Genomic DNA, 72,089 nt, shown 5'->3' with positions numbered 1-72,089 from the left:
GAGCAGCTCGTGTAGACCCAGGGCCGTGAAGAGATCAGAGGTTCTGCTCAATCTGTAAATTTCCTTTCTGGCTCCATACTCATTCAGCATTGGTTGACTACTACCTAGGCCTGCCTGACCTGTGTGGTTGACATCAAGTGCAAGAGAGCCTCCGAGAGGAAGCTAGGATGGGACCTCACTAGAAATGGGAAGAAGAAAAGGCAGCAGATGCTCAGGTCTGAAGGAAGCAGTGCATATATTGTGCTCTAGCAGGAAAGTAGAGTGAAAGCAAGGGGAATGAACCTGAGCAGCGGGAAAGAAGTCTGGGGGAGTCCAGGCGGTAACTATGTCACTAGTGCTGAGAACTTGAAAAGTGCTTGGCAGAAAGAGTGTGAAGATTTAAGCAAGAATGTGATGTGATCAGATGCCCATTTTAGAAATACTGCTGTGATCTAGGGATGAAGAAGGTGGTTGTGGAGGGGGTACCTAAGACCTCTTATACGCTGCTGAAACCTTCTACCACATTAGCTCTCCAAATCCTTAGTGGTGTCTTGCTACATGTTTTAGGAGTTCAACCTTCTTCCCTGGGCACCAGGGCACTTTCTGGATGATTACAAACAAATAAATAAAAACAAAAAAAGGTAAAAACAGTTTTTAACACCAAATCGTATTTTTTCTCCATTATTTTTCATATCAATAAAATAATTACATGGATTAATACTGCCCCATGCTTCTCCATCTAACTGTACTGAAGGAGTAATCATTGCTGTTTTTCATTTCTGACTTCTAAGGACTGTTAATTTTGTAAAAAACAAAGTTATGCACCCTGATATTAAGGTGATGGCAAAATTCTATAGAAGTTTCTATATGCTTTCTCTCTTTTTTTTCTTTTCTTTCTCTTTCTTTCTTTCTTTCTTTCCTTCCTTCCTTCCTTACTTCTTTTAGTATTTATCTTAAAACAGTTTGATTAAAAAATGTGAACTACAGTTTCTGGTCCAATGTATAGGAAGCTTAGAAGCTACAATTCCACCATAATAAGTTAAAAATTGAGCCAACTAAGTCAGTGGCATTCCTCTATGCAAACACTAAGTTAGAAGAAATTGAAATCAAGAAATCAATTCCTTTTACTATAGCAACAAAAACAATAAAATACCTAGGAATAAACCTAACCAAGGAAGTGAAAGACTTGTATCCTGAAAATTATGAGTCACTACTCAAAGAAATTGAAAAAGACACAAAGAAGTAGAAAGATAGTCCATGTTCATGGGTTGGAAGAATAAACATCATCAAAATGAATATACTACCCAGAGCCATATACAAATTTAATGCTATCCCCATCAAGACCCTAACCACATTTTTTAAGAGAATACAACAAATGCTACAAATGTTTATCTGGAACCAGAAAAGACCTAGAATTGCCAAAATAACCTTGAGAAGAAAGAACAGAACTGGAGGCATCACACTCCCAGATTTGAAACTGTATTATAGGGCCATTGTAATCAAAACTGCTTGGTACTGGAACATGAATAGACATACTGACCAGGGCCAGAAGTAAGCCCCCACACCTATGCGCATCTAATCTTTGACAAAGGTGCTCAGACCATTAAATGGGGAAAACAGAGTCTCTTCAACAAATGGTGTTGGAAACAATGGGTTGAAACATGCAGAAGAATGAAACTGAACCACTGTATTTCACCAAATACAAAAGTAAATTCCAAGTGGATCAAGGACTTGGATGTTAGACCACAAACTATCAGATACTTAGAGGAAAATATTGGCAGAACTCTTTTCCGCATACATTTTGAAGACATCTTCAATGAAACAAATCCAATTACAAAGAAGACTAGGTAAGCATAAACCTATGGGACTACGTCAAATTAAAAAGCTTCTGCACAGTAAAAGAAACCACTACCCAAACCAAGAGACCCCTCACTGAATGGGAAAAGATCTTTACATGCCATATCAGACAAGAGTTTAATAACCAAAATATATAAAGAGCTTGCCAAACTCAACAACAAGAAATCAAATAAGCCCATCCAAAAATGGAGAGAGGACATAGACAGAATATTTACCACAGAAGAGATCCTAAAGGCCAAGAAACACATGAAAAAATGCTCCAAGTCTCTGATTGTCAGAGAAATGCAAATAAAGACAACAATGAGAGCCCTGCCCCACTAGAGAAAGAGAGAGGCAGGCTGGGAGTATGGATCGACCTGTCAACGCCCATGTTCAGTGGGGAAGCAATTACAAAAGCCAGACCTTCCACCTTCTGCACCCCACAGTGACCTTGGGTCTGTAATTCCAGAGGGAAAAAGAATAGGAAAGCTATCAGGGGAGGGGAGGGGATATGGAGTTCTGGTGGTGGGAATTGTATGGAGGTGTACCCCTCTTATCCTATGGTTTAGTCCATGTTTCCTTTCTATAAATAAATAAAAATAAATAAATAAATAAATAAATAAATAAATAACTGATCATGGCTGGGCAATGGTATGTCCAGTAAAGCACACATGTTATCATGTGCAAGGACACAGGCTCAAGCCCCTGGTCTCCACCTGCAGGGAGGAAGCTGCACAAGTGACTGAGCAGTGATGTAAATATATCTCTTCCCATTCCCTCCCCCCAGCCTCCAGGGCCAGTTTTCTTTATATCAGAAAAGAAGAAAGTGGAGGGAGAGGAAGGGAAAGGAGGAAGCCAGCCAGTTGCTGGGAATGCTGGTGGAGTTGTGTAGGCATTAAGCAGCAGTGATAACCCTGATGGCAGAGCAAATGGGAATTAACTGTATAAGATGAAGTCACTGGTGAAAATTTCAAGTAAGTCCCAGATTCTAACTTTCTTCTACCTCTAAAATGAATGTATTGAGTCCCAACTTGTTTTCTTCTTACTCCACTGGGCAAACAAGTTGTAGTTCTTTATTTCATAGCCACTAAGGATAAACTAGGAGTGACTAGCCAGGTCTGCTCAAGTTCCCTACTCTGAGGAACAATTCTGCCAGCGCTGCAACATCAGGCACAAAGTCAAAACAGCCCTGAATCCTTTGTCTTTTCCTCCTGTGGTTATGGCAGTGCCCTCTGGAGGTATAAATGTTCATTATTATAAAATCTGAGTCACAAATGGTTTCCACAATGCATGTGAACTATGTTAATCAGACACAGATAAGAATATCATCTAACACCCCCTTCAGCTTTTATAATCTCCAGCTAGAACAAGAACTCTGTGAAGGGAGGATCATGTCTACTGTGGCCTCCAATCTCTGGCAAACACTGTTAAGTACCTGTACCCAGCAGGCATTGAGTAAGTTCCTGTGAAATGAAGTCTGTGGAAAACACACACACACACACACACACACACACACACACACACACACACACACACACACACACACACACACACACACCTTATAATAGTATACACCAGAAGTTAGTTAAGTATATATAGTAATCTAAACTGAAGTTTCTAAAAACAAAAATATTCTCACAACTGCTTTTCTCCCCCAACTTGGAAATATTTATCTTCTCTCTTTTAAATTTCTAAGTACAACTGGCATTTGATACACTCATTTTACTGCAATGTAGTGGGCAACTAAGCTAAGAACAACTACTTTCCTTCCTTTATATACTTCTAAACCTTAACTTTCTCAACACAAACACTGCCCAGCAATATTGAGCAGAACATTTCACACTTGCTTTTCACAGGATCATTAAAGTTGTAGTACACACAAAAAAAACAAAAACAAAGGAACCATTTTGAGAAATGTGCCCTTTAAGAGAAGGTCAGTTGTGCAGATGTAGAAAAACAGGTTATAGGGTCCCAAGTTTCAAAGCCCTTGGATATTTTACTAGTACCCCAAAAGTGTGATTCCCTCACACTAAACACCTATCTTCTCCCCACTAAAAATGCTTCTCCTCAGGATGACTATGGGGTGATCTCACTCATAGGCACAAGTTGAAAACCAAGAACAGAAGGGAAAACAAAAGGCAAAAAGTGGACTGGAGTTGGTGTATTGCACCAAAGCAAAGGACTCTGGGGTGAGGGTGGGGAAAGGAACATGATGGCAGAGGAAGACCTAATGGAGGATGATTTGTTATGTGGAAAACTGAGAAGTGTTATGCATGTACAAACTATTGTGTTTTACTGTTGACTATAAAACATTAATCCACCAATAAAGAAATTAAAAAAAATTTTATTTATTATTGGATAGAGACAGTAAGAAATTGAGAGGGGTGGGGAAGATAGAAAGGTAGTGAGGCAGAGAGACACCTGCAGCCCTGCTTCACTGATTTTGAAGCTTTCCCCCTGCAGGTGGGGACCAGGGACTTTAACCTGGGGTCTTGAGCACAGCAGTGTGTGCACTTAACCAGGTGTGCCATTGCCTGGCCCCTCCAGTAAAAACAGTTTTTTAAATTGCTTTTCCTCAGTTCCCTGACTCAAAACACCAACAAGATCTGATTTTTTTCATGTTTTTTTATTTTTAAAATTATTTTCCCTTTTGTTGCCCTTGTTTTTTTATTGTTGTTGCAGTTATTATTGTTATTGTCATTAATGTAGTCCTTGTTGGATAGCACAGAGAGAAATGGAGAGAGGAGGGGAAGACAGAGGGAGGAGAGAAAGATAGACACCTGAAGACCTGCTTGACCGCTTGTGAAACAACTCCCCTGCAGGTGGGGGGCCAGGGGCTCAAACTGGGATCCTTCTGCCAGTCCTCGTGCTTTGCACCACCTGCAGTTAACCCGCTGTCTTACCACCCGACCCCCAAGATCTAATTATTTAAGCCACCAGGGCACAATTATTGATCAGTCTCTCCTTTATCTTAGCACCTCTCATACATCCATGGCAAATTCTCTTTCCACTGGTCACTCTCAGAGCCCCAGCAATTTTTTTTTTTTAACCAGAGCACTGCTATGGGGGATTGAACTTGGGACTTGAGAGCCTCAGGCATGAAAGTCTCTTTGCATAACCATTATGCTATACCCCCACCCTAGCAACTGTTTTTTCTTACCTGGGTAATTACTTGCAAAAAATCACTCAATGAGCCTATCACCACCCAGTCCTTCTGATCTCCAATGCATTTCCCAGGTCACAACCAAAAGTGCTAACTCTAAAACACAGACCCCACCCCGTGAAGTGAATGCAAGATGAAGAACAACCTACTCCATTAAGTCCAGAAAAATCTCATTCACAGTCAGGTCCACCATCTTTCCTTTTCCACAGGTGCTCTTCCCGTTCCTTTCAAACCAACCACCTGCAAACTTCTACTTGTATCAGGTTCTCACCTACAGTTGGTTTGTCACTTTTCCTATTGGGAGGCCTCCACCTTTGGGATTCAATGTCTCACTCTTCCATGCTTGTCTTTTTTTTTTTTTTTAAATTTCTTTATTGGGGGATTAATGGTTTACAGTTGACAGTAAAATACAACAGTTTGTACATGCATAACATTTCCCAGTTTTCCATATAACAATTCAACCCATGATAGGTCCTCCTCTGCTATCATGTTCCAGGACCTGAACCCACGATCCACCAGAGTCTAATTTTACTTGGGTGGAATACACCAATCTCCATGCCTGTCTTGACTTCACCCAAACTTCAGACTGATTCAAGGCTGTATTGCTGTGCTACCATAGCACCTTCATCTCCCTTTTTATCAAGTTGTGCTGAAATGGCTTGCTTATTCCTCCATTTCCGCAGGAGATGCTAAACTCCAAGTTCCACATGAACAAACACTACTGTTCACCATTTTGCCTCTAGGTCTGAGGTCAATGCCCCTGATTTGTTGAGGTGAGTAAGTTGAATATGAAGTATTCCTATTTGATTTCCTGGATGTATCAATACTAAAACCCTACATAAATAGTAGTGATAAAAGGAACATTCCACTGGTTCTATCTCAGTCTTGAGATTAAAAAAAAACTTGTGAGGCGAGCCCTACCCTGTTAGGGAAAGATAGAAAAAGGCTGGAGGTCTATACATTCTCTCCCTGTTCCTCTCAAACTAACCACTTGCTCGACCTGCAAACACCCATGTCCAGCAGAGAAGCAATTACAGAATTCAGGACTCCCACCTTCCACATTCCAAAAATAAATTTGGTCCATACTCCTAGAGGAATAAATAATAGGAAAGTTTCCAATGAAGGGGATAGGATACAAAATTCTGGTGGTGGGAACTGTATGGAATTACACCCCTATTAGAATCATATCCCTTAAAATCTTATGAATCATCCCACCAATGTGCCCTGGAGCCCCACTTCCCCAGAACCCCTCCCCACTAGGGAAAGAGAGAGGCAGGCTGGGAGTATGGCTCGACCTGTCAACGCCCATGTTCAGCGGGGAAGTAATTACAGAAGCTAGACCTTTCACCTTCTGCACCCTAAAATGATCCTGGGTCCATACTCCTAGAGGGATAAAGAATAGGGAAACTATCAAGGGAGGGGATGGGATATGGAGTTCTGGTGGTGGGAACTGTGTGGAGTTGTACCCCTCCTATCCTATTTTTTTTTTTGTCAGTGTTTCCTTTTTATAAATAAAAATTGGAAAAAAAAGATTTGGAAATGGAAAAAAAATCTCATGAATTACTAATAAAAAATAAAGCACTGGGAACCCACCACACTCATCCAAAAAGATCTGTGTACACATATGTTCTTGGCAGCACAATTTGTAATACCCAAAACCTGGAAGCATCCCAGGTGTCCAACAACAGATGAGTGGCTGAGCAAATTGTGGTATATATATATATATATATATATATATATATATATATATATATATATATATATATAATGGAATACTACTCAGCTATAAAAAATGGTGACTTCACTGTTTTCAGCCGATGTTGGATAGACCTTGAAAAATTCATGTTAAGTGAAATAAGTCAGAAACAGAAGGATGATCTCACTCAGAGAAGTTGAAAAACGAGATCAGAAAAGAAAACACAAGTAGAACCTGAACTGGAATTGGCGTATTGCACCAAAGTAAGACTCTGGGGTGGGTGGGTGGGGAGAATACAGATCCAAGAAGGATGATAGAGGACCTAGTGGGGGTTGTATTGTTATATGGAAAACTGGGAAATGTTATGCATGTATAAACTATTGTATTTACTGTTGAATGTAAACATTAATTCCCCAATAAAGAAATAAAAATAAATAAATAAATAAAGCACTGGGAGCTAGGTGGTAGTGCAGCGGGTTTAAGCACACATGGCGCAAAATGTAAGGGCTGGCTAAGGAACCTGGTTCGAGCCCCCGGGGGGGGGGGGGTGGTGTTGCTTCACAAGTGCTGAAGCAGGGCTGCAGGTGTCTGTTTCTCTTGTCCTCTCTCTTCCCCTCCTCTCTTGATTTCTCTCTGTCCTATCCAACAACAATAATGATAAACAACAAGGAAAACAACAACAACAAAAAATAGCCTCCAGGAGCAGTAGATTTGTAGTGCAGGCACTGAGCCTCAGTGATAACCCTGGAGGCAAAAAAAAAAAATACAAAATTAAGCATTAAAAATTTCACTTACTACTTGAACCCATATGTACCGAAGTGTTTATACAGCATGTACAGATGTCAAGTAGAGATTCATTCCCGAAGTATAGAATATATTACTAAGAATAGGGTTGTGACAGAGCAACTGTAAAATGAATTTCTAGAACTGGGATAAAGTATCTTCAAGTTGGCAGTATTTGCTTTAAAGTTTTAAAAAAAAAATCCTCATTATTATTTACTAACAAGTCATTTCATCTTCCTGTTTCTCAGTTTCTTCATCTGGAAAAATATTTTCCAGCTTCAAACGCCTGCAAGTAGATGTGGCTTGATACCTTAATGCAGTGAATTTGAAAGGTATTTCAAAGGCCCCTGAAAAGAATAACAGTCTTATGATTCGTCTTTGTAACTGAAATTTTAGTATACTCAAACATAGATGGCAACTGGGTAAGAGAATTTAGCAAGAAGTTGTTCTAGAAACATTTTGTGGACAAAATATATATAAACAATTATAGGCAAAATTATAAAGTACTTGGTATTTAAAAAAATATAAAGACAATACAGCAATCACTGCAGAGTCAGGAAGTCTAGTGGTAACCAACCTATGATTAGCTGTATTTGTAAAAAAAAAAAAAAAAAAAAAAATGTTAACTGTCTAAAATTGCATGATTTTTTAAAACTGCTGCATAAACAGTATTGTGATTCCACAATGCTTGGTCATTATACAGACCCAGAAGTTTTATTTCCCTGACCCAGAGCAGCCCTTTCACAAAACATGATTAATTTTGGCCTCCTCATTGGCAATACCATATAGTTGAGGATACTGAGTCAACATTATTACACATAAAACTCTGAGTATTTTAGCTGTAACATCTTTTACAACTACTTTGATAAAATATAATGTGTATACTTTTAAAGATCTTATCTTTCTTTTTTTCAGAGTTCCCAAATTAAAGAAACTCAGTTCTATCAGTTTTCTAAAGACTCTTCTCTCTTAGTATCCTGTATATGATCCTTCAGTTTAAAGTTTAGAGCTCTTACAATAATTTTGAAAATTATTTTGAAAATATCTGTTATTTTAAGCCTAAGACAAAAGAAAAACATAAGAATGCATTCAAGACATCAAAAAGTATATTGTATTCTGTATCAAACGTAAAATGAGGAAACTACTTCAGTTTATACACACAAAGACACACTGAGAGAGTGAGAAAGAGATTGAAGCCTTATAATCAGAGTACTTTTGAGTCAGTTTTAGGAGGAAGGGTGTCTGTTTTGCAGAATTTGTAAGCATGATTTTAGTTATATTCCAAAGGGCCTGTGGCTATACGGAACTGAGACCCCCTCAACTCTTTATCTGCACTACTCCAGCCTTTAGGTTCATGATTAGTTAACAACTTGTTTGGCTTTATATGTTAACTCTTTTCAGCCACCAGGTTCCAGATGCTAGCATGATGCCAACCAGACTTTCCTGTATAGACAACCCCACCAATCTGTCTTGGAGCTCTGCTTCCCCAGAGTCCTTCCCCCTAAGGAAAGAGAGAGGCAGGCTGGGAGTATGGCTCGACTTGTCAATGCCCATGTTCAGCAGGGAAGCAATTACAGAAGCCAGACCTTCAACCTTCTGCATCCCACAATGACCTTGGGTCCATACTCCCAGAGGGTTAAAGAATAGCAAAGCTATCAGGGGAGGAGGTGGATATGGAGTTCTGGTGGTGGGAACTGTATGAAGTTGTACCCCTCTTATCCTATGGTTTTGTCAATGTTTCCTTTTTTTTCTTTATTTAATAATGATTTATATGACTACAATTTAATAAACACCATTTCCACCACCAGTGTTTCCTTTTTATAAAGAAAAAAAAAAAGAATTTGTAAGCATGAGATCCTGAGGTTAATCCCAGGTAACACATATGTCAAAGTGCTACTCTGATTTCCTGTCTCTCTCCCTCCCCACCTCATTTATAAATATTAAAAAAGAAAAGAAATCCTGACATTAACAAAAAGAATGCCTCAATTTCTGGTGTGTTCTTAAACACAGGAAACTGTTAAATATACTTTTTGCCCCTTGTTGCCTCAGAAAATTGTAGTCAGGCCAGAATTTACCCTACTATCAACAAACCACACTGCAGATAATTTTCCTCTATCTCATTTTCTTCTCCACATCAATACATGCTTCTTCAAAAGTCAAGTCTGTGAGATCTGCTCCAGCAGTTTCAGCTCTACTACCTTTCTGAATGTTAAAAAGTTCTATTGATATAGTTCAAGTAGTGTATAATCACATTGGTCTCAGTTTCTTTTTACTTTTCCTCTGAGCTTCCCACCGCCCAACATACACAGGCACGCGCGCGCGCATGCGCGCGCGCGCACACACACACACACACACACACACACACACACACACACACACACGCACACACACACCCTTAGCCTGAGAACTAAGAGAACCAGATTAAGCAACCCAGGCTGTATTACTAGGTCTACAACATGGGAGCTTCACAACATGGGAGTTTCAAAAGTTATACAATGATAATGACTATTGGTAGTAAGATACCACATATACATACTGCCTTTTATTCAAATAATTGACAAGAGCAAGGATCACACATACCAGAATGGTATATTGTCTTCTCTATTTCATGTGACACTCCTTCTCAGAAAATAAAGCTTTTAACACATAAAATGAGCTTCAAAAATGAAAGCTGCTCTGTCTACTTATGGAAATTGGTGACCAACTGGAAATTAAGTTGTCACTAGGTATTTGGTCTATAAAGCGGGTCTTCTTTAAAAAGAGAGCAAGGACTGGGGGTCGGGCGGTAGCACAGAGGGTTAAGCACAGGTGGCACAAGAAGCAAGGACTGGCAAAAGGATCCTGGTTTGAGCCCTGGCTCCCCACCTGCAGGGGAGTCGCTTCACAGGCGGCAAAGCAGGTCTGCAGGTGTCTCTCTTTCTCTACTCCTCTCTGTCTTCCCCTCCTCTCTCCATTTCTCTGTCCTATCCAACAACAATGACATCAATAACAACAGTAATAATAACTACAAGGCTACAACAAAAGGGGGGAAAAATGGCCTCCAGGAGCAGTGGATTCATGGTACAGGCACTGAGCCCCTGCAATAACCCTGGAGGCAAAAAAAAAAAAAAAGACATCAAGGACTATATTGTTTTGTCATTTATCTTTTTATGGTTATGACTATGATTTGCTAAAGATAAAAACTACTTAAAAGTGTTACTATATTGGGGTCCTGAGCCTAGTGCTTTACTTAAAACAAACAAACAGATTTATAATATTAACTTGTTAGGAGGATCACTGTAAATTGCTAGATATATCCATGATTGGCCTGATAGCTCACCTAGGAATGTGCCTGCTTTGCCATGTGCATGACTCAGTTTTAAACCCAACCCCTATCACGCTGGGGAGTCTTTAGTGCTCCTACTCTGTCTTTCTACCTGAAAAAGCTGGCCTGGAACATTAAATCCCTATTAACAAATTAATTAAAAATTATATACAGCATTTCTTAAAAAGCAGATGAGAGGCTGGCCAATGGCAGGGCCAGGCAGTAGAGGGCACATATTACCATGTGTGAGCACCCAGGCTCAAATAACCAGAGAGAAATTTCACAAGCAGTGAAGCTGTGCTGCAGGTGTCTCTATGTCTCTCCTTCTCTATTCCTCTTTCCTCTCAAAAGAGAAAGAAAAAAGCTGCATCTTCAATCAGTGTTTTAAAGTCAATTTACATGGCTGCTTTCAATCATGTTTCAAATCAGAGTGGGCTAGAAATACAACATAATGATTCTGCAGAAGACTCTCATGCCTGAGGCTCTGAAGTCTCAGATTCAGTCCCCAGCACCACCAGAAGCCAGAGGCCAGAGCTGAGCAATGACCTGGTAAAAGCAAAAAAAAAAAAAAAAAAAAAAGAGAGAGAGAGAAAAAAAATCAGATCAATAATTAACCTTGAAAATCTTTTCAGTGGGTCCCTGCAAAAAATACAGTACACATGGTCTTGTACATGCATCACTGTGTCTTAGCAAATACAACAGCATACTCTTCTCTGGCATTTGGAACAGCTGCTGTGTCTTCCACTATAAAATAATTGCATGTTTACAGTGCATATACTGAAGCTGTTTTATGCTTTTTATTTCCTTCTTTGTCTTACTAAGTGTATGCGGTTGAATTAAATGTGACATTATTGAACACAAACTGTAAAGATGAATTAATTATACAAATAAAAAAATGCAAATGATAGTAACAAAAGCTAAAGTCTAACAATTCAGAAACGACCACACTTTATCTCTGAAGGTCTAGTTTTTAGTAATAATCATTCTCCCCAAGTTTCTCCAAGTAATCTTTCAGTTTTATAACATCTTTTCTATAGTATACATGTCTGTTTTTATTTCTCTCATAGAAACTATTTTAAAGCATTTTTCAAGAGTATTTTCTATAAATACAATAAATTGTGTTTTGTAGGCAAACACAATTTGACACTTAGCTATTAGTTTATTAAAATAGTCCATATACTTTAAAATCATAAACAGATTCAGCTAATGCAAACCTTCCCACCAAAATGTAGATGTCTTCCTTATCTCCTTTTTTTACACACACAAAAATCAATTCCCATCTTAGAAGAAACATTCCATATAATTATCATATAACTCACAATTGCACTCCTGGGTATCTACCTCAGAAATGTGAAAACTCAGGTTCACACAAAAACCTGAAGAAGAATGTTTATAGCAGCTCTATCTGCAATAATCAAGAACTACAAAAACTCTTGAACTCCCAATTGGTGACTGGCTAAAGAAACTATGGGACAATCATACCATGGAATACTAACTACTCTATAATAAAAAGAATGAAACTATTGATGCATGTAAGTTGAAACTCCAGAAAAAAAAAATATGCTGAATTAAAAAAAAAAATCAATTCTCGGGAGTTGGGCGGTAGTGCAGCAGGTTAAGCACACGTGGTGCCAAGCGCAAGGTCCGGTGTAAGGATCCTGGTTCGAGCCCCTGGCTCCCCATCTGCAGGGGAGTCGCTTCACAAGCGGTGAAGCAGGTCTGCAGGTGTCTTGTCTTTCTCTCCCCCTCTCTGTCTTCCCCTCCTCTCTCCATTTCTCTCTGTCCTATCCAACAACAAAGACATCAATAACTACAATAAAAAACAAGGGCAACAAAATAAATATTAAAAAAAAAATCAATTCTCATAGATTCCTTCTAAGGCCAACGAGATAACTTACTTGAGTAGCATACCTGCTGTCATGCATATACAACCTAGGTTTGAGCCCAGCCCCCACCACAGCGGAGGAAGCTTTGGTGTTTTTCTCTCTAAAAAAAGTAGGCCTGGTGACTACAACAAAAAGATTCCACTATCAATTTATAATAGTTTTAAGAAGAAACAAAAGAATTAGTGGTCGCTAGGACTAATGGGGTGGGGGGAAGAAGTATTATATGAATTAAAGAAAAAAAGGGGAATCCTTGCAGACGAAAGGTTCTATATCTTGACTATGTCAGCATCAATGTCCAGGTTGAATATTGTATACAGTATATGTTGCAAGATGTGACAATTTGGGGAAGCTGGGTAGAAGATATAAGGAATCTTTCCAGTACTTAGTACAGCTACAAGTGAAATATATAATTATCTCAAAATACAAGGTTTAATTAAAAATGCAAAGATTCTATCATAGACCATTTATCTCTCCCCCTCCCCCCCAAAAATAGTGGCCAGGGAAATAGCTCAGCTGGTAGAATGTACGGCTTGCCTGTCTGAGGTTCCCAGTTCATGTGGGAATACCACATGTGCCAGATTGGTGCTCCAGCTTTTTTCTGTCATTCATGACTTAAATAATAAAACAAATATTTTTTAAAATCATAAATAAATAATAAAAATACAAATACTAGAGCCCAGTAAGTTTACTGAGAACTGAGTTTTAAGAATCCACCATAGTACTTTCTTTGTCAAAACTGCTGAAGTGAATGAGTGGTCCAGGAGGTGGCTCAGTGGATACAGCAATGGATTCTCAAGCATGAGGTCCCAAGTTCAATCCCCAGCAGCAGATGTACCAGAATGATGTACGGTTCTCTCTCTCTCTCCTCCTACCTTTCTCAAGAATAAGAAATAAAATCTTAAAAAAAAAAAAAAAGAAGAAGAAGATGATGAAGTGTGTATGCAGTGAGAAAGTGAGAAGCGCAAGGACCGGTGTAAGGATTCCAGTTCGAGCTCCAGGCTCCCCACCTGACTCGGGAGTTGCTTCATAGGCGGTGAAGCAAGTCTGCAGGTGTCTGTCTTTCTCTCCCCTTCTCTGTCTTCCTCTCCTCTCTCCATTTCTCTTTGTCCTATCTAACAACGACGACATCAATAACAACAACAATCATAACTACAACAACAATAATTTTAAAAAAAAGTGAATCTAATACAAACCTGGCTACTCACAAAATGGAAACACAGCAATTTCCACAAGTGCCACCAAGCATCTGTGAGTGTTCCAGTCCCCTCTCTGGGGGCTATCTTGGGTTAGACATACCCCTTCTACAGTATTGACACCACAGAGACCATAAGCCTGCCCACCACAGAGAAACCCTTCCATTTTCCCCATAGCAGCCACAAAGACACCACAACAAGAACTTTCCCAATGGCAGAGCAAGCCATAATTATTCAGTCTATCCAAATACATGGACTTGTAAACACAACCAGTGTTATAAAACAAATGTTCAAACACATAACAAATGCTCTGCCAGTTAAGGCAAATTTTTCTTGTCTAACTTGAGCTAATGGAGTTGTTTGAGGAGAAAAATGCTCTATTCAAGAGGGACCAATAAAGAGAACTAAACTATACCTACAGATACCTTTCAAATCTTTTTTCTTCCATAATTATACTAGCGTCACATGAGAAAGTGAGTTTAATTCTACTCTAATGATATCAGATTGCCAGAAGAATTGCTCTGAGGGAGAAAGTAATTTTTTAACCCTCTTATTTAGGCATAAACATTCACTCAATCTAATAAAGACATTTTAGAAAAGAGTCAATATATAAAATAAAATTACTTTTATTTTTCCTGTAATTTTATTAAAACAGAAAATGGTGATACTCTATAATAATAAGCACTTTCAATAAAAATAGTGATCAAGAAAAGCATAACCTTCTCCATGACAACTGAGAATTTTAATTGAAAAAATACTGTAGTCTATAAATAGAAACATCCAAAACATATTTAAACCACTTGAGCACTTGATTTTTCCATGTCCTTTGCATTTAGATTGAAATAGACCACAGGAAATTTCAAAGACCGATGGCTGAATCTAAAAAACAAACAAATACAAAACTTCATTTAGTTGTTATGAGCATTGCCACTTTCACTCCTTAATATTTTATACTTTACATTGCCATGATGCTTTATGCATGGAAGAAAACAAATCATTAATCAGTTATGTATTTTAATTAAAAACATTACCTTTAGGAGACATTTAAGTAACTTATTAGTAGGGGTGAGAGCTTCTTTTAACTGCTTACTTTAAAACAGTTTTTATATCACTATAAGTCAAGATGCAGCAAACATTTTCAGATACTTTATACTACAGTGTACTAAACTATCAAACTGCCCACTCCCTGCCCCCAAAGTGGTACAATTCTAAGACCGGTTGAGGTAACGTGGAAAATAGAATTATATGCTAATTTGTTCCTATATTAAGTTATCATAGAAGGTCAGACCAAACACAGTAAAATGAGTTCTGGAAAAAAAATTAACTAAGTAGATTGGTATGTACCGTATCAAAGCAAATTGTTTATCTTAATAGATAGACATACGGAAGATTTTTTTTTTAAATGGGGCATTTTCTTCTTTTCATAGGAAACGAATCTTTCAACCAAACCTAGGCAATGACTTGAAGAATTTAAAAATACTTTATATAGTTATTCCTAGTTAAAGGAGAAAACACAGGTTATTATTTAAGAGGAGAAAGAAGTGGAGACAGGCATAGTAACTAAAAGAAAATAATTCCTTAGAAAATAAGTTTTCCTTTATTTACATGTTAATTTAATTCACATGAACAGGTCTACACATGTATTATAAATGAACACATATATTCAAATAAAATGAAGGATAAAGAGATACTGATTATAGCACATTTATTATTTTACTGCAAAATAAAAATATTGATGTTTTCCTTTTCTTTTTTTTTTTTCTCTTTTACGAGAGCACTAATCAGCTCTGGCTTATGGTGGTGTGGGGATTGAACCTGGAACTTTGGTACCCTTGGGCATGAGTTTCTTTGCATAATCATTACGCTATCTACCACAGTCCTTTATATTTTTCTTAACATAGATTTTTCTGAAGAAAAATAATGCCCTATTATTCTAAAATATTGAGGGGGAAAGCATGCAATCCCCCCGAAAGTATAAATTCATTTTTTAAAACATTTTTAAATTTATTTGTTATTGGATAGAGACAGAGAGAAATTGACAGAGAAGGGTGAGATAGAGAGAAAGAGAGACAGAGAGACATCTGCAGAGCTGCTTCACTGCCTGTGAAGCAACTCCCCTAAGGTGGGGAGGCGGGGGCTCAAACCAGGATCCTAACCGGTCCTTGTGCTTTGCGCCACGTGTACTCAACCCGCTGCGCTACCACCCAACTCCCAGAAAGTATAAATTCTATAGATATTACATCAACCTAAAAAACTCCAGATCAAAATAATGAAGAATTTAAACTATGGGACCTAGATGGTGGCACATCTGGTTGAGTACAAGTTACAGTGTGCGAGGACCCAGGTTCAAGTTCTTAGTGCCCACCTAACAGGGGGAAAGCTTCAAGAGTGGCTCTGTCTCTCTTCCTCTCTATCCCCCACTTTCCTCTCAACTTCTAGCTGTCTGTATCCAATAAATAAATAAATATAATAAAAATATTTTTAAAGATTAAAAAAAAGAAAATGCATTTAAAAAAAGAATTTGGATTACCAGTTTCATATGCAATGATGCTCCCACTTCTTTTTTTTCCCCCACTTCTTTTACCTTTCAAAAGTTATTTAATTGTGAAAGGAAAAGAATTTGGGGTAAAAGGTGAAGGAGAAATGAAACTTTACAGCATCTGAAATCCTAGGAATAGTATTTTAAAAAATTTTATTGCTGGGAGTTGGGTGGTATTGCAGCAGGTTAAGCAAAGCTCAAGGATAGGCAGTAGGATCCCAGTTCAAGCCTGGGCTCCCCACTGCAGGGGGAGTAGCTTCACAGATGGTGAAGCAGGTCTGCAGATGTCTATCTTTCTCTGTCTTCCCCTCCTCTCTCCATTTCTCTCTGTCCTATACAAAGAAAAAAATATTATTGCTATGATAAATGACAGAGATCTGTTTCCTATACCCTTACACAAATTCCTTGGGGAGAAGACAATATTTTTCTAGTGTTTATCTGTTTTTCTAGTAAGTGATATAATTATATTTTTCAATTTATTGCAATGTATTTAATGCCATAATACAAAAAAAAAAAAAAACTAAGCCTAAAGAACCTTCTGATTTTCTGAGTGGTAACTCATTTCTAGTAACCAAAGGAGTTTTATCTACTGCTTTTAATAACATCTCATTACAATTAGTAATAATAAATACATTAGGCGCCTATGAAAATATTAGTTCAACCTCTTCTTTAAATACTTTTCTGCTATGTACTATAGCTATACATGGTTTACTCTATTTTCACCTCACCAAGTCAGAGATGGAAATACTCAGACAGAAAATCATCAGTTTCTTAGGCAGACTATAAGAAAAAGCTCTATTTTTCTCTACTATCATTCTTGTTTAAGTTTTTAAAAATTATATATATATATATATATATATATATATATATATACATACATATACATGTGTATATGTATATATATATATATTCTGATCTTACTACACAGAATGTTGGGAATTATATTTAAAAAGGGGAAGGCAAAGTCTGACAAAATAAAACACGTACTGATGCCTAAAATATCAGGAATTCAGTAAATTAATCTTCATTCCTACTGAAAGCAATCTGATGTCCAGGGACTGGGAATTATTCTACCATAAAATATGGCACATTAAATGCTACAATAATAATGTCTTCAGATAATTATTATGTCATCTACAAATTATTGTACACACAGATATATTTTAATATTCATTATCAGAGGTTCTAGTGCAAAATGTGCTGAAATTATAAAAATATTAAACTGGTTAAAGATAACATTAAGCAGATCGTAGCTATTCTATACTAAAGAGACTCAAAATAAGATTTGAAAAAGAACTATTAAAAGCTAAGACAAAATATTTGGGCTCTGATTATCACACTATCATTCCTGATGCTTTGCATATAAAATTTCTTATCTCCACTAGCTAGTTGAAAAGAATGAAAAGCTTCTTACAACCAGTGAAAAAGAAAGTCTTACCATGCTCCTTGAAAAAGCTCATTTTCACATTACTCAGGCTTCATTATGCTAAATCAATATTCGTTTAGTCACTGGGGTTATTGACATATTTTAAAATAAAAGTATACCCTTCAGCTACTGCACTCATTACAGGTAATTTGTCTTGTCAGAGAGCAGGGAATATTATCCTAGTCTTTCAGGGGCTGACAGCCCATGGAAATACCTCCCCATGGTTACAACTGTAAATAATTTTAAGGTAAAATACTGAAAAATCAATGACTGTTTCCTGCAATCTGTCACAAACAAATCAATCATAATCTGTACTGCCAGAGAGTATGATTTGAAGGAGATGGGAGCAGATGTAATTCTTGGCTGGAATCTCTCATTTCAAAATCACTTCACATAATGGTGTCATCATTTAAACACTTAACAGTCAGTGCAACTGCCACTGTAACATCTAGTTGGACAAAATCACAAGGAGGAGGTGGAGAAAATGCCATTGCCATTATGCTAGCAAACATTTAATTTAAATGGTTGCAGCATTAGTAAATTTCAGCTGAAAACAGTTTTACCTGCCCCCTTTCGGTCCTGAATTAATCAAGGCTGCTTTTCTGTGTACTAATGCTTAGTAAATTAGCCTATGACTCCAAATTCTACTCTGTGAAGCAATATAAAACCTCACTGTAGAGGATAAAATTTGGAATTAATAAATAGCACACTTGAACTACAGACTATCCATATTTTAATCTATGTAACAAAGACAAAAAAATGAGGCATAGATGTCAAGATTATAATTTTAAAGTAGGTTTAAAGGTCTCAGCTGCTCAGATAATACATTCTGCATTTTCTTCTATTAATAAATACTACATTTAAAATTTGTGATACTGTAGCATATTTTAAAATTACCACCAAGATCTAGTCAATGCAAAATGTATATCCCATACACATGCCAGGCTGATAGCTTAATAGCAAGAGTAAAAATTCAAGTAACTGATATGTATATAAAAGTTGGTCAAGATTATAATACTGAATTATTTTGCAAATGTACAATGCTTTCCTAGCCATGACTTTGATATCATCATTTTCCATGTTACATTTTAATGGCTTTTTCAACTGCTTATATCTACCTATGCACAAGTAATAGAAACTAAAGTTCGTTCATAAAGTTTCCCTTTCTATTTCATTTGCCAAAAACACCATTTGACTTAAAGATTAAGCAGTCTTGTCTTTTTTCCTGGCGGTTTTTGTTCTTAAATGTACACTGGCTCTTAGCAATTTCTTAATTACATAATCTGATACCATGAGGCCCTTGACTGCTCTATTAATATAACCCCAAAGATATAGTTGAAGCCATATATCTATATCTATATATATATGTCATAGTTGGGGCTTCAGTGCTCCAAGCCAACTTATTCATAAAGAGACAGAAAGGAAAGATGGCACAACACTGGAGATTCTCCTAGTGTGCTGGGGGGCCAGGCTTCAACGTGGGTTGTGGATGACAAACTAGGCACAGTATTCAGTAAACTATCTTGCCAGCCCTACAGAGCACACATTTGGGATAACAAAAAATACATTACTCTTGGAAAATATATATATATTGCTCGGCTCTGCTTTATGGTGGTGCCAACGATTAAACCTGGGATCTATCTGCAAGCCTCAGTCATGAAAGTCTGTTGCATAAACTCCTGTGCTGTGTTCCCACCCAGCAATTCAGTTTTATAACAAGGCTTTCCTCTGTTTTCAATTTAATCTACATATTCAATGTGACAACATAATATGAGGAGATAGAAGCTTATCTTATTGATACAAATTGAATGCAATTTTTGTTCCTTAAGAATGTTACACTTATCCTTTAACATCAACTTTATAGTTTAGGAAGTGAAACAGCATGTGGGTAAATTAGCAAAGACATCATCCAGAATAAATCAGTCTTCTACTCTATGTGAATCCCTGCAACAGCTGCAAAATAAGCAGCAAGCCAACCTAGTGAAAGGAAAAGGAAAATATTACCCATCGCCTAGGATGACACAAAGAATGGGAAGGGACCTAAGTCTGTGACCCAGGAACCCCCTGCCGGGAGGTTCCTGGCCTTTATGGCCCTAGAGCAGCCCAGGCAGGACCCAGCTACCCAACTCCCTGGCACAGCTCTGCAACCAGTAGTCAACCATTCAAGTTTCCCACTCCAAGTCTGACTGTGGTCATAGTGGGCCGTAAATTGCCCGGCAGAGTGTGGAGGTCCCCCCCCCCCCGCGGCAAAGATAGCAAAGAACCAGGAGGCAAATGAAGACAACCGAGCAAGATCGCTAAAGGTGTGCACACCAACCCACACACTAAAATGCCAACTACCAGAACTGTGTAGGCCACCGTTACAAACCTAGTTCTCAGAAAAAAAAGTTATTTTAAGGGTGCTAAGTATGCCCAGATGAGCTTCCTCACCTCTCTGGACACAACCCAAACCCTGAGAAGCAGGTCAAAAACTTAGCACAGGAAAATCAGATTGCTCTCATACCCCAGTTTAATTAAACTGTTTACTACTGAAGTTCTTACATGTACTAAGGGTTAAGCACAGGAACGGCTGCCGCCTGACTGTTAGTAATCCTTAAATGTTCAGGATTAAAGAAAGTATTCTTTTAAAAGAGATATTACCTCTCTATCTTCGGAATCTCCTCCTTCCACTAGTCAGTACAGTAGCTCCATTGTGAACTGTAAATGCTAAAAAGAAAAACAGTGATACTAGTTAGCTTCATCTTTTTATTTATTTACTTCTTTACCACTTCTGCCCTTCATGGAATAGCAATTTAATTACCAATACTTCAATTGATTTATTCCTAAATGATACATTTCCTTAAAAAAAAAAAAGCATACTCTAGATATTTCCACTAGAGAACATTTAGTACAGTCTTATCAATTAATCTGCCATAAGTCATCACTGCTGAAAAGACATGTCTACTTCATATTTTCAAGAGCAGAGGCCCCCCTCCCCCCACACCAGTTTTATTTTTAAGCAATAAGAGCATTAGCTATAATACATTTGAATATCATTGATATATATGAAAATAACTTTGGCTGACAACAAAGATAAAACTCAAAAACTTTGCATACTTGTTTAGATTTTTCCTATTTATCCTTAAGGGAAACCACCCCCATGTCTTTTAAATTTAACAACTACATTGTGAAAAACAAACAACAACAAAACAGCATAAAGCAAACCAAGAGGAATAAAGTTGTTTTATGCTTAACATTTTCTTTTTATTTGTGTTGTTGATTTTCTAACTTGCTGCAATGCTCCATATGCAATCATATCTCTATAAAACTCTTATCAGTCATAGAGGAATATAAATGTGCTACTTAAAAACAACTTTATGATTCTTCACATTACATTAAAATCACTATAAAACCTTTTAAAAGTATTCAGAGGGAAGCAATTGTTTTGCTGAAAGCTCAACTAACTATATCTATCTTTTAGAAAATTAGCTTATTTTTAGTAGTAACACAACCATTTTTTTAGTTAACAAAATGTTGTGTATCACTACATCCAGTCCCGTACTCTGTTAGACAATACAACTCTCCAAAAAGCAATTTTTTTTTCAGTTTTTCTCATCTGAATATATTCAGCAGGCCCAATTTGGATGAGAAATGACAAGTCTAAACACACTTAAATACCCTTTGTCCTTACAAACAGTGTGGTATCTATGAGGGAGCAGATACTTCCACTATATTTAAGAGAATTAGGTAATTAAAATAATCCAACACTTTAATTTTTTTATAACTGGATTACTTCCTTTAAATAATAATCACATGTCTAAAGAAATCATAATCTCCTTAGTGATTTTATGAAAAACAATTATTTATAAATTTCACTATCTAACGATACTGAAAATAAAGGATTTATTCACAATGTTTCCATGAACCAAAATGTTTAAGCTATTTATTGAACCCTGATTTGATGCACTAGTAAAATTTTAATAATCAAAGGCCGCATGTAACATTTTGTACATTCTATACTACTATCAATATAAATACTCTGGTATTTTGGGTTTACTCCACACTTAAGCATACTTTTTGGGGGACACTCACTTGCAGTTGAGCATGGGAGTCTATAAGGACAAATTTCAGGCAACATTTGAAGGAATCTCATGCTTCAGAAGTGCACTTAGCTGAAAACATCCGAATGTATTATGGAAGCATCATACTTAGCACCTGTATAGAAAATGGAAATGATTATGTTTAAGGAAACACAGAAGACTAGTTAAATACTTTTGGGATATTAGATATGAGTAGCTAATCTAATTTTCACCAAGGTATCACTCCATATTATGGCAAATAAACAAATAATGGCTGTATCAAGGTGTGGAATATCATTAGCTTGAGAAGAGGCTAGGAAAATGGATTACAAAAATGACAGCTGCAGGAGAAAATTATATTCCCTTCTACTGAACAAATGTTAAGTGTATCCTTACTAATAAAGACTTAAACTCAAACTAGATTAGAATATACTGGTTTTCAATTTTGAAACATCTAAGTTAATTTGCCATGATAAATCAGTGCTTAGGTACTCTTTAGCTATAAAAATACTACAGATTTATGCAGAAATAAGTACTAAGTATCACGCTTTGAAGTAGTGCTGTGAAAAAAAAAAAATCCAAAATCTTACATCTCCCTAGAGTTTTATCAGCTGCTATTCTATTAGTAATAAATTCTCTCTATAAAGCAGCTAATACTTGTACAAAAAAAATATTAAAAATACAGGAGGCAACACAAGGTAGAAAAATCGAAAAGGGATACACAGAGATATTGCACAAAGCAAGCTGTACTATCTCAGGGTTAAAACATCATTCCAAAACACGATACAACATTCATAATCTATTTTAAAGATCATATGTAGTGCATTCAATATTACATGATTTTATTTAAATGCACATTCAATTGAATACCAGCAATTTTCTTACAATATCTATCATGTACAAATGTATTAATAATTACACAGTGGTATTCATTAAAACAGATGTGTAATTAGTTCATACTCCTATTTCATTTATCTTAACACAGCATATTAAATTTGAAAATAATACAGGAATAATAGCATAGAGATGCTGATCGTAGCTGCCAGAAAAATTATTTTGATGGGGGAGTTGGGGGATAAGAAAAGCAATTATCTCAAAATGAATGCTCTTGTTTTAGTTTCCGCAGCAAATCTAAATAAGTCTTTCTTTGATTTTAGTTTACTATGTAATTCTAGCCAGCTAATTATCCTTGGAGTCACGAATGAGCTGTGATTCTACACCTGGCTTCTCCGATCATACATGCCTATGGCCTTCTCCACTTTCATTTCCTCTTCTGCAGTGAATTTTATTATTAAAGAAAAACACTCACACATCTTACATATATACTGATAGACAGCCAGCTTCCAGGAAATCCTAAGCTACAAGAGGGGGGCAACTCTTAATGCAACACTTATGTTAAAGGGTATTAGGAGCTTGGGAAGCTAAGGGTAATATACTCAACATCTTGCTATTATTTTTGCATTTAGATTTGAAGTTAAGGACAGTAATATTATTTTAGTGGTCACCTCAGTTATGATTCAGACTCTTAAACTAATAAGAAGCTAAATGTTTTATCTGTACTTGAATACTGTTCAATATTAAAAACAAATAAAACAAGATTCTATCTATGAGAACAAAAACAAGGCACTTCATAAGCAACACAGCTAAGTACTGGACATGACAAAAATGAAGTGTCATAAATTTCTCACCTATTAACATTTTTACTATATTCCTGTTTCTGCACATGCAGCATGTCTGCCACTATAAATGTATTTCCAACACTGATAACTATTTGCTTACTAGTATACCTCTCTACTTAGTCCTTTCTTTCTAAATTAGTCACCATGATTCCACAAGGAACACAAAAGCAAGTCGTCAAAGCACTGCCAAAAAGCCACAAGTAGTTTTAGTACATGCCAGAACACTTAGCATTAAACTATCATTTCTCTCGAAAACTTTTGCTGCCAAGGTGCTCACAAAATCTGCAAGCTCAAAGACAGGTTTCAAGTGCAATTAAATTCTCCAGAATCCAAACTGTACAAAAATATGCCGCCCTTCTTATGTCACCACTTTACAGACAACATTTTCTCAGGATCTTAATTAAGATAACGATGCACACCTGTGTCAACATTCTCTGGCAAGACAGCCTTATCAATCATAATCCTTTAAGCACACTCCAAAACAGCAAAGCAATATGACAGAAGCAATCTGTTGCCTTTCCTAGTGTCCATGTTGTGTCCCTCCCACAAGAACGATGAGATCTTGAAAAATACAGCAGACCTACTTTTATGAGTCTTTAAAGTTTTAACTGTAAACAGTTATTACACTAAGTAAACAGGAATAACCTCTTTTGCACTTGATTTAAACAATGACAACTGTACAGACGAAAACTCGACGAGCGAGCTCTACTGCTATGTCTTAGCAATACAGTTGTGGATATTATTTAAAGCTGTACGTTTTAAGAGCTATGCATAACTGGATCCGTGCAGACATGACAAGCTAATAAACCCTTGGCTGAGCCCTAAAATGAGAATTTTTTTAAAAACTCCATATATATATATATATATATATATATATATATATATATACACAAACAATCAAGACTTAACTATCTCTAGCGTAAGTTGAAATGTTGGGGAAGATAACAAGTGCAATTGCAAACTTGCTACACTAAAAAAAAAAAAGTCTTGTTAGTAATCTGGAATTAATTCCATCACTGCTAGGGTGAGCTTCAGTGACGAGAGGGGGGGGGGAGAGAGAAACGGAGAGAGATATGAAGAGGGAGAGAAAGAGATGGCAGTGAAACCATTGCTAACAAGTAAACTGATGGATCCATGGTGGGGAAAGGACAACAGGGAATGTACTGTCACCACAACCAAGATAAAAAGTTCAAAAGTTATTTACTAGCATTAAAAAGAAGAAAGGAAGCAAGACAAAAAGAAGGAAAGAAGAAAAGGGGGACAGAGGAAGAAGAGAAGAGAAGACAAGAGGAAGAGGAAGTTTTCACGAGAACGGGAGAACCCCCTCTGGATGTTATCTGAACCCCATCCGCCCGCCAGTGACTGGCTGGCTCTTCTTCCCTTTCACATATTAACACAAGTCTATCTCAGCCGCCGGGCGGCCGTGGCCAGCCGAGCAGCAGAGCCATCAATGTGCAAATAAAGCAGAAAATAGAGACATCCTTAAGAAATGAGTCTTAAATTGGACGTAGAGCGGAGGTGACAAGCACGGCAACAGAACCATAAATTCGAAAATGCTTCGATTATCTTTCCGGATTCTCTGCAGTCCTTGACACCAAAAGAAAAGAGAGAGAGAGAGAGAGAGAGAGAGACAGAGAGACAGAGAGAGACAGTAAGGGGGTGGGGATTCTGAACAGAAAGTGGAGGGTGTGTGTGTGTGGAGGGGGAGGCAGGCCGGCAGGATGATGTAATGAGGATGTCTGTGTGACAGACTCAGATTCTCGGTGGCACAAATCTCCACCGCTCCATTTCAGAGATCGTGGACCAGGGGGGATGAAGCGGCGGCGCGTGGATGCCGACACAAGCCGACGCACAAGCCGTCGGGACCGGGACCGGACCGGACCGGAGCCAGCACCGCCCCCCCTTCCCCCCCCCCATGACCTGCCCGGTGCTCGCGCCGCCCTAGTCCGGGAGGCGCACGGCCGCGTGCACCGGGTGCACCGGGTCCGCCAGGGGGCCGCAGACCGGCTCCGGATGCGGGACCCGGGCTCACCTCTCCGCCGCCGCGCGGGCGCTCGGGCCTCGGACGCTCCCTCGTGGCTGGTGCGAAGCCCCGGCGGGCGGCGCGCGCGGGCAGCTCCCGACCGTTAGCGCGAGGGGCTGAGGCGGCGGCAGGCGGAGCCGGGGGCGGGCGCTGGGGGAGCCGAGGGAGGGGACGCTGCTGCTGGGGGCGCTCTGCGTGACCACCCCAAGCTAGAACCCAGACCGAGGACACTGCCCCTTGCACGCTGAAGAAACCGCCCGCGGTCGGCTCCGAGCTTCCTCATGCTGGGGCTGTCCGGCTGCTGGGTCCCCGCCTCAGTCTCCGCGGGCCGCTGGACCCCGCAGCCCCGTGAAACCCGCCACGGCTGCGGCCGGCTTCTGGTCTCCATGACAATAGCGCGCCGACGCCTCGCCCCGCCCCGTCCTCTCGGCGCCGTGACTCGAGGGAAGCGAGTGCACGTCGCCGGTGGGCGGGGTCAAAAGAGGCCAACATCCAATGAGAAGGGAAGGGAGGGCGGGATTGCGCTGGGCGGGGCGTGGGGGGCTTCTCCGGGTCTGCAGGCCTGAGGGGCCGGGCCTGGGAGGGGAGGAGCCAGTGCGCGTGCGTGGATTCCCGCGGGCCCCTGGGGTGCGCGTACAGTGGACTGGCTGGTTTACAGTGTCCCGAACCGAGCTCGGAAAATCAAGTGTATGTGCTTAGTCCGTCTGTGAAAGTCAGAGTCATCGGGACAAACTTTGTGCACAGTTACGGCTGGACTCGCTCGCAAGCCTATTTCTAAAAGAGCACAAAGTACTGAGCTCCAGCGGGCTGCCCAGCACTGCCTTGCCCCTGTCCTGGTTCACCAGCGCCCCTGTCTGTCCCAGGGTTCGAGTGCGCGTGTGACTCGTGCCAGCGGCGGACGGTCTGCTTTGTATTTTAACTGCATGACCGTCGTGGGCAAGGGCTCTGCCTGTGACTCAGTTTTGTGTGTGTTTGCCTTGCAAGCACCTCGCTGAACAAACAGCAAGCGGTTGGGTTGGGCTGGGCACCGCCGAGTGTTTGCAGTGGAACGTGGGCGGTGCGAGAGCTTGGAGAGGGAAGGGGACCCACAAACCAGCCTGGCCAAATGAGCTGCCAATAGGAAGCCCCGAAAAAGTAGCTTCGAGACAGTCGGGGTGCGAAGTTGGGGGAGGGCAGAAGACCTACTCCAGTGTAACTGTTTTTCTGTCTGGCAATTCTTGCCCCCCACTACCTCTCCAAAACAGAAAAGTTGCCCCCGTGGTCCTGGGCCCCAGTGTCACCTCCCTCGCCGTCTGGCGGGGAGTTGGTGGAAAGCAGGCCCTGGACCTGAGATGTGCAGAGGTGTAAGGCCTTTCTCTCGCCCACCTGCTGCTGCGGCAGGGAGAAAGGGACCATCATCCCGGACTCCTTGCGCCCTGGGCACAGGCATGCACCCGGCTCTCCCAGGGACCTTCGCTAAAGGCCCCTAAGCCATTCTTGGGGAGGAGAAGCCACGGCTGAAGGGAGGCAGTCGGACTCCGAGTCCAGGCTCTTGGCTAACAAGAAATCCGCTAAGTCCGTGATGGACCGCAGCGAGGAGAAGGGTTGAGCTTTCGCTGGAGCACAGGCTGCGGCCTCGTCCCCTTTGTGCTCGGGGGCGATCGGACCCGCGATCTGGTCTCGCAGTGCGTCAGAGCCGCCGCTTCACCCCCCGAATTAGCAAAGAAAGAAAGTTGGAAGGAATCGGTGCGCCTGGGATGTGATTGTCATCCTGGAGCCGGCGCTCGAGAGTCTGAGAGAAAGAGAGAGGAAGAGAGACCCGGGAGGGGAGGGGGAAGAAGCGAAGGAGGGGGGAGAGGAGGGCGGTGGAGGGGAGGCGGGCGCTTGGGAGGGGCGAGGGGAGCGCCAGCGAGCGGGAGAGGGAGCCGGGGAGGAAGAGGGCGAGGGCGAGGCGCGCCTGGCGGCCCGGTTGGCTGCGTCCTCCCACAGGCTCCTGCCAGTCCTCCCACCGACTACACCCCGGGAAGGAGGAGCTTCGGGCGCGCACAAGGCGTCAGAATCCTCAATTTCCAACTTAGCATCTTGGCAGGACCTTTGCGAAGCCCAAAGCAGAGCCCCCCAGTGCACAGAGCGAGGGGGGAACAGGAGAAAGCCGCCAGGGCGGGGGGGAAATCCAGCCGGGGCGGGCGAGGCGGTGGCAGCCAGAGGCGCGCGGGAAGCCAGCGAGGCGGCAGCGCGGGCCGGAGCCCGGGAACCAGCCGGGGCCCGAAGAGCGGCGGCCCGGGGCAGCCGGAGGCCAGGTGCTGCCCGCTCGCCCTAGCAGGGCGCCGCCCGGCTCGTTGGCGGCCGCGGCGCGGCGCGCCCCATGCCCGTGTGTGGCCATGTCCTACCCGCAGGGCTACTTGTACCAGCCGTCCGCCTCGCTGGCGCTCTACTCGTGCCCGGCTTACAGTACCAGCGTCATCTCGGGGCCCCGCACAGATGAGCTCGGCCGCTCGTCGTCGGGCTCCGCGTTCTCGCCCTACGCCGGCTCCACCGCCTTCACGGCGCCCTCGCCGGGCTACAACTCGCACCTCCAGTACGGCGCCGACCCCGCGGCTGCCGCGGCGGCCGCCTTCTCTTCGTACGTGGTGAGTGAGCGGGAGCCGCCCCCGGACGGGGCAGCGGGGACAGCCCGGACCTCTCCGGCCAAGATCGGGGCCCCTGCAAACTTGGGTGTGGGGTGGGAGGAGAGGATTGTGTCGCTTAGGCTTCGCCCGGGCCTTGGGCTTTGGAGTTGCTCCGAGAGGACAGCCGCATCTAGATCGGATCGCCCCAGACCAGGCGGAAAGGGTCTGGGGATGGGAAGAGGTCCTTGCAATTAAAGACCAGCATTGGGCTCCGACTTGAGTTCCAGAACCCCCTGAGATTTTTATTAGCTTTTTTTTTTCCTTTCTGGGTTTGCTCATTTGGACAACTGGTTCAAAGGAAATAGTCCTGAAATCTGAGCAGAAATGTGTTAAGTCTATGTAAATGTGTTTGGTCTCGCCTTTAATTAGTCCTCCGAAATGTTGCAAATCCCTGATCCTATCTTCGCAATCCGATTTGGAGGTATTAAATTTCTGAAAAGTCGGCCGAGTTGCGGTGCATCCGGGATTTTTTCGGGCTGGTGCACTTTCTGGAAAAGCGTCGTGGCTTCTTGGATTTTAAGGAAACGTTTTTAGAGGGGTGGGCGTGCTAGGGCAAGGTTGAGCTTTTGGTTTGTGTTTCTTAGGGGGTTGGGAAATAGGTGAGGTGCCGCCACTTCCCTTGATCTACCCCCTTGCGCCTGATGTGCAGCTGCCCGAGTTCCGAGCGCAGAGTCTCAGTCGCTGCCCAGGCCTCGCTTAGTGGAATCCCGTTGCCCCCGTGGTGGACGCTGCGCACAGGGGGGCGACCTGCCCAGGCAAACGGGGGCCTACTGGGTGGGGCCCGGACCGTGATGGCTTCATGGAAACCCCCCTCCCCGCCGCCCCCTAAAGGACCAGACTCTGGAGTTGGAGCTCCCTCTGCTTTCAGAGAAGGGGGAGGGGTTGCCCTTGGGTTTGAGCTGCCTGCCTAGCCCCCAGGGGAAGGGGTTTGGGCCTCGTTGCCCAAAGAACTGCTGCGCAGGGAACGCGTGATTCAGTTGCCCAGGTGGCAGTGGTGACCACCACCACCACCACCACCACCCCCTTACATTCACTCTACCTGTTCCATACAGGGTTCACCCTATGATCATACACCTGGCATGGCAGGCTCCTTGGGGTATCACCCCTATGCTGCACCCCTCGGCTCTTACCCATACGGGGACCCCGCATACCGGAAGAATGCCACACGAGACGCCACCGCCACGCTCAAGGCCTGGCTCAACGAGCACCGCAAGAACCCCTACCCCACCAAGGGCGAGAAGATCATGCTGGCCATCATCACCAAGATGACTCTCACCCAGGTGTCCACCTGGTTCGCCAACGCGCGCCGGCGCCTCAAGAAAGAGAACAAGATGACCTGGACGCCGCGGAACCGCAGCGAGGACGAGGAAGAGGAAGAGAACATCGACCTGGAGAAGAACGACGAAGACGAGCCCCAGAAGCCCGAGGACAAGGGCGACCCCGAGGGCCCCGAAGCAGGTTGGTGGACGCGGGCAGCAGCGTGCGGGACGGGAGGAAGACGGGAAAGTGGGTCCTGGCTGGAGGAGTGGGGGACCCCAGGGCCTTGAGATTAAGGGGGTGGGGGATGTGTTGACTTTTGTGGGCGGGGATCTGGGCTCCCTCCGCTAGGCCTCCGCTCCTCTGACCGTCTGGCTTTCGCCCGCAGGAGGAGCGGAGCAGAAAGCGGCTCAGGGCTGCGATCGGCTGCAGGGGCCGCCCACCCCCGGCGGCAAGGAGACCGAGGGCAGCCTCAGCGACTCGGATTTTAAAGAGCCGCCCTCGGAGGGCCGCCTCGACGCGCTGCCCGCCCCCCCCCGCGGTGGCGGGCCTTCCCCGGCCGGGCCCACGGCGGCGCGGCTGGCGGAGGACCCGGCCCCTCTCTATTCGTCTGGCGCGCCGGCTCCGGGCCCGCACCCAGCCGCGGGTGAGCTGCCCCCGGGCCCCGGCGGGCCCTCGGTCATACACTCGCCACCACCGCCGCCACCACAGGCCGTGCTCGCCAAGCCCAAACTGTGGTCTCTGGCCGAGATCGCCACATCTTCGGACAAGGTCAAGGACGGGGGCAGTGGGAACGAGGGCTCTCCGTGTCCGCCGTGCCCCGGGCCGGTGGCCGGGCAGGCTCTAGGAGGCAGCCGCGCGTCTCCAGCCCCGGCGCCCTCTCGCTCGCCCTCGGCGCAGTGCCCCTTTCCAGGCGGGACGGTGTTGTCCCGGCCTCTCTACTACACCGCGCCCTTCTATCCCGGCTACACGAACTATGGCTCCTTCGGACACCTTCATGGCCACCCAGGGCCGGGGCCGGGTCCCACAACCGGTCCGGGCTCGCATTTCAATGGATTAAACCAGACCGTGTTGAACCGAGCGGACGCTTTGGCTAAAGACCCGAAAATGTTGCGAAGCCAGTCCCAGCTAGACCTGTGCAAAGACTCTCCCTATGAATTGAAGAAAGGTATGTCCGACATTTAACACGGGATGCATCGCTCCCAGACTTCACTAATTTATTAAAATACTTGGCCTTGACAATTATGTTTTCCATCAACGAGAGAGAGAGAAAGAGAGAAAACTATCCCTCCTATTAAAAAGTTTATAGTTCATGGAGGTGGGAGACATAAAAATGTAAACATTTCCACACATACACACACACTAAAAATATGTCTTAACCAACCTGAAAAAAAAGAAAAAGTTAAAAGGATTTGTATTAAATCTTATTCTGTATATTTAATGTAGCATTTTTGTATTTAAATTGATAATTCAATATCTTTGAAGTAAATTATGAAAATAAGACACCTGTATAGGCATTTAATGTTTTTGTAATATAAATATATGCATTTGTGTCCCCCCGAAAGTGTTTCATAGTTTAAAATACAAGTTTAATTTAATTTTTTACACTTATTGATTTTCCTGGGTCTAAGCTAAAGTATTACAGAAAGAATACAGGTTATACTCTTAGATTTAAAAAAGTAAAAGAAACTGCAGCCGCCTTTGTAAATGCAAAATATTTAATTAAAAGAGATTTTAACATAATCAGAGCCACTCGTTACTTTTTAAAAAGCCTCAATAAATTGTCCATTGCCTTGGACCAAAAAGTGCAAACTGCAACTTTTCCCCCCCCCCCCAAAGTGGAGAATGAAAGGTTACATGGAACTTCACTATGCCAGGGGAGACCATAATCATTAGGCTGCTAGCCCAGGGGAACCTGCGCCCCAGCCCTGAATGCAGATTTGGAGTACTGATTTGGAGCTTGGGGGAGATTGGACCCTGGAGGGCAGGAGAGAGACCCAAGCATGTGCCCAGAAGGGAAAGAAGATGGCAAAACCAGCTAGAGACACGCACCATCCCAGCGCCATCGCTTAACCTAATTACTTCCAATCAGTGTCGTGTTTTATGCAAAGCAATCAGCTGGTGAACTTTGCTAATGAGTTCGATTTTATGCCGGATTTAGCCTTATTACTATTTCAAAGGTGCTGTGGGCTAATGCAGGCGGGGAACGTTTGGGGATGCCAAGGGGAAGGTTTCCTAAGGCGCTGCCTGCTCTGCCCCCTTCAGAACTGGGTTTGGGGTGGGGTGGGGAATCTCTTCGTTGGATTAGATTAAATTAGTAAATGTCCCATCCACAACAATGCGGGTGGTAATCGGCGGGGTAGGTCCCAGGGCAGTTGCTGGGCTGGGGCCGCGGGACCAGAAAGGAGACGGTTCCCCCCTTTCACAGGTAGGTGTCACACTTGTCCCGAATTTCGAGCCTGCACTTGGCAGAGTGTTTAGATTGGCGAGTGGGGGAAAGGGGGAGGGAGGCACTGGCTCTCGAAGTAAACTAGAAGAACCCTGAACGGATTCGGAGAGCATTTTTTTTCACCACTCCCCCATCCTACGCCCGGGCACCTTTTTGGTCAAGTGGTGATCAAAAGTTGGAGGCCCTTTGCTTAGAATATGAGGCTGCTGGGGTCTCATTAGGCTTGTTGTCGCTTTAGCACGTCCCCCGCCCCCCAGCCCTTTTCCATGGCAGATCCAAGAATCCGAGTAACCACCTAAATGTTTTCGAGGTCTAATTTCGCCCCCTCGTCTTATTTCTATCTCAAAATGAGAAGTCAGGCTGCGCCTCCATCCCAAGGAAGGGACACCGCCCTGCGCGTGAGGTTCGTCAGCAGGCGGTGACTCTCTCTCCTCTCTCTCTCTCTCTGTGTCTCTCTTGTCCACCGATGTGTTTTACTTCATGGGAAATTTTCGGTGATGGGGGTCGGCTGGGGGTAGGGGAGTGCTTGCAGTAAAAACATACTCCAGTGGAGGGAATTAATTTGCCCTATTAAACCCAAGCCTGAGTGTGGAGAGAATGGTGTATGCAAACACCGGTTTAATTAGGAGAGATCAGAAATGCACACGCTATTTGCATTTCCACTCAAGATCACTTTAACCCTGCTTGCTTTTTAAAAACCTAAACCCATACCCCCCCAACCCCATACACACACCCAGCATCTTCTGTCGGACTTTTCCCTTTTGCTCGCTGTCTCTCTCTCTTTTTCTTCTGCTACGACAGCCACGGACTCCCTTAGTTTATCTGAATTTAAACAAGTTTGAAAGCTGCATTGTCCAGATGTTTGGAAGAACAGCAGTCAACTTCGGAGTTTAAATTAGTGCGAAAATTCACGCCGGGAAATGATTTCAAAGCTTGGGAGTGTGAATGATTAAATATGCATGAGACAATCGTATTTTATTTTGTCCCTTTAATTATAAATGATTTTTTAAACAATTGAATTCCAGAGATGACTTGCCCTGCTCTCCCCTCCCGCTCTGCCTGCCAGCCCCCCACAACCCCCACCAGGACTCACAATCTGCATTTTCCCCCCTTGTTGACTATGCAGCCCCCGGAGTCACCTTCTCTTAAAAAAGAAAAAAAAAAAAACAGAAGAATAGGCCGGTCCCCTCTTTTAAGAGAGAGTTTAAGGACGACATCAGCTCTGCGGGATTTTTGGAAGCACTGGCCCTAAAACCCTGCCCAGCGATTTAAAAAAGAAAATTACAGGCCTCCCAGTGTTCCCAGGAATATGCAAATGGCGCAGCCTGGGCCTCCCAGTCTGAGGGCTGAAGCTCCGGGCTGGGAACTGAGTGCCGTGGGGCTGCCTGGGAACGAGAGCTGCGCACCGGGGAGCCAGGCGCGGTTCTCCTCCAAGAGAGGGGCAGCTAGTGGAGTCTCCAGTCTAGAGAAGAAAAACATCGAGCGAAGGGCAGGCGCCCATATTGCAAGCTCCCCACCTCTACCTGCATCCCTGCTGCCCTTGGTTTCCCTAAAGGGTCCACGACTTTTTAAAATTATTATTAATTTTGCGCAAACCCCCAATTTAAGTTTGCAGAGCCGGTTTTGGAGGCCAGTGTCTTACTGGCGTCCAGAACCTTTTCAGTTTGGGGGTGGAATTCCCAGCAGAGATTGGGGCTGGGGGTATTTAGCAAATGTCTCCTGTGATAAATTCCCCCAAATAGTGGCATGCAGGTACCACCCTGAGCCCCTGTTCCTGGAATGTGGTCACATCTTGGAGATGAGAAGATCTGAGGCACTGGGTGAAAAAGTTGGGGATCCACAGTGGGGATTTGTACAAAATTGAGAACTTCAGTGTGAGAACTGAACTGGGTAGTGACTAACACTTCAGAGCTATGCAGGCGTTTGCCACCTGCATTGGCTCCAGCACCCTAACACACTCTGATTTGGCATTGTTAATTTCTTCAAGTGTTGAATCCCTGGCCACTGGGGCCATGGGATCACTGAGTGGCATCTATGCAGACAGTTTCAAGCTGGTAACAGACCGAGTCCCTTCCCTTACCCACTTTTCTTGGCTCCAATTAGTTCATGAAATTTGAGGGTGGACAGCGAACAGCCCAAGTGATTCCTGAAGGGTCAAATTCTGGCATTTAGGAGAAGCTGTAGACGGGGGAAGGGGCAAGGAGTTGCACTTTTCAACTTCACTCTCCTTGACTCCAAGTACCAACGTCCAAATGTTTCTAGGACTGGTTGCAGGCCTGCATGGAGGCCTCCAGGTTTGCAAAGCCCTCTGTGGCTCTCCTTCCCTGAGACACACGCAGCTTTTGGTGCCTGGAAGGTGCGGCTGGGGAGTGGGGTTGGGTTGTAGCGCTTGCAGTTTGGATGCGGGGCGTGCCTCCGGGCCCACCTGACTCCCCAGAACTAGCTGACAACTCGGCAAAAGCTTGCAATAGCTTTTTTTCCAAAGTGAAAGGAAAGAGAGAGAGAGAGAGAGAGAGAGAGAGAGAGAGAGAGAGAGAGAGAGAGAGAATAGAGGGAGAGAAGAGAGGAGAGACTGAGCTGGATCTAGAGGCCGGCCAGGAAGGGCGCCGCCTACTGGTTCCGCTACGCCACGCCGTCTGTGAAGAGCCAGAGTTAGATGAGACTCGGCTATACCCAGCTCCACCACCCGGCTTTAGTTCTGAAACCCAACCTGGTCATACCAACTGCTCTGAGGAGTCCATTTGCAGTAGCCCGGAACCAAGAACCATTTGTTATTGCGGTGACTAAACAGGGACTTAGCCCTACGATTCCCTCTCTATGATTCCTTTGGCACAGTGTCCAAAATCAGACAACAGGGACCCAAGATATATGCCAACAGCAGAATTAGCCCCAGTCCCGGGTGTCAGGCACCCTTTCCAGGCAGCTAGAGGTGCTGCTCTCGGCTTCAGGTGCACTCTCTCCTGCTTTGCTGGCCCTTCCACACACCCCCCCCCCCCCCCGCCCTAAATGCCCCCCACCGAGCTGTTTCAAAGTGCTGTTGGATAGATCCTATCCCAGGTTTGTTTCCGCCTCCACTCCGCCAAAACCTGGTTCTGCCTGTTGACTGTAGGAAAAGAAAATAAATAAAACCCAAGCCAAATTCCCCTCCTTTTTCAATTTAGAAAGTACCTTGAAGGAGATCCGGCTGGCTCAGCTGGCAGTGCTCACTTGGGTGACCGCCCTCCCCGCTTCAAAGTGCTAAGGGGTAGTGTCAGTCCCTCAAGGCAGGAACATAGGGGGGTGCGGTCAGGGGTGCATTATAGCTCTGTCTCATCCCTCTCTCCCACTCGGCAACCTCACTAGAGGACTGTCAGCTCCGACCTTGTCTTCTGCCTTCCCCCAAACTGGCCAAAGCAGCGGAACCCTCAACAGACCTGGCCCATGGGTCTCCCTTTACACCCAGTCCAGAGCTGGTCTACTTTTCGTTTTCCTGCTAAAAGCGATTGGAGTCTGGCACCCAAGCGGGGCCCAGGTTGTGGCCTAGTAGAAGACTGCCTCTGGGGCCAGGATGGAGCTCTAGCTGCACCCCTGTGTTGGTGGATCTCTTGGGATCCATGGAAGGCGGGGTGGGGTGGGGGTCTGTGGCCTCTAGTGGGCCCTGAATCCCTAAGACTGGACCCTCAGGGCCTCCAGTTGGGCTGCGCTCGTTTCCGGCTCCCGGACGAGCCCAGCGCTCCCAGACGCCGCTTTCCCCAGTGAAATCTGCTTTTATTTGCTCCGAGCAAACCCGGGCTCTGAGCGCTCCCGCCTGATGGATGCAAATGTAAATGTGCACTTATTTAATTGGATCAGGCCCCAAGATAAAAGAGATAAACGGCTCCCCGTTTGCTAACTTATTTTTCCGAGGCATGCAGCGCCGCGTGGAGGGGAAGCTAATGAAGGCGCCGCGCGTTGTTTGGCGCTGGAGCTCTCGGTGGCGACTTGCGCGCTGGCCACCCTGCTCTTCCCAAGCTGCGGACCCTCGTCCTTCTCCTTAGCTGGGGCTCTACCGGCCCAGGGTAGTTTCCCCCGGGGACCTTGGTGATTTGGAGCGAGGAGCCACCGCGGGGTCATCCCGCTTGGGAACACCCCCACTCTTAGTCACATTTTTTCTCCGGCCTGTCCCTCTGTCCTTTGCTCATCCAACTTTCCCTGTCTAGGGTTATTCTAACCGTTGGCCCACTGCATAGAACATTCTTCCTGGCCTCCTCACTTCTCCAGTCCTGGTCTTTCACTCCAGGAGGCGGTTGCAGAAAGACGCGGGGTGGGTGGGGGGCACAAAAAATAAATAAGACTTTGAAGCCTTGTCTCTCCCGGCCTGGCCTTTTCCCTCAAGGTCCCGTGGGGCGACGCTTTAGACAGAAGGGTCCCCTCCTCTGTTCCCAGATGACACTCTTTGGGAACCCGGAATTTCTTTTAAAGCTAGCCGGCTCCCCGAAATAACTAACATCTATACGCCTTTTGTCAATTCCCAGGGTCGCGCAGTCCTGGCACTCAGACCTTTATTTCGTGCGCTCAGACCTTTATTTCGTCCAGGGGAGAAAAGGGCTTCCCGCTTCTCTTTCCCTGGGCCCAGAGTCAGAACTCCATCATTTCTCTCTCTCTCCCTCTCTCCCTCTCTCCTCTGCCACCCTTTACGAGTCCACCACGGCCCCCTCATCCCCCCACCCACCCCCCATTTGGGAAACCAGATTTTTCTACCCAAGTGTCTCTTCTATTCAAAGGGACTGGGGTGGAGGTCCGAATGGGAGAGACTTGCAAGATGCCAGACCCTGCCGCCTGCGCAAGATGGGTGCAAAGGAGAGTGGATACGGGGTGACCTAGAGGGGGAGACCCTCTCCAAATAGCCCCGGGAGCTGGTGAGCTGGGCAGGGCTGGGTCCAGCCGCACCCCGTCCCCAACTCGCTGATGGATTGGCTTGTCAGGAGAGCTGTGTGCTTGGAGCCCATCAGAAAGCACTTACCTCGCTAAACTGAAATTACTGTCTTTTCAGGGGCTAATTTGTGTAACTCCCATGGAGGGGCTTGGAGGGGGTTTGATGAGGCATAAAATGATGATTAATGAATTTATTGGCTGCTGCTCATCAAACAAGGGCTAGAGAGCTCCGGTTCGCACTGGCGGCCTGGCGGCTGCGCTCCACACAGCTGGGGTTCAGTCTCCCCCCCACCACCACCCTAACCCCGAACCTCAGCATTCGCTAGGGTTTCCCGAGCATCCTGCTCTGGCCCTGGGCCCTTTCGTGCTCAGTAGCCGCTTCCTGCGAGCTGTCCCCAGGTTGGGGCGTAGGCTCCAGCTATACAACTGTCGCCCCCTGCAGGACTGCTGCTCAGGCTTGGGTTGAGACCCTGACTCCTGGGGCAGCTGGTTCCCCCCACCTAGTAGCTAGAACTGGACAGTAGCCAGGGCACCCCAAGAAGCAAGGAGACATTATGCTTGGATATTTGAACCTTGGGGACCGGACACTGTCCTCCCTTTGAGACTTACTAAGCTGTGTGTCCCTGGGCAAGTCAAATAATCTCCCTGAACCTCAGCGTCTACATTAATAAAATGGGGCCTGTACCACACCCAGTTTTGAGAGGGTTCTAGTGAGTGGCATCTAGTTATCTATTAATAAGATACTGGCCTTATTATGCTCCCTTCATTTCATTCATTTCATTAGAGACACCACGGGGACGGGGTGGGGGTGGGCGAGGTGGAGACCTAGACTTTGGCTTCTGATTTGGGAAGGATCTTGCCAGAATGGCTGATGCTGTTTGGTATTGTCTCCTCTTTCCTGCCTCATGATAGGACATCACTCTCTGGGACTTGGGGATGGGGTGGGAGGGAGACACTTTGGGTAGTCAGTTAGACAAAGGGATGGATCACCTGGTCAGAGACAAACTTTGGGGAATTGGTTGAACCTGCCTTGAGGTTTACATATGGATTATGGAGTAAAAAAAATTCTTTTTTTTTTTTTTTTTTTTTTTTGAGAATGAGAGACCACAGCACTGAAGCTTGCTTCAGTGTGGTGGGGGCCAGGCTTGAACCTGCTTACAGGGCAAAATAGCACATCACTCAAGTGAGCTGTTTTGCTGGCCTCTGATAGTTAATATGTCAATTGTTAATTTTTAACTGAGGGGATATGAAGTGTTTTAGGATTAATTTTCATGGACCGTTTTCTCTTGCATATATACAAATTTCTTACAACTTTATTACCTGTGAAAGTCAAAACCAAAAAAAGTGTAAAAATAAAAACTGTTGGCACACACACAAACACACACACACACACACACACACACACACACACACACACACCTAGGTGTATGAGATTCACATGAGGCAAAGAAGAGATGGAGAGGGGGACAAGCCAGAGAGTGACTCCGGCACATGCTTTACTGCTTTACTGGGGGAAGAAAACTAGGAACCCCAGACTCTGATGTTCTTTTTTTTTAAAAATATTTATATTTATTTATTTATTCATTCCCTTTTGTTGCCCTTGTTGTTTTATTGTTGTAGTTATTATTGTTGTTGTCGTCTTTGTTGGATAGGACAGAGAGAAATGGAGAGAAGAGGGGAAGACAGAGAGGGGGAGAGAAAGATAGACACCTGCAGACCTCCTTCACCGCTTGTGAAGCGACTCTCCTGCAGGTGGGGAGCCGGGGTTCGAACCGGGATCCTTATGCCGGTCCTTGTGCTTTGCGCCACTTGCGCTTAACTCGCTGAGCTACAGCCCGACTCCCAACTCTGATGTTCTAACCATTGAGCTGTTGGGGGGAAAAAAAATCATGACGTCTTTTACTGTTTTTTTTTTTTCTCCATATTAAAATATACCAAGACTTTTCTGACAATCCAACATTTCCCCAGCTACGGGGATTAATTTCTAAGTCAACTAAAAGGGAGGTTCAGAACTCTGCCTACTCATATCCTCTGGGGGTTCTGATATATTAAAACCTGTCTGTGGAACATTCAGCAACTTCCCCAGGACCAACTCAACAACGGGCAGCCCAAGAACTTACAGTCAGCTCCGATCCTTTTTCTCTCCTACCTACCTAGAAAACCCCAAAACAGCCCCACCCAGTTCTCTCAATTGCTTTGCCTTTGTCTCCGCAGGACATCCTGCTCAGCAAGGACTTTGGCATTGACCTCTGCAGTGGAATGCTTAGGCTGGCTTCCACTTAAGCTGTTCCTTTCTCTTCTTCCAACATAAATTGAGTGCTTGCAATCTTTCAGATGCACTTTTCTAAGTGTGGTTAATGAAGTAATGGACATAACAAAGTCCCTGCTCTCCTGAAGCTGACATTTTTGGGAAGGAGACAACATATATGATGTTAGAGCTGACTTGTCACAGTATTTGAGTGATAAGTGATAAGTACTAGGAGAATAAATAAGTAAGACCATGGCTGGAAATGGAGTGTGTTTATTTGTTTTTAGATAGATAGATAGAGAGAAGACAGCACTGCAGTAGGGGCTGGACTCAAACCTGGGTTGTGCACATGGCAAAGCAGCACACTATCCAAGTGAGCGATTTCACTGACCCCAGGAGTGTGCTTTTTTAATGATAGTAGTTTGGGAGGAGTCCCTTAGGAGGTGGCATCTAAGCAGAGACCTGAAGAAGTTAGGTCATGCAGATACTGAAAGCTCTGAGCAGAGGGAATAGCAAGTGCAAAAATCCTGAGGTAGAAGTAGGTTTAAATCACAGTGAAGTGAAGGGTATAGGGATTAAGGCAAATGTAGGTTCAAGTTGTATGTGGCCTTGTAAGTCTTGGTGAGTCAACTGGGTTTCATGGAGAGAGGGAGAGAGGGAGGGAGAGAGAGAGAGAGAGAGAGAGAGGGAGGAGACAAGAGAAGAGAAGAGGAGAGGAGAGGAGAAGAGAGGAGAAGAAGGGAGGGGGAGGGGAGGGGAGGGGAGGGGAGGGGAGAGAAGGGAAGGGAAGGGAAGGGAAGGGAAGAGAAGAGAAGAGAAGAGAAGAGAAGAGAAGAGAAGAGAAGAGAAGGGAAGAGAAGAGAAAAAGGAAGAGCATTTCCAGGTGTGGGAAGCTGAGACTCTGGAGGCAGAGTAGAAAGAGGGATTGAGGGATTGTAAAAATCTTGGACCAGGGTGGTAGCCACTGAAATGAAGAGAAATGGTTCAGACAAAAAGCTACATTTTGAAGGTATAACAATGGTTTTGATGATAGAATGGATACAGGGAATGATAGGAGGGAGTTCTAGATGCTTTAAGGATTTGTGAATGGGGTTACCATTAGCTGAGATGTTAGTAAGAGAGAAGTAGAGTTTTTCTTTTCTTTTCTTTTCTTTTCTTTTCTTTTCTCTTCTTTTCTTTCTTTCTTTTCTTTTTCTTTTTTTATTTTTACAGGTAAAGAGAAGATACTCCTTGACTTGGCTTCTAAGTCCTTTGACCCAAAGTAGATGGCCTAGTGGATATTGTGTATACTGAACTCAGGACAAAGCCCACAGTGAACACCTTCTCCCCTGAAACTAGATCCCAGAACTTTTTGACAGCCAGACCTTCCCTTTCATCTGTCAGCTTTTTCCTCCTCCTCATCCTCCTCCTCTTTCTATCATCATCACCACTATCACTGGTGGAGAAACTGAGGTCCAGAAAGTAAAAATGACTTATCCAAGCTCACTAGATGAGTTTATGAGCAGAGCTGAGTCAGAACCCTGACCTTTTTTTTTGTTTGTTTTTGGATAGGATGGAGAGAAATGGAGAGAGGAGGGGAGGGGAAGGCAGAGAGGAGGAGAGAAAGACAGACACCTGCAGACCTGCTTTACCGCTTGCAAAGCGACCTCCTGCAGGTGGGGAGCTGGGGGCTCGAACCAGGATCCTTACGCTACTGCCCAACTCCCCGGAACCCTGACCTTCTTAACTCCCCCGCCTGCATTTTCTCTCTGCTTCCTGCAAGCCAAGTTCTTCAGGATATCTGTATTTTAACAGAGAACTCCTGGAAACAAAATGCCTTAACAGAGAGGAATGAATTTATAATGGTGGAAGCTCAGACACTGTGACAGGCTGTCAAGAGAGATATTTTTAGGCTGGGCCTGGAAACATCTTAGCTGCTGGGAGGAGGCTCCCTCCTCAGGCCTCCGTATGTGAAGTACAGATGAGGCAAATGAGGGCCAGGCCTTGACTGTGCCATCACTTGACAACTGGGAGGAACCAGGCCTGTAGCCCCTGCTGATCTGTTTGCTTCCCTAAATAATCACTCTCAGGAAAGCCTCCCTCATTTCTCCTGGTGCAAGTGACTGAGCTGCCAACAGTAGTCCTACAAAATGCAAGCAAGCAGAAGTCATCTTCTTCTGGGGCTCATCATTTCACAGTGCAACTCGTTTTTTTTTTTTTTTTTCTTTCTATCAGGGTCATCTCTGGAGCTTGGTGACAAATACACTCCTCCTGGCAGCCATTTTTTTAAAAAGAATGTTGCTTAAGCATAGCTACTGTTGCTCCTCCTCTTCCTTTACTTCCCCCTCCTGAAATATTTTAAATATTTAAAGAAAGAAAGATACACAGAGAGAGACCAGAGCACTGCTCAACTCTGGCTTATGATGGCTCTGGGAGTTGAATGTGGTACCTCAGAGCCTCACACATGAAAGTCTTTTTGCATAGCTATTATGCTATTGATATCGCCCCAGCCCTGGCAATCATTTTTTCCTTCATTTAAATGATAAGACTGAGAGAAACTGAGAGGATCGGTGAGATAGAGAGGGAGAGAGAAAGAGAAGCACTTGAGGCACTGCCTCACTGCTAGTGAAACTTCCCCACTGTAGGTGGGGATCGGGGGCTTGAACTCAGGTCCTTGTGAATGATCATGTGTGCCCTCAACCAGGTATGGCACTGCCTGGTCCCAGCAACTCCTATCAAACAGAGCTCTGAGTTGGGGGCCAAAGCCCTGAGTTGTCACGAGTATTTTGTGTAGTTATAGGAAAGTCATATATATGTGCTTATCTTTTTTGGCTTCATTTTTTCTTTCTTTCCTTCTCTCTTTCCTCTTTCTTTTTTAATATTTTATTTTATTTTTGAGATAGATAGATAGATAGATAGAGAGAGAGATAGAGAGAATCACCACAACACTGCTCAGCTCTGGCTTATGGTGATGTGGGGAATTGAATCTTGGACTTTGGAGTCTCAGGGCATGAGAAGCTCTTTGCATAACCATTATGCTATCTACCGCCCCCCCCTTTTTTTTTTTTAAATATCTCAGCTTGATTATTTTTCAAACCCCCCCCCCCCACCTTTTCCTTGATTCCCTGTGTTGTATGTATACTGTTGTCAGCTTGGGGATTTTTGTCTGTAAAACCATCAGTGGTGTTGTCCCCAAGGGGACCCACAGGCCCTTAGGAACAGCTTCTCAACATCTTTCAAGCAGAGTGAGACATCTGTTAGCCCTCAATTCCAAATACACTCACAGTTCCAGAGTGTCCCTGACACCTTCCCAGCTAACACAGTTTGACATCAGACTTGCCATACAGTTGTCACTTCTGAGACTTTGTTTTTAGAACCAAAACCACAAGGCTTTTTTTTTTTTGCTTGTTTATTTACTTGTTATTTTTGTTTGCCCTCTATTTGTATTCATCGTCTCAATCCAAACCCAGTGGTCATAGGTGGCTTTTTTTTTTTTTTTCCAAACACTCCTACGTGCAAAGATGTTCATTGGTAGATGAGGACTGAATTTCCTGGATCCCACGAGCAAGTGGATTAGTGGTAACTTGGAGAAAAGGCTCATTTAGAATAAACATCACCGCTTTGCGCGCATGATGAGCGTGGCTGGAGAAAACCGTTGACCTGGTTTATTTTGGTTGCCGGACTTGTTTTTCCTCTCTGGATTGCTTGCTTTCTTTTTCCTTTTTAAGCTGGTAAAGGCCTGGAAAGTTCTGGGACATGGAGGAGGACCTTCTGAGAAAGATTTCATAGCTCTTGAGATGGTAGGAGAGGAGTTCTTTCATTCATTAGTGCTCATTTACTCACTCCAAACCTACCCTCCAGATCCTTGAAAGCTCTACTGATTAAAGCAACTATTTAGAGATTCATTCTCTTCAGATTTTGTCACCACTTTACTTGCTCTGTAAGGAAGATTAATGTTGTGACTGGTATTGCCTTCCATAATACATGGAAGACTATGGTGAAAACCAAGCTCATTACTGACTTCTCTCAGACTTTTTGGCTGCTACTGGCTGTTTCCTGGACCCCATCCTTGGCAGGATGCACACAGTTATGTGGACCACATGACATTTACTCACCCCCAGCTAAAAACTTCTCCTGTGGCCTCTTCCCTCAGGTGCTTACTGCACTTTGGAAAGAGTAACTGCTCATTTTATAGACAGAACAACTGAGTCCCTGGAGAATAAAGCAACTTGTTCAAGACTGCATAGACGATTGGGGTCAGAATCAAGGATAGAACAGTATCCCTGCCCTACACTCTAGTAGGTCCCCTTTTTAAAACATCCCTTAAACATGCTTTTTCTTCCTTCTCCTCTTTCTCCCTCCCTTTCCTTCTCTCTGTTCCCTTTCTTCTTTTTTTTTTCTCTCTATCTTCCTTTCTTTCTCTCTTTCTTTCCTTCTTTCTTTTCTATCCATTTTATCACTGGGGCTCTTCAGACAGACATTTTTTTAAAAATATTTATTCCTTTATTCCTTTTTGTTGCCCTTGTTGTTTTATTGTTGTAGTTATTATTTTTGTTGTTGTTGATGTCATCATTGTTAGATAGGATAGACAGAAATGGAGAGAGGAGGGGAAGACAGAGAGGGGAAGAGAAAGAGAGACACCTGCAGACCTGCTTCACCACCTGTGAAGCAACTCCCCTGCTGGTGGGGAGCTGAGGGCTCGAACTGGGATCCTTATGTTTTGTGCCACCTGCATTTAACCCTCTGTGCTACCACCCAATTCCCCTGACATTTTTTAAATAGAGACTTAGAGTCAGACGTAGAGAAACCGATACAGAAAGACAAATACAGAGAGAAACAGAGAGAAGCAGAGACACCTCCAGTATTGCTCTACTGCTTTTGAAGCATCCTCCAGGTAGGTGGAGACCAGGGCTTGAACCCAGGTCCTTCTAAATGGTAATATGTGTGCTCCACTAGGTGCCCCATGGCCTGTTCCTCTTTCCCACCCTTGCCTGATCTTATCTCAGGGCATGTGCCTGGGTGGTAGGCTGGAAATGGAGGCTCCTCTGCTCTGCACTTTTTGTTCCTTCCATCCAACTGGTCTCACCAGGCCTGGATTCTTTTTTCCTACCTGTGGGTCACCCTTTTGAAGTTAGAAGCCAGACTAACAAGCCAGAGTGCTCTGGATACTATAAAAGACACAGTCTCTTCACTTACCCTTCTGCAGGGAAGGAGGATGCTGGACCTACCAGCTCTGAGCAGAGTTTGGAGTTAGGGTAGGGAGCAGTTGATGAACAGGAGGGACCAGATATTGTCTCCCTATGGGAAGTCTGTGCTCAGTGGTCTCTTCTGTTCATTTATTCCATATGTTTACATGTGAAAGACTTCCCCCCTCACTCTACTCCTTGCTAAAGCCACGCATAATGCCATATAGTTACCCTTCAGTGCTGATGAGTGGGAGGCTATTGGGTACCCAATCATAATGCTGCTCAAACTCACCCCCCATACACACACATTGTGTTTTTTCTCTACCTCATCTTTTTCTTAATTTCTTTATTGGGGGATTAATGTTTTATAGTTACCATTTTTCCTGTCGGGTCGCATCACGGGGGAGAGAGAAGAGACCAGGAACTCGTGGTGGAGTGGGAACGCAAATCTTTATTCATGCGGACGTCCTAGAGTTAGGTGTGAGTACAGTGGTTTAGGCCACATGGAGCTAACAAAATGGCCACCTACCACTATGCCCACCAGCCCTTCTCCAGGTCTTCTCCAGGTCAGGATGTGGAAGAGAAAGAGAGCAAAATTGGAATGGCAGCAGTTTTTATAGGGTAAAAACCGGAAGTGGCAAGTTGGAAACGGAAATGGCTAGGAAAGGGGGTGGAGAGAGGCAAAAGGCATTCTGGGAAGGTGAAAGCGCCCTTAGCAACTGTTGTGATGGTTTTAACTGAATTAGCAATACCCTGAGAGGATAACGTGGTGGGGATCTTTCAGGCAAAACAATGATTATGTAAGCAGAGCGGGGGGGGGGGGGGGGGCTGGCTTTAAGGCCCAATATCTCTCCCATTTGAGTAGGGACCTTCAGCATAGCTTGCATCTGGTTGCCCTCTCCCTCCATGAGCCTGATTGGTTCTGAGGCTCATCTAGCTTAGATCACAGCTCCAGTGCCCTGTAGCCCTGTCCTGAGTCACACAGTTCAATTCTGGAAGATACCTCCAGCTGGAAGGACCATAAGTGATTCAAGTTCAATATGTCCCAAACTGAAGTTTTTTCTTCTCATGCCTATCCAGCTTCCCACCCAACCCCAGATCAGTTTCTCTTGCCTTCCTGATCCAGTGTCTCAGAGAAGGGGCTTCAGAAACCTTTGGGGGTGGGGGTATAATGAGATAGCTTACCTGGGAGGGAACCATGACTCAGGGTTGAGCCCCTGGTATGTCTCATGGGAGTATTATGGTACTGGGGGAAGCCTTGCTGCTGTGATATCTCTCTCCCTCTCTCTCATCTCTATCTTAAAAAGTCAACCAGAAGCTGTGAAGCCACAGCAGTCATCATCATCATGTTATTCCAGCCAGGGACAGAATTCTATCTGTTAGAGCACCAACTTTTATGTCTCAAGCTCCAAGTTCAATCTCAGGCACCACATTATATCAGAGCTGAACAGTACTCTAGTCGTATCTCTCCTCCCCTTTCTCTCATTTGCCCCTATCTTTCTTATATAATGAATACAAACTATGTATCTTTAACAATTTTTATTTATTTATTGTTGGATAGAGACAGAGAAATTGAGAAAAGAGGGGGAAATAGAGAGGGAGAGAGATAGAGAAACAGCTGCAGCCCTACTTCACCACTCATGAAGCTTTCCCACTGCAGGTGGGGATCAGGGGCTTGAACCCTGGTCCTTGAACACTGCGATGTGTGCACTTAAACAGCTGCACCACCACCTAGCCCCTAATAAATATATTTTTAAAAGAAACCTACAGGATTCGGGTGGTAGAACAGCAGGTTAGGCACACATGGCGCAAAGCACAAGGACCAGCATTAAGGATCCTGGTTCGAGCCCCCAGCTCCCCACCTGCAGGGGAGTTGCTTCATAGGCAGTGAAGCAGGTCTGTAGGTGTCTATCTTTCTCTCTCCCTCTCTGTCTTCCCCTCCTCTTTCCATTTCTCTCTGTCTTATCCAACAATGATGACATCAATAACAACAACAATAACTACAACAATAAAACAACAAGGGCAACAAAAGCAAATAAATGAATATTTTAAAAAAACCCTACAAATAGTCTTTTCTGTACACCCTGCCTGTACCCACTCCCCAAATCACATGTATTTTTCTGAGGGATCTCTTTCAATTACCTTCCTTCTGTTGTTCTAAGCTTAACCCTTACCATCTCTCTTCCCCTGACTGTCTCCCTACCTAGTCATCATTGTAGCTCCTATATAGACTTTCAAGACTGGAGTGTCCTGGATTTTCAGTAAATGCTGATCAAAATGAAAAAAATGAATGGGTCCCCAAGTCAGTGTGCTTGCTTTCATTTTGCCATAGAAATATGAATATCAAAACAGCTTTGGGGTCAGGCAGGTCTGAGTTTGAATCTAAAGAGTATCCTGTGATCTTGGGTGTATTAATCAGATACAGTGACTTAAAATTCAGGATCTGGGGACTTGGCAGCGGCACACCTAGTTAAGTACACATATAAGCATGTGCAAGGACCTAGGTTTGAGCCCCTACTCCCTATGTGCTGAGGAAGGTGCTTCACAAGGGATGAAGCAAGTCAGCACCTACCTTTCTTTGTCCCTATCTCCCCCTGTTCTCAATTTCTCTTTGGAGTCCTACTCAACAAAATAGAAAGGGGGGGCAGGGAAGGAAAAAAATGGCTGTCAGAGCAGAAGATTCCAAGTGCTGGCGCTGAGCTCCAGTGATAACCTTGGCGGCAATTAAAAAAAAAGTAATAAGAGTCTGGCGGTAGTGCAGCAGGTTAAGCGCAGGTGGCACAAAGCGCAAGGGCCTACGAGCGTAAGGATCCCGATTTGAGTCCCAGGTTTTCCACCTGCAGGGGAGTCACTTCACAGTCAGTGAAGCAGGTTTGGAGATGTCTATCTTTCTCTCCCCTTCTCTCCATTTCTCTGTCCTATCCAACAACGACTACAACAATAAAAAAGCAACAAAAAGGAATAAATATTTTAAAAGTAATAATAGTAGGGGCCAGGCGGTGGCGCCACTGGTTAAGTGCACACGTTATAGGGCACAAGGACACAGGTTCAAGTCCCTGGTCCCTACCTACAGGGGGAAAGCTTCACAAGTGGTGAAGCAGGGTTGCAGGTGTCTTTCTGTTTCTCTTCCTCTCTATCTCCCCTTTCCCTCTCAGTTTCTCTCTGTCTCTATCGATCCGATAATAAATAAATAAATAAAAAAGATTTAAAAAGGAAATCTTTAGCAGAAAAATAATAATAATAATAACAAAATCCAAGGTCTGGGAGACAGCTCAGCAGTAGAATGCATAACTTACATGCATGAGGTCCCAGGTATGATCCCTTTACCACTTATGACAGAATTGAGTCTTTCTCTCTCTCCCTCTTGTTGCTGAGGACTTATTCTGATGCAGTCTCCGCCCCCAGGTTTTTCTATGCCCCGCTAAATCCTAGAGTGCCCCCTTTCAACCAATCCTGGCCCTACACGTCACCCCTGGTTGTCGCCCAATAAAAAGCCCCCTCACCCCTCCCTTCTCTCTCTCTGGGCTCTCGGCTCTCCCTCCCTGAGGTCTCGCACATGGCTGATCCTCCACCTGTGTAAACTCATCCCATATCCCCTGGCTCCCTGCCTGCAGGGGAGTCACAAGTGGTGAAGCAGGTCTGCAGGTGTCTCTCCCCCTCTCTGTCTTCTCCTCCTCTCTCCATTTCTCTCTGTCCTATCCAACGACGATATCAATAACCACAACAATGTTAAACAACAAGGGCAACAAAAGGGAAAATACATAAATTAAAAAAAAAACTCATACCATCTAAATGAATATGGTTTCATGTTGTTAAAAATGACATCATCAGAGACTTTTTAATATTATATAGTGTTCTGTCCCCAGTTCTTAACTACTCATCATTTTGCTGAGCAGCAATGGTTAAGATGACTTAAGTTAAATAAAATAAAAGCTTATTTTCAGAATCACTCCTTGGGACATTATTTCATTACTTAAACCTTCTGCTGACTCATCTGTTCCTTCGTAACTGAAGCTATCTTTACCAATAACTTTAATTACATCAATCACTCATTTCCCAAACTGCTGGATAATGAAAACTCCTAGAGGTGACACCATGGATGGCTGTCACACAAGCAGGGGCTTGTGAGGGAGAACGAGTTTTTTTTTTTTTTTTTTTTTTTTATATGCTTCCCTTGTATTTTTGAAAGCAATCAGCACTTCAAACACGGAAGCTATGTTAACTTTTATAAGTTACTATCTGTCTTTCTATCTCTCTATCATTTGAGAATGGCAGTCTTGATTATGGGAAGAATGACAATTCATAACTTCTTGGAACTGAGTTGATTGGAATTTGTTTCATCTTCTGACATTTCTGAGTCATAAAGCTTGGGGGTAAAATAAATTATGTCTGAGAATCCCAACACCAATTCCTTTGCTAAAAGCTGCTAATTACATAGTTCAGGGGTTAATGTATTACCTGAACAACTATTTTGTTGTCAATGATAATAACTGCCTTTTGAGCTATTAGTATATACACACCAGTTACTGTGTTAAATGTTTATATACAGAATTACAGTGAAGCTTATCAAACCAATGGAGTGGCTACTATTTTTATTCTTATTTTACAGATGAAAAAACTAAGGCACTGAAAGGTTTACTCATCTAAGCAGGTATCAGAGTGAGATAGAAACCTGTACATGGGGGCCGGGTGGTGGCACACATATCACAGTGCATAAGGACCCAGATTTGAGCCCCCAGTCCTCACCTGCAAGGGAAAGCTTTATGACTGGTTAATCAGGGCTGCAGGTGTCTCTTTCTATCTTCCCCATCCTCTTTCAATTTCTGACTATATCTAATAAATACAGACTAAAGAAGAAGAAGAGGAGGAAGAAGAAGGAGAAACCTGTGCATGTCTGACTCTTATTTTCTGTGTCTATATGGGGTCAGGAAGGGGGTTGTTGACTGTTTGTTGCAGCTTTAGGCATTGGTTGTTTTTCTGGCTATTTATTTTCATTTCTTTTTTTAAAAATATTTATTTATTTATTCCCTTTTGTTGCCCTTGTTTTATTGTTGTAGTTATTATTGATGTCATTGCTGTTGGATAGGACAGAGAAATGGAGAGAGGAGGGGAAGACAGAGAGGGGGAAAGAAAGATAGACACCTGCAGACCTGCTTCACCTCCTGTGAAGCAACTCCCCTACAGGTGGGGTGCCGGGGGCTCGAACCGGGATCCTTATGCCAGTCCTTACGCTTTGCACCACATGCACTTAACCCGCTGCACTACTGCACGATTCCCTTTATTTTCATTCCTAATAGGACTAGAAAAAGATACCTACTATCTGCTAGGTTTGAAATATATCTGACGAGGGCTAGGTGGTAGTGCAGTGGCTTAAGTGCATGTGGTGCATAGCACAAGGACCGGCATCCTGCCGGTTCGAGAACCCCGTTCCCCACCTGCAGGGGGGTTGCTTCACAGGCAGTGAAAGCAAGTCTATATTTCTCTCCCCCTTTCTGTTTTCTCCTCCTCTCTCAATTTTTCCTATCCAACAATAATGACAAGCAGTAACAATAATAGTAATAACAACAATGATAAACAACAGAGAAAAAAATAGCCTCCAGGAGCAATGGATTCATAGTGCGGGCACCGAGCCCCAGCAATAACACTGTAGGCAAAGAAAGAAATATATCTGACAAAGCAGAAAAACAGTGATCCTCAATTTGCTAAGAGGAATAGGATGCTGTAGTTGAAAGTAAGCAGCTTACAAAATTCTTACCCAGTGCCTGGCTTCCTTGTTACCCTCTCCTTCAAAGGACCTTGTCCTCTTCCTTTGGACTGTGTGTGATATAGACTTTTATTTTAATTTTTTAAAATATTTCTTTTATTTATTTCCTTTTTGTTGCCCTTGTTGTTTTTATTGTTATTGTAGTTATTATTGTTGTTGATGCCGTCATTGTTGGATGGGACAGAGACAAATGGAGAGAGGAGGGGAAGACAGAGAGGGGGAGAGAAAGACAGACACTTGCAGACCTGCTTCACCGCCTGTGAAACAACTTCCCTGCAGGTGGGAAGCCGGGGGCTGGAACCGGGATCTTTAGGCTGGTCCTTGTGCTTTGCGTCACGTGCGCTTAACCCGCTGTGCTACCGCCCGACTCCCAGCCTTTTATTTTTTTTTTTTAAATATTTTATTTATTAAAAATAGTTTATCTTATTTTAATCAGAGAGAAAGACACAGAAAGAAATACCAGAGCACTACTCAGCTCTGGTTTCTGGTGGTACTGAGAACTGAACCTGGGACCAATCATTATCTTGTCTCCTCAGCCCCATGATACTGGCCTCTTAATAGGACTATCTTGCTTTCTCTTTCTACATTTTCTCCATCCCCATCTTTCCATCTACCTACCCTTCCCTTATTAGCCAGGAGACTGTAGGATCTACAATAGCGTGTTAGAGATCAGGAGAGTGACAAAATCAATTTTAGAGTTCTGTGTGCGTTCTATGTTATTCAAAATTCAGTTTCAAAACCAATCTCCTACGTAGCTCTTTCTTCTGAGACACCTTCCTGGTATTCTATGTTGTGGTCATACCATCACAGTCACCCTGAAAGCCATTTCTCCAGGCTGCTCTCCTGCCTCAGAGCAGTCAAATTGTTTGAATCCACTTCCCCATCAGCGATTGAGTTGAAGTGCTTCTAGAAGTTTCTGGAGTTGTCTCAGTGACTCCAGTCCACCCTGTTTCCTTTCTGTGCTGGACTACCACTGAGTAAGAGGCAGCAGTACACTGATCAAGACAGTCTTAACCCTAAAGAGCTTTTCAGTAAGTTCACATCATATTATTGCAGCTGATAGATTCTTTGAGAAATCCTTCCCTGCCTTTTCTTCTAACAGAAACCCCAGTTTGATAGGGATGGTGATATGCCCAGCTAGGGATAACTCATTTATGCCAAGGCCATTTATGAACATTTCATTCCCTTGTGTCAAATGCTTATTTTCCCAGCCTCCCTTGCAGCTAAGTGAACACATGACCACTGCACTGCTGTGAGAAACTGTCTGATTTTTCTGAAGCTGTCTCTTCTTTTGTAAAGTGATGTTTAAATCTCTGGTCCTTTTTTCTTTTACTTTTTCAAGCAGGCTTAGTTTTCCTGTTGGTATTATTATAAAGAAATCTCCCATGGAGATCTCAGAGACCTGGGGCTTGAATCCAGGTCCTCTTGCATGGTAATGTGTATGCTCTAATGGGGGTGCCACCACCCAGCCCCATAGATTTGGTTTTGTGAGTCAGTATGTTCCCTTTAATTTAAATAGTTTGAGTTTTATCTTTTATTTTTGAGACCCCCCCAAATTCCCCCAACTAGTGTAGGGTTTTTTTTTGGGGGGGGTTGTTTGTTTACTTTCAGACTCAGAATCCTGAGATCTTTTGAGATGTTGATATGAGATTCTGTTGCAAGGTTTTTATATTTTCCTCTCCTGGGCATGACTGAGGCATGGCATATGACTTCTTTGGCCAATGAGATGTGTAGGAAAGTGACATGTGTTACTTCTGGGTGGGCTATTTCAAAGTCTGCGCATGATTCACCAGTCTCTCTTTCCTTCTTATAACAATGTTCCAGATGGCGGAGGCTCTACCAGCCTGGGCTCCAGCCTGAGGACAACGTGGAGCAGAGACCCCTGCTGACCCTTCAAGGATGATATGTACCGTGAGCAAGAAATAAACCTCTGTTGTTTCAAGCCATTGAGATTTTGGGTCATTTGTTATAACAGCATACCTTAGCCTCACCTAAATAACACACACAGAATTAGTCTGCTCCTTCTTCCTCTCTCTCCTGCCTCCCTCTGCCTCTTGTTCTCTCCCCTTGCTGCTAGGCTCTGCCCAGAAATCTTATACAACTGTTTTAATTTATCTGCTGTCAATTGCTAAAAGGCTTCCATGATTGTTCATCTTCTGCCTTCCCAGTGAAATCCAAAGTGGACATTTGCAGAAGATAACTGGTTCCTGACAAAGTCATGTTCCTGGTGTCACCTCTGATGCCAATCAATTACAGCTGTCAGTCAGTCCTCTTCCTTAACCCTGATCTTTATCCAGTCATATTACTGGTCTCACAGGACTCAGATTTCTGCAATAAGCCTTCACCAGAAATGGCTGTTCACTATCATGTGAACATAAGCATGACTCTGAAGTTTGTGCCCATGTATTCATAACAGAATATTCTACCAAAATGAAAACAAGCAGTATTAAAAATTTATGTAACACTGTGACTTGGGAAATGGCACCGTGGCTAGAGCATTGAACTAAAAAGCATGAGCTGGTGGGTCACCCAGTAGTGTATACATATTACCAGGCACAAAGACCTAGGTTCAAACCTCCAACTTCTATAGACAGAAGCTTTGTGAGTGGTGGAGCAGTGCTGCAAGTCTCAGTCTCTCTCTCTCTCCCTCTATCAAAGAGAAAGAAAATAAATGGCTATTGAGAATGGAGTAGTCATTATGCAGGCACTGAGACACAGCAATAACCTTAGTGGCAAAAACAAGAACAAAGCATGAGACCCTGAGTTAGATCACCAACCTCACATGTACCAGAGAAATTCTCTGGTTCTCTTTCCTATCTTTCTCATGTTTATAATAAATACATCTTGGGGGCTGGGCGATGGCATACCTGGTTAAGAGCACATAGCACTAAGTGTAAGGACCAGTGCAAGGATCTGGGTTTGAGCCCCAGCTTCCCATTTGCAGGGGGGTCACTTCACAAGTGGCTAAGCAGGTCTATAGGTGTGTCTATCTTTCTCTCTCCCTCTCTGTCTTCCCCTCCTCACTCAATTTCTCTCTGTCTTATCCAATAAAATAATAATAAAAAAGTTTAAAATATCATATAGCATAGACCTTCATTGATAATAAATAATTTTAGAGCTGATCAGTCAACTAAGCCATTGTGGAAGATTTTTCAGCTGGGATGTTGATTTGGTTATGGGAGTGGAAATGTAGGACAGAAATCCAAGTGTAATTGTTATGTAAGAGGCCCTCATGCCTAAGACTTGTAGGTCCCAGGTTCAGTTGCCAGCACCACCAGAAGCCAGAGATGAGCAGTGCTCTAGTCTCTCTCTGTGTATATTTGTCTCTGTATGTCTCATTAAAATAAAAAATAAACAGGGTGGGGGTATAGCATAATGGTTATGCAAAGAGACTTTCATGCCTGAGGCTCTCAAGTCCCAGGTTCAATCTCCCACACCACCATAAGCCAGAGCTGAGCAGTGCTCCAGTAAATAAATAAGTAAATAAATAAACACACTATATATATGAATATATATGACACTTGTATAAATTAGGCCACAGAAAGGGGAAATGATGTGCGTGTGGGGAAGTTCACAGTGCACCATACTCAAGTTCTGCTCTAGATGAGTGTCACCATGTCACCATACAGGAATGTAGGCCAATTGTTGGCAGTTCTTTCATATTTTTCTTTTTTCAGGAAACATGGAAGTCCATACATTTTGTCAACTAGATCACATTTTCCTTAAAATAGATCACATTTTTTCTAAAATACTATAATATTCAGTGGGAAGTCACAAACCGTTATTTGATAGTATATAACCTTTAGTCAATCTTATCTTTCCCCCTTCTTCATTCTGTCCATTCTGCAGACTAAGCAACCGAGGTTCAGCAAGGTAGTAACTCATCAGGAAGGAAAATTCAGATTTACCTTTGGACTCCAACTCAGGAGCATTTTCTTTCTCCTCTCTCACAGTTTTCTCCTTACAGCTAAAGAGAGGTTAGCGGTTCATTAAAGATTCTTGCTCCACTCAATTCCCATAACACAGACTGGGAGTGGGCAGCAGCTAGAAGCTAGGTCTACACTTCTCAGTATTCCTCTAGGTGATGGCATGTGACTTGTTTCTACCAGTTGTATATGAAGCATGTTGTTTCCCAGGCACTGGCAATTAAGAAGTAGATTTGCCCTCCCTACCCCTCATTCTCCTATCCATCTTATTACAAATGAATGCAACAGTCTTGGAAACCAGTTTTGCAACTGAAAGGATCAAAAGACAGATGAACCTGCTTCTTGAATCATCATTTGGAGAAAAGCGTCCCCCCAACCCCACCAGGAGTTTCCCTTTTTTTTTTATTATTATTATCTTTATTGGACAGAGACAGCCAGAAATCAAGAGGGGGGTGGTGGTGATAGAGTGGGAGAGACACCTGCATCCCTGCTTCACCACTCATAAAGCTTTCCCCCTGCAGGTGGGGACTGAGGGCTTGAACTCAGGTCTTTGCACACTGTAATACATGCACTCAACCAGGTGCGCCACCACCTGGCCCCAGGAGCCTCCATTTTTAATTTAGTATTGGGGATCAATAAACTTTTACTGTGTGTGAGCCATTATACAGATTTGACTTTATTTGTTACTGCAACTAACATCATCCTAACCATACAATTATTAATACATTTCTAAAAAAAATAATAATAACCTTTCCCTTTTTTCCCCAACGTCTATATCAGCTGGGAGAGAATGTAATGGCCAGGGCCATAATTGGAATCCAGCGGATCTAGAGGGTTGGATTCGAGATGGAGGTATAGTGACCTTGAATATCTCTTCCTCTTCTCTCCTTCCCTCACTCCAACCCTCCCCAACCTGGCTTTAAAGAGGGACTTGTTCATGTTTCAGCTGGAGGTGAACATATTATCACTGAACCTTCCTGGAGGAAGACGAAAGACAAAACAAGCATTTGGCCTGTCTGGGCCACACACCCGCAACCAAGATAGGAGTCAACATGTTTGGGAACATCAAAGACACTGTGATATCTTAAGCATAAGGAGATTAACATTTACAAAGGTTTGCCCCTCGGCCTGTTCCAGGAATCCAGCAGACAGAGCCAGAAGGGACAATTAACATCATCCATCTGCATAGTGGTCTTCTGGCATCTTGTATTAGAAGATTTTCTTTTGAGCTTTCTGATGGATTCTGGATAGAGGAGACAAAGTCTTGTCTCCAAGGGAGCAGGACCACTCTTAGTGAGATGTCAAAAAAACATACTGGCAAGAGGCAGCATAGGCACTAAATCCTGGGGATGAGTTGTGCCTCTACCCCCGCCCCCCATAAATAAAACGTCATTCATTTGCTGAGAGAGAGAGAGAGAGAGAGAGAGAGAGAGAGAAGGGGAGGGGAGGGGAGGGGAGAGGGGAGTGGAGGGGAGAGGGGAGGGGAGGGGAGGAGAGGGGAGGGGAGGAGAGGAGAGGAGAGAGAAGAGAGACTTCAGTTATCTACTTACAGTCAGAAACAGTCAGTGGCCTCCTAAGCCAGCAATCAGTACAAAAGCAGGGCAGAGACTGATTGCATGAATGGAGGAGGAGAGAGGCACTGGGTAGTCTCTTTGAAGCAAGAGGCCAAGAATATCTCAACACACTCCCAAGTACCAGCAACAGTAGGCAATGGATGGGGACCAAAATCCCTTACAGCTGTTGGAAACCATACCCTATTCAGAGATAATTGGCAATTAGTTAAACAACTCCTGTTTAAAACACTCCTCCTCCCCACCCTCAAAGACAGCTGTGTTTAAAAAGGGGAGGGGAAAGACTTCTCAAGAAATGTGGAAACCTAATCTTCATGTCAATAAAACAAAACTGGGCTCTGGGAGGAAATGAGTTAGAGAGTTAAAAGCTATGTATAGGCAAAGAACCATCTTTCAAAAAGCCACTGCTCTCTTTTCTTGCAGTAGAACCAGGTGGTCAAGAACACAAATTTTAGGGAGTTGGGCGGTAGCACAGCGGGTTAAGCACAGGTGGCGTGAAGTGCAAGGATTCTGGTTCAACCCCCTGGCTCCCCACCTGCAGGGGAGTCCCTTCACAGGCGGTGAAGCAGGTCTGCAGGTGTCTATCTTTCTCTCCCCCTCCCTGTCTTCCCCTCCTCTCCCCATTTCTCTCTGTCCTATCCAACAACAATGACATCAATAACAACAACAATTAAAAACACGGGCAACAAAAGGGAATAAGTAAATAAATATTTTTTAAAATGAACACAGATTTTGGGGGTCAGCAAGCGCCCAGGTCTGAGGACTTGCTCTACAACTTATAGCTGTGTAAACCTGGTAAGTTTCTTAAACTCTGGGCCTCAGTTTTCTTGTCTGTACAATAGGAGTGATAGTAATTGTTTGATGATGATTTAATTTAGTGGTGCATGGAGGTGGCACAGAGTAAATGTTCCGAAGTGTTTGCTCTTGGGCACTCCTGCTTATGGTTACCAAATCACTCAGGCTTAAGTTCAGTGTTCTCTCAAATTTGTTTATCTCTCTCTTTTTTTTCCAAGTAATTCCTCATTTTATACCCCATGTTAACTAGCAACCAAAAGAAACTGTTTCTCTAGGCCTTAATGTCCTTAACTCTGAAACAAAAGAGAGAAACTAGACTTTCAAAAGTCCCTATCAATCCTTTCTTCTCATCTCAGCATGTCAGTCTGACCAAGTCTTCAAAGCCAGACTCACATGCCAAGAAGCCTTCTCTGGGAAGAGACTGCTTTCTTTTTGTAAAGCTCAAACCAGAGCTGCAAATTGGTAGGTAGTTCCTGTGTTTGACCTGCTCTCTATTTTTAGAAATAAAAAAATATCTCAAACAATTTTGGATTCCCAGCTTCTCTTCAAAAGTCAGAAGACCAGGCAAGATCCTGGTTCCACATTCCCTGAAGATGTTACTCTGGAGATAGGACACTGCTGCCCCCTGCAGGTGGGGTAGACATTTCTCCATGTCTTCACTTGTAAGGATTCCCTGATTGACTTTCCCTGCCTGAGTCCTGAGGGCAGTTTAGATTCTCCCCCTCCCCCTCCCCTCCCCCTCCCCTCTCCCTCCCCTCCCCTCCCTTTCCTCCCCTTCCTTCCCCCTTCTTCTCTCTTCTTCCCCCTTCCTCTTTTTCCTCCTCCCCCTCTTCCTCCTCCCTCTCACCCCTACCTTAATTCCGCCATGCACTGTCTTTCCCTGACATTTGGTCTCCTCACTCCCTGCTTTCCTCCCTTTCTCCCTTCCTCTTTCCTCCCTTATGATGGTGTCAGTGATTGAACCTGGGACCTCAGGCACGAAAATCTTTTGTATAACCACTAAACTATCACCTTGCTGGCTACCTTCAACCCCTCCCATCTCTCTTAGCAATGAATCCCTGCTTCCTAGGCTGGGAGGGTGGGTTCTGACTCACTCCATCCCAGGTAAAGAGTCTCAGGACCAAGGAAGTAGCTCAGCCCTCCTGATCACTCAGCTCCATTCATAACCAGTAGCTACTGCCTCCCTCCATCCTCACCCCCCCCCCCATACCGCCCCTCTTCCTAGACCCGTGTCCTCACCAAAGTTCAACTGCGTCCCTGCTTCTGAGGCTGAGAAGAGTCAACCATCGTGGAGACACCAACAAATCCAGTAGAAATTAGACGGAGCCAAGAGCAAGAGTGCGAGAGGCAGATACATAATTTATGGCATGGCGGGGAGTGTGAGTGACAGGTAGCAGTGGGAGGCCTCAGCACCTTATTGATTCTTTCAAAAAACCCGAGAAAGGGCTCCGTGCTGAGGGTCAGGGGAAGCATGGAAGGTGCAGGTGGGGGCGAGGCCATTAAGGACGCACAGAGACCCGGCCTGCTTTCAGGATGGGTGGCTCCAGCAGGTGGGGCATGCACGCTGGGCTTCCAATCGATGACACCATGTCAAACCATAAAACGCATGCTTTGGCTCTTAAGCCAAATGTGCGTGAGATTTTTTAAAAGCATCGATTCAGGATGGATCAATGAAAATCGAGGCATCTTTCTTTTTCTTTCTTTCCCCCTTGTGCAAAAAGGGGGAAGTAACACTTCACAGACAGGCAGCCAGAGGGGGTGTCAGGAGAAAATGGGCCATGAGGGGGCACCTTCTCTTTAGCTGACCTTCTGGGAGCTCTGCTTTGCAGAAGTAAGGGCAAGTTGTGGGCCTCACTTTGCTGCCTGCAGTGCCCCACCCCCCAGTAGCTAAAGGTTGATGCCTTTCTGGTTTGTACCCCATGCTCATACAATGCTACCTTATTTTATCCAGGGGTCATTCATTTTTTAAAAAAATTTGTGATTAATACTGGGTTACAAAATTTTAAAATTACAGGTTGTAGTTCCATCCTCCTGGTGACTTTTTTTTTCTTTTAAAATAAAGGCAGAGAGCAATGAAAAGGATGGGGGTGGGGGAGGGGGAGAGAAGCCTGCAGCACTGCTTCACTGCTCCTGAAGCTGGCAGGTGGGGACCAGAGGCTTGAAGCCAAGTCCTTGGGCTTTCTACATCATGCATCAATGTCTGCCCCCTAATTATTTCAATATTTTGTCAGTTCAGAAGCAAATCCATCTAATTTTACCCTGCCAAATAGGCCCAGTGTCTGCCCCCCCTAATTATTTGAATATTTTGTCAGTTCAGAAGCAAATCCATCATCTAACTCTACCCTGCCAAATAGGTCCAGGATCCCCCAATCTTTTTTTTTTTTTTTTTTTTTTTTTAGATTTACTACTTATGAGAAAGAAAGTTTTGAATGAAGTGGAGAGAGGGAGCAAGGCAGGCAAGCCATAGCACCACTTTAGTACATCAAACTGGTAGCCTGGGACATGAAAGTCCAAAGCTTTACCAGTGAAATTATTTCTCTAGCCACCAGGATCCCTTAGACCTACTTTAGTGACTGCTTCCCACCTGCCTGCTCCATCTTTCACTGGGTTACTGGCCTCTCTGGCTGTTTCCCAGTCACTTCTCCAGAGTAAAACAAAAGTCCTGCATGACCTCACCCTACATCTACTACATCTACTACATCTACTACATCTCCTGTCCTGCCCTCACCTCTTGCTTGGATAACGAACTGTGTGGTGCCCTCCTGCCCATCCTCTGTCACAGCATTTAGCTATGCTTGTAACGTTGTTTGTATAGTTGGTGGTAATCTCTTCATAGAGTGTAAACTGCACAAGGGCCCAAGAACCTCTAGTGTCTTTCTCACTTCTGGATTTCTGGGGTTTAGAACAAGGGTTGGTACAGAGCAGGTGTTCAGCAAATGTTTATTAATATAAAGAGGAAAGGACCGGTATAAAGATCCCAGTTTGAGCCCTCAGCTGTCCACCTGCAGGGGAGTCGCTTCTTAGGCTGTGAAGCAGGTCTGTGGATGTCTTTCTCTCCCTCTCTCTGTCTTCCCCTCCTCTCTCGATTTCTCTCTGTCCTATCCAACAGTGAAGACATTAATAACAACAAGGATAATAACTACAACAATAAAATAACAAGGGCAACAAAAGGGAATAAATAAATATTAAATGAGAAATGAGGGTTGGGGAGACAGAGTAATGATTATGCAAAAGACTTTTATGCCTGAGGATTTAGGCTCTCAGGTTCAATCCCCAGCACCACTTGTAAGACAGAGTTGAGTGCTGCTCTAGTCTCCCCCCTCATTAAATAAATAAATATAAGATAAAATAAAATAGAAGGGGCTGAGAGATCAGTTACCCAGTAAGACTAAGTCTTTCTGTGTATAGGACCTGTTTTGGGAGCCCAAGTCACCAGGGGAGGAGATCCAACACTATGGTGGCTCTCTCTACCTCTCTCTCTAACAAAAAGAAGAAAAAAAATCAGCCTGGGACTGGTGGAATCTCATTTTCTTTCTTTGAAAGAAAGGAGGGGAGGGAAGAAGAAAGGATTAAAAAAAAGGGAGGGTAAAAAAGAAAGAATGGGAAAGAGAAAGGAAGAAAAGAAGAAAGGAAGGATAGTAGGAAGGGGAAGAAAGAGAGGAGGGAAATCAAGACACACCTACATAAGAGATAGCAACATGGTAGTCTGGCAGTAGCGGAGCGGGTTAAACGCTTTGGCACAAAGCACAAGGACTAGCGTAAGGATCCCGGTTCGAGCCCCTGGCTTCCCACCTGCAGGAGAGTCGCTACACAGGCAGTGAAGCAGGTCTGCAGGTGTCTATCTTTCTCTTGCCCTCTCTGTCTTCCCCTCCTCTCTCCATTTCTCTGTCCTATCCAACAACGATGACATCAATAACAACAACAATAATAACTACAATAATAAAACAAGGGCAACAAAAGGGAATAAATAAATAAAAGAGATAGCAACACAAGGGCAACAAAATGGAATAAATAAATATTTAAAAAAGAGAGAGATGGCAACACATTGCAGCTGCTACTGACCCTGTTGATTAAATATATATACAGAAACCAAAAGAAAAGTCACCAGCGTTAATGTGCAAAGATTTTCCCAAGAGTTGGCCATCTACAGTTCTAGTCAGAAGCTCTGACTGCAGGGTTTATTCACCAAGAAAGGATGTTGTCAAGAGTTGCTCTTTTGGGGGGCCAAGCTCATCTTTCTGTCTGAGTCAAATGAAACTTAAGGTGTATCAGCACCTCTTAACCTCTCTCCATTGAGAGAGGACCTGAAGGCCTAATTAGGGGTGAATCCTCTTCGGAGGAGTATAGAAGGGTGGCAGATAAACCCCCAGGGCCAAGGGCTGAAGATTTTGCTGGAGTCTCAGGGGGAATCCTGGCTCCTTGTCATCCAGGGTGCTGGCAGTTTGCCTCCTACTTGGGGCTAGAGGCTGGGAGCCTGCTTTTATTTCTCTGGTGCCCTTCCTCGAGCCACATGTCATTTGTCACTGTTCTGAGCACTTACCTGGCCAGGACGCTAGATACCATGATAAAACGAATCTTCCCCACCATAGAAAAACAGAGAAAGGGAAGGTAATCCCACCATCAGGATCTGACCAACCCTCTTCTACCCTTCCCCAACCAAAAAAAAAAAAAAACTTGAAACAGGAGCCAGAATCATTTTATTTGGCCAGTGTTCATGAAGACAATTATTTATTTCCAGAATAACATTCTAAGAAGCTAGTCTCACTATTGGCTATTTACAGGACAACATAATGACTAGATTCTAGAGGAATGTGGGGGGGATGCAAAGGAGGGGTCCTGGGAAAGGCAGAAGGGAGATTGAAAAATGCTTGTTGGAAAATGCTTCTCTCTTCTTTGACTCTGCCACCAATATGTCTCGCCTCCCTTTTCCCTTCTCTTTCAATCTCATTCCCTCCCCTGCTCCTCATTCTTCCTGTCTTCCTATTTCTCTTTTAATCTACCCTTGGTCCCCAGCCTGTTTTTCAGACAGACTTGACCTCTGATGGATTCTGGCAAGAGCTGAGCTCACCCCAGTGCAGAGCAGGGTACCCATGCCCCTTTGGCACAGCCTTTGGGTTTCCAGGAGTGAACCAAGGCAGCCTGGCAGGACTTTAGAGCTACGCTGCCCTTTCCAGTTATGTAAACTCTGGCCAACCACCTGACCTTTCTGGGTCTCAGTTTCTGCATCTGCATGATGAGGGTAAATTGTCCTTCTTCCACAGGGTTCTGGTAGGGATTGTAGACATCAACACTTATTTTAAAAACGTTTTATTTACTTTCAATAGAAACAGAAATTGAGGGAGTCTGGTGGTAGCACAGCGGGTTAAGCGCACATGGCGCAAAATGCAAGGACTGGTGTAAGGATCCTGGTTCAAGCCCCCAGCTCCCCACCTGCAGAGGAGTCGCTTCACAGGTGGTAAAGCAGGTCTGCAGGTGTCTGTCTTTCTCTCCCCCTCTGTCTTCCCCTCCTCTCTCCATTTTTCTCTGTCCTAGCTAATAATGACAACATCAATAACAACAACAATAACTATAACAACAATAAAAAATTAAAAAGCAAGCACAAGGACTGGCATAAGGATCTCAGTTCGAGCCCCCAGCTCCCTACCTGTAAGGGAGTCCCTTCACAGGAGGTGAAGCAGGTCTGCAGGTGCCTATCTTTCTCTCCCCCTCTCTATCTTCCCTTCCTCTCTACATTTCTCTCTGTCCTATCAAACAACAATGGCATCAATAACAATAATAACCACAACAATGGAAAACAGGGGCAGAAAAGGGAAAATAAATAAATATAAAAAAATAAAAACAATGAAAACAGAAATTGAGACAGAAGAAGGGAGGAAGAGAGATACCTGCAACATTACTCCATTTATGAAGCTTCCCCCCTGCACGTGGGAAGTAGGGCTTGAACCAGGTCTTTGAGTGTTGGAACATGTGTCTGGCCCCTGTACTTGTAATGCACTTAGAGCAGTGTCTAACACATTCTAGGCACACTTTCAGTGTCAACTTTCATGGGTGTGTATTATTTTGAATTTCCATCCAGAGTGAAAGAGGTAGGTCATGAGAACTTGGGGCAGTGCTATGGGGACTAGATCCACACAGAATAAGTCCCAAGGCTGGGGAGGGGTGTGAAGGGTATCAAGAGACTAAGCACTAAAGTCAGGAGAAAGACCTCAATTAGAGATGTCATGGCACCTCTCTTGGTCTCCACTCAGGATTTTTAGGCTATGAGAACTCCTTAGTCTTTTGGCTTAAATATCACATCCTCAGACAAAGTTTTCCTACAAGTTAACCTTGAGTGGTAGAAGAAGCCTCTTCCTTCATCTCTTCCATTCACATCTCCCATCATGATGATGACTACTAGGTATGTGGCTTCTACTTTTTTTTTTTCTTTTTCCATCATTGGGCTTTGTGCCTGCATGATGAATCTATCACTCCCAGCAGTCCTTCCCCGCCCCCCACTCCACCCCCTGTGTTTGTTTCCAGAGCATTGCTCAGCTCTGGCTTACAGTGCTGTGAGGAATTGATGCTGGGACTTTGGAGTCTCAAGGATGAAAGCCTTTTTTGTATAACCATTATGTTACCTCCTTGTGCTGCTTTCTTGCTCCCTCTTCACTTGATTTCTTTCTTTCCTATCTTATTTCTCTCCTTTTTCTTCAATTTGCTAGGACAGAGAGAAATTGAGAAGAGAGGGGGGACATAGAAAGAGAGACACTTGCAGCACTGCTTTATCACTGGTGAAACTTCCCACTTGTAGGTGGGGACTAGGGACTTGAACCTGGATCCTTGCACGTGGTGACATGTGTGTTCAACTGGGAGTGCCAATGCCAAGCCCCAGTGGTCTCTGTTTTATGACACCCCCCACCAGACTACAAGTTTCATAATATTAGAGACCATACCCCCATTTACTGATCTAGAACCCCTCAAACCTAACATAGTACCTGGCACATAGTGAGTACCTGTGAAGTATTAATTGGCTGGATGGCTAGATGCCAGGTAGAGTTGATCTTCTAAACCAGGCAAATGTCAAAGCATATGCTCTCTGCACCCCTATTCTAAGACTGCCTGCCTGGATGGAAACAAAATAAGACAAACAAATAATCAGTCTTCTCTGGGCTAAAAAAAAAAAATCCTCCTTATCAAAGTCAAAGCCAAGTTCAGTGGGAAAAGATCAGGTTAAAGCAAGTAATCCAGATGTGCAAATCCCCTTCAATGAGGCAGGTGCCACCCAGTAATTCCATTCCCTACATAACTGGTGCATCTGACTCCTCGTTTTCCATTAAAAGAATTGTAGCAGGTGCAAAAACCAGAGATTATCCCAAGAATTAAGATATGAAAAGCATGTTAGATCACTAAACTCCAATTAGGGAAATTAAATTGTGCACACTCCCCTCCTGACGCAATATTGGGAGCTTGCATTAGCTCTGGGCTCCAGTTCTAATAAAATTAGACAATAACACTTTAATTGAATTGTGCTTAAAAGGATCATGCTGACAAATGTGATTGTATCTGGCTGGGATGCACACCTTCTCCAGCAATCATTAAATCCAATGAAATGCCAGTCTCAGGATCTTGACAGTTTTCTGAAACAATCTGTGAACCGTGCTGTATCTTGGAGTATCTAATCAATTTAGAGCCGCCTCATTAGGACTTGGCTGCTAACGGATACTTAAAAATCAAAGCAAATTACTGCACTCCATGGATAACTAGCTAATCATATCGATACAACATGGCTGGATTGTGTTGCAACAATTCATTTCCTCTTTAAGAAGCCACTGTCACCCATAATTTAGGCATTGGAATTCATAAGTCCAATGCAGACAGCTCCGATGGTAGAGAATTTCCTGAGCTCAGCACCAAGGGCTGCACCCTCAATTAGTGATGGGGAACCAAAGCCAACCCCTTAACTGCTTTTATTTATTCTCTATTTGCCCCCTCAGCTCATTTTTGTCTATTGAATCCAAGACCTTACCGTGCCAAAGATGAAGTGGAAATTCAGAGATGGACAGCTTACTTTCTTCTTTTTTTTATTTAAGAAAGGATTAATTAACAAAACCATAAGGTAGGAGGGGTACAACTCCACACAATTCCCACCACCCAATCTCCATATCCCACCCCCTCCCATGATAGCTTTCCCATTCTCCATCCCTCTGGGAGCATGGACCCAGGGTCATTGTGGGTTGCAGAAGGTAGAAGGTCTGGCTTCTGTAATTGCTTCCCCGCTGAACATGGGCGTTGACAGGTTGGTCCATACTCCCAGTCTGCCTCTCTCTTTCCCTAGTAGGGTGGGGCTCTGGGGAAGCTGAGCTCCAGGACACATTGGTGGGGTCTTCAATCCAGGGAAGCCTGGTCAGCATCCTGATGGCATCTGGAACCTGGTGACTGAAAAGAGAGTTAACATACAAAGCCAAACAAATTGTTGAGCAATCATGGACCCAAAGCTTGGACTAGTGGAGAGGAAGTGTTAGGGAGGTACTCACTGCAAACTCTAGTGTACTTCTGCTTTCAGGTATATATTTTTCAGTAGTTTATAGATACTTGTGAAGATATACTCTCTCTCACAGAAACTGGTGTATATCTAGGTTTTGGGACTTTGTTAGAAAGTGAACCACCTGAGATGGAATTAGAGTATACTATGAAAGGAAAGGTCTCACCCGAATAATGAAGCTGAAGGGTTGTCATTCCACATGTGAAGTCTCTGGACACAGTCTGAAGTGAAGCATGTTGAGGTGGCAATCGTTGCGTTGGTTAGGTTGTGATCCGGGGATGCAATATTATTTGATATGGATTGGGAGAGGCATATGGGAAAGTGGGCCCTATCCAAGGGTTCCAGGACTGGGGGAAGTAGGGGCTCTATAGTGGAGATGTGAGGCTCCTGCTGTCTTAGGGTTCAAAAAGACAATCGATAGTTAATGTTATCATCAAATTACTTGGTAATTGGGTTAACTTCGAAAAGTCTTTTTGTTAGGGTTTGCTGTACAGTACCCAGTATCTTGTATATAGCTGTGCTATTAGATGCTTCTGATCTACTTGGTCTAGGCTTTTGAGAGAGTCCGCATATCAAATACACAGCCTATATATTGAAAAGATTCAGTTTGTGTTTTGAAAAACTTTGAGACATACAATTGATTTTCCCCCTCTCAAATTAATTAACTAGTGACATATATGTCTACATTTTGCTAGGAGTGTACATAAATACCATTCCCACCACCAAAAAACTGTGACCCATCCCTCCCACCCACTCCCACCCCCCACTGGCCACTGGCCACTGGACCAGGAAGCTGCATGTCTACCCCTCACAACAGGGTTTTTACTTTGGTGCCCTACTTACAATTTGGTCAGGTCCTGCTTTTAGTTTCCCTTTCAGATCTTCTTACTCAACTTCTGTTGATGAGTGGGATCATCCCATACTCATCTTTATCTTTCTGACTTAGCTCACTTAACATAATTCCTTCTAGTTCTGTCTAAGATGGGTCAGAGAAAGTGGGTTCATTGTTCTTGATAGCTGCATAGTATTCCATTGTGTATATATACCTCAGCTTTCTCAGCCACTCATCTGTTGTTGGGCACCTGGGTTGCTTCCAGGTTTTAGCTATTATGAATTGTGCTGCTATGAACATAGGAGTATACACCTCTTTTTGGTTGGGTGTTATGGAGTCCTTGGGGTATAACCCCAGGAGAGGAATTACTGGATCATATGGAAGGTCCATGTCTAGCCTTCTGAGATTTTTCCAGACTGCTCTCCACAGAGGCTGTACCAATTTACATTCCCACCAGCAATGTAAAAGCGTTCCCCTGACCCCACAACCTCTGCAGCATTTGTTGCTGCTGTCCTTTTTGATGTATGCCATTCTTACAGGAGTGAGGTGGTATCTTAGTGTTGTCTTAATTTGCATTTCTCTAACAATCAGTGACCTAGAGCAGTTTTTCATATGTTTGTTAGCCTTTTGGATCTCCTCTGTAGTGAATGTTTTGTTCATATCCTTTGCCCATTTTTGGATGGGGTCATTTGCTTTTTTGGCGCTAAGTTTGCTGAGCTCTTTATATATTTTGATGATTAGTTTCTTGTCTGATGTATGGCATGTGAAGATCTTCTCCCATTCTGTGAGGGGTCTCTTTGTTTGTTTAATAGTTTCTTTGGATGTGCATAAGCTTTTCAATTTGATGTAGTCCCATTGGTTTGTTTCTGCTTTAGTCTTCCTTGCAATTGGGTTTGATTCATCAAAGATGTGCTTGAGGTGTAGGTGGGAAAGTGTTTTACCAATGTTTTTCTCTAAGTATTTGATTGTTTCTGGTCTGACATCTAGGTCTTTGATCCATTTGGAGTTGATTTTTGTTTCTGGTGAGATAAAGTGGTTCAATTTCATTCTTCTGCATGTTACAACCCAGTTTTCCCAGCACCATTTATTGAAGAGAGCCTCCTTTTTCCATTTAATCCTTTGGGCCCCCTTATCAAAGGTTAGATAAGGTGTGGGGATTATCATAGGTGTGGGGATTTATTTCTGGGCTTTCAATTCTGTTCCACTGGTCTGTGTGCCTATTTTTGTTCCAGTACCATGCTGTTTTGATGATGATGGCTTTATAATATAGTTTAAGGTCTGGGAGTGTGATGCCTCCATTTCTGTTTCTTTTCCTCAAGATGGTTTTGGCAATTCTAGGTGTTTTCATGTTCCAGATAAATGATTGTAGTGTTTGTTCTATTCTCTTAAAGAAACTTGGTGGAACTTTGATGGGTATTGCATTAAATTTGTATATGGCTCTGGGGAGAATATTCATTTTGATGATATTTACTCTTCCAATCCATGAGCATGGGATCTCTTTCCATTTCTTGGTATCAGTTTCTATTTCCTTGAGTAATGACTCATAGTTTTCAGCATACAAGTCTTTCACTTCTTTGGTCAACTTTAATCCTAGGTATTTGATTGATTTTGCTGAAACAGTAAATGGGAGTGATCTCTGGATGTCTTTTTCTTCTTCAGATTTAGTGTTTGCATAAAGAAATGCCACTGATTTTTGTACATTAATTTTGTAGCCTGATACCTTGCTATATTGCCTAATAACTTCCAGTAGTTTTCTGTTGGATTCTTTAGGTTTTTCTATCTATACTATCATATCATCTGCAAATAGTGAGAGCTTGACTTCTTCCCTTCCAATCTGTATTCCTTTGATTTCTTTCTCTTGCCTGAATGCTATGGCAAGTTCTTCTAATACTATGTTGAAGAGTAACGGTGACAGTGGACAGCCCTGTCTAGTCCCCGATCTGTTGGCTGTAGGTTTGCTATATATAGACTCCACTATCTTGAGGAATTTCCCATCTATTCCCATTTTTTGTAGAGTTTTGAGCATGAATGGGTGTTGGATTTTGTCAAAGGCTTTCTCTGCATCTATTGAGATAATCATGTGGTTTTTGGCTTTGCTTTTATTGATGTGGTGAATGACATTGATTGACTTGCAGATGTTGAACCAGCCTTGCATTCCTGGGATGAATCCCACTTGGTCATGATGAATAATCTTTTTGATATGTTGCTGTATCCGGTTGGCCAAGATCTTGTTTAATATTTTGGCATCTATGTTCATCAGCAATATTGGTCTGTAGTTTTCCTTTTTTGTTCCGTCCCTATCAACTTTTGGTATCAGGATGATGTTGGCTTCATAGAAGGTGGAAGGGAGTATTCCTGTTTCTTCAATCTTATGGAAAAGCTTAAGAAGTATGGGTACTAACTGTTTCCTGAAAGTTTTGTAGAATTCATTTGTGAAGCTATCTGGTCCAGGACTTTTGTTGTTGGGGAGATTCTTAATAATGGTTTCAATTTCTTTGTCTGTGATTGGTGCATTTAGATTTTGTAGTTCTTCTTGGTTCAGTTTTGGAAGGGCATATGCTTCTAGGAATTGTTTCATTTCTTTCAGATTCTCTAGCTTGGTGGCATATAGTTCTTTATAGAAGTTTCGCAGGATTCTCTGGATTTCTGTGGTGTCAGTTGTGATATCTCCTCCATCGTTTACAATTCTATTAATTTGAGTCTTCTCTCTTTTTTGTTTGGTGAGTCTGGCTAGGGGTTTGTCAATTTTGTTTAATCTTTCAAAGAACCAACATTTGGCTTCATTAATCTTTTGTATGGTTCTTTTATTTTCGATGTTGTTTATTTCTGCTCTAACTTTAGTGATTTTTTTGTCCTTCTGGATGCTTTAGGGTTCATTTGTTCCTCTTCCTCTAAGTCCTTGAGGTGTTCAGTAAGGTCGTTCATTTGAGTTTCTTCTTGGTGTTTAGTATGTGATTGTATGGCTATAACTTTCCCTCTCAGTACTGCTTTAGCTGTGTCCCAAATACTTTGATAGGTTGTGTCTTCATTTTCATTTGTTTCCAGGAACATTTGAATTTCCTGATTGAGTGAGTCTCTGACTCTGTGGTTCTTAAGGAATATGTTGTTTAGTTTCCAAATTCTGTGACTTTTAATAATTTTCTGTTTGTTATTAAATGTTAGTTTTACTCCACTGTGGTCTGAGAAGATACTTGGGATGATTTTAGTGCTCTTGAATTTATTGATGCTGTCTTTGTGGCCTAACATGTGGTCTATCCTTGAGTATGTGTTATGTGGATTTGAAAAGAAGGTGTATTCCAGTTTTTTGGGGTGAAGGACTCTAAAAATGTCCAAGAGGTCTAGTCAGACAGCTTACTTTCTAAGATCACACAGCAAATTAATGAAAGAGTCAAGATTTGGACCATTTTTGACATCACATCAAATCTTCTTTCTTTTCTTTCCTTTTTAACTCATTAATATTTTTTATTCATTTTATTTTTTTATCATTTTATTTGTGAGGGTTCATGATTTATAGTACAGTTGTTCACACATGGGTGTATTTTCTCATCTCCCAGTGATAGATATTTTCTAACATCAGTTTAATATGAATAGATAATGAAGTCTTCATTTATAGCTTACTTGGGTTGGGCAGTGTAGCATAATGATTAGACACAGGATTTTTATGCCTGAGGCTCTGAAGTCCTAGATTCAATCCTGGGTAACCACCATAAACCAGAGTTGAGCAGGACATAAACAAACAAAAAACAAACATAGTTTAGGACTGGAGAGATAGTATATCGGTTATACAAATATACTTTCATGCCTGAGGCCCCAAAGGTCCCAGTTTCAATCCTGAGCACCACCACAAACTGGAGCTGAGCAGTGCTCTGATAAAAAAAAAACAACAAAAAACTCAATTTATCAAAACCATAGTTTACTTGGGCCCTGTACTAATATTTTCACTAACAGTGTACATTACCATCATTATCATCACTATAGCATGAACATTGTTACAATGTAGAGCTTCCCATAATTTTAGTTCACTGAATTTTCTTTCTTTCTTTTATTTTGTGCTTCCAGGGTTTTCTCTGGGGCTCTGTGCCTGCACTAGGAATTCACTGCTCCTGGAGGACATTTTTCCCCTTTTGTTGCCCTTGTTGTTATTATTGTTATTGTTACCATTGATGTTGTTGTTGTTGAATAGGACAGAGAGAAATTGAGAGAGGAGGGGAGACAGAAGGGGAGATAAAGACAGACACCTGCAGACCTGCTTCACTGCCTGTGAAACAATCCTCCTGCAGGTGGGGAGCCAGAGGCTTGAACTGAACTGGGATCCTTATGTAGGTCCTTGTGCTTCACACTATGTGCACTTAACCCCCTGTGCTACTTGCCTGGCCCTCCTGAATTTTCTCAACAACACAAGAAGTGCATTATTTTGTGATTAATGTAGGAAACACTAAAGCTGTTCACAAAGTGACTCTCACTTTGACCTGTAGGACGCATGGTAAGAACTGTGGTTTAGTGGCAAAGGAGATTAGTTATGATGTACAGTGAGAAGGGACATGGAATATTTATCAACCAGAGCATGGGGCCAATGAAATAGTTCACTTAGGGAGAGTGTTGCTCTGCCATGTATATGACGCTGGCTCGATCTCAGTCACTACCACATTAAAGGAAGTTTCAGTGCTGTGGTCTCTTTCACTCTTTCTCAGCCTCTCTACAACATAAAATAATAATAATAATATTAATAATGATGCAAAGAAACTAACAAATGAACAGAACATGGTGGCTCACTCAACAATTCCAGAATTCTTTCTCTGCGTCACTAATCAGTGGTATTTGGTAGCTATTCTGAATACAATGGGCCCACACTCTTTTTTTTATTTCTTTATTTTAAAAAGGAGACATTAACAAAACCATAGGATAAGAGGGGTACAATTCCACACAATTCCTACCACTAGATCTCCGTATCCTCTCCTGTCCCCTGACAGCTTTCCTATTCTTTATCCCTCTGGGAGTATGGACCCAAGGTCATTGTGGGATGCAGAAGGTGGAAGGTCTGGCTTCTGTAATAGCTTCCCCAATGAACATAGTCATTGACTGGTTGATCCATACTACCAGCTTGCCTCTCTCTTTCCCTAGTAGGGTGGGTCTCTGGGGAAGCGGAGCTCCAGGACACATTGGTAGGGTCCTCTGTCCAGGGAAGTCTGGCCTGCTTCTTGCTGGCATCTGGAACCTTGTGGCTGAAAAGAGAGTTAACATACAAAGTCAAACAAATGGTTGAATAATCCCAGACCGAAAGGCTGGAATAGTGCAGATAAAATGTTTGGGGGTACTCACTGCAGACTATTGTGTACTTTTGCCTTCAGGTATTTATTTTGGGCCTACATTCTTAGTTATCTACCCTGGACTTGAATACAGTCTGAGTCAGAAGTATTTTGTTAAAAGCCACTGAGCTTTGGAAAGGTGGTTCTTGATTGCAGGATAATATTGCCTTTCTGATCAGTAGTATTCTCATAGAATTATTTAATTACCTATTTTAAAATTTAATGATAATAATAATAATTATTTTTCACTAGAGCATTGCTTAGCTCTAGCTTATGGTAGTGCTGGAGATTGAACCTTGGAACCTCAGCATGAAAATCTTTTGATTAACTATGACCAGTAGATTTCTCACTGTGCTATTAGAAATATTTTATTTATTGCATAGAGACAGAGAGAAATCAAGAGGGAAGTTGGAGTTAGAGATGGAGAGAGGAAACAGAGATGCTTGCAACACTGCTTCACTACTTGTGAAGCTTTCTCCTTGCAGGTGGGGACTGGGGTCTTGAACCAGGTTCCTTGCACATGGTAATATGTGTGCTCTTCTAAGCATACCACTCACTTGCCTGTTTATAGAGGAGGAAAAGCAGGTGCACAGAGCAGAAGTGATATGCTCAGTGGATTTTTCTAGAGCTCTTTCTCTTTCAACTCCCCAGTTTCTCTCATTGTGCAACAACTCCATGGTAGCAGTGTCTGGGCTTCAGGACTCCAGTGAATAGAGAATGCTGAGAACTTTTTTTCAGAGACACAGGTTAGGTCTGCCAGGACCCTGTAGCCCTGTCATCATGGGCAAGTACACTTAATTTTTCTTTAAACATAGGACTGGCGAATAAACCCAGGGCCTTGGCATACATGACACCATTTTTTTCTCTTTCTTTTTTTGAGATAAGGATAGAGAGATAGTGAGATGAGAGACACAATAGCACAGCTCCACCATCTTGACACTCCCGCCATGCTGTTCTGGTGCTCCCACGGGGCGCTGGGGCTCAAACCCAGCATCTCAGCACACTGAGACAGAAGCTCTGCATGCGTTCTGTCTCCTGTGCCTCAGATGTATCTTTTTTTTTTTTTCCTTTAAACATTATTTAGTTAACTGACATGCCGCATTTCAGTTTCAGGTGCACACCATCAAGAACTGACCTTTGTACATAGTG

The 72,089-nt window shown here is 43.4% G+C and overlaps 1 protein-coding gene across 2 annotated transcripts; it reads left to right on the top strand.

Annotated features, from left to right (window-relative positions):
• Positions 1-27,532: 27,532 nt before the first annotated feature.
• IRX5 (iroquois homeobox 5) lies at positions 27,533-51,935 on the top strand. 2 transcript variants are annotated; one of them, XM_060185532.1, is made up of 4 exons: positions 27,533-28,174; positions 29,266-29,671; positions 29,859-30,638; positions 51,814-51,935. In XM_060185532.1, exons 1-4 carry the CDS (start codon positions 27,926-27,928, stop codon positions 51,876-51,878), a joined length of 1,500 nt encoding a protein of 499 aa, XP_060041515.1. In that variant the 5' UTR covers positions 27,533-27,925; the 3' UTR covers positions 51,879-51,935. The 2 variants fall into 2 exon arrangements, with proteins under 2 accessions (XP_060041515.1, XP_007538349.1); XM_007538287.2 differs by lacking the exon at positions 51,814-51,935 and having other exon boundaries at positions 27,536-28,174; positions 29,859-31,213.
• Positions 51,936-72,089: the final 20,154 nt, after the last annotated feature.

Source organism: Erinaceus europaeus, chromosome 2 (genome assembly GCF_950295315.1).
Source record: "Erinaceus europaeus chromosome 2, mEriEur2.1, whole genome shotgun sequence".
Classification (NCBI taxonomy): Eukaryota; Metazoa; Chordata; class Mammalia; order Eulipotyphla; family Erinaceidae; genus Erinaceus; species Erinaceus europaeus.
The sequence above is the reverse complement of the archived record's forward strand: the minus strand, read 5'-3'. Positions and strand labels throughout refer to the sequence as shown.

What these genes read in the sequence shown, in the direction of transcription:
- IRX5 (XM_060185532.1), top strand. Translation starts at nt 27,926, where the DNA reads ATGTCCTACCCGCAGGGCTACTTGTACCAGCCGTCCGCCTCGCTGGCG. An exon ending in CCGCCTTCTCTTCGTACGTG is followed by an intron (nt 28,175 to 29,265) that starts GTGAGTGAGCGG and finishes TGTTCCATACAG; the next exon opens with GGTTCACCCTATGATCATAC. An exon ending in CCCCGAGGGCCCCGAAGCAG is followed by an intron (nt 29,672 to 29,858) that starts GTTGGTGGACGC and finishes TTTCGCCCGCAG; the next exon opens with GAGGAGCGGAGCAGAAAGCG.